General features: G+C 40.1%; 1 protein-coding gene across 1 annotated transcript; it reads left to right on the plus strand.

The window, feature by feature from the left end:
* Nucleotides 1-12,478: 12,478 nt before the first annotated feature.
* LOC128694737 (NADH dehydrogenase [ubiquinone] 1 alpha subcomplex assembly factor 3) lies at nt 12,479-43,635 on the plus strand. The gene is made up of 5 exons (XM_070081209.1): nt 12,479-12,620; nt 17,480-17,591; nt 27,308-27,452; nt 30,906-30,994; nt 43,359-43,635. The coding sequence occupies exons 1-5, from the start codon at nt 12,577-12,579 to the stop codon at nt 43,527-43,529; spliced, it is 561 nt and encodes a 186-aa protein (XP_069937310.1). The 5' UTR covers nt 12,479-12,576; the 3' UTR covers nt 43,530-43,635.
* Nucleotides 43,636-71,542: the final 27,907 nt, after the last annotated feature.

The raw sequence follows: 71,542 nt of genomic DNA on the forward strand, positions 1-71,542 counted from the left end.
TATTACTTTTCTATTCATAGAGATATGATAAACCGGCAGGAGTCATACAACACCTAGGGTATGGAAGGTAAACAGATCTGATCCAATTAAGGGAAGATAACTCCAATTCCTTGGATCAGAAAGACCTTTGAGAGCATCAAGGATACTCCCTGGAAGGAGACCTAGGGTAACCTTCACCTTAGTCTCATACGAGAGCCTTGTCTTCCCTTACTGGAATACCCTTAGTAAGTTTATTTTGACACAATTACACAATTTTTGGATTAAAATTATCGTACATAGTAACATGTAAATTATTTATAATTATTCTTGGTATTTATTCATTATTTTATACAAAACAGTTTACACGAGTCATTATTGGGTTATATACAGGAGCTTAGATTACTGTCCAGTATTGAAACACAGAATTCTCTAGGCTTAGGTTGAGGCCTATGAGGAACGTAACCTTTGGTCTCCAAGATGCTGGGTGAATTTTCGAGACTTTTTGGGGAAAAAAATAGCGTCTTCGACGCCGTAAAATAAAGTACCTAAGGTAACCCAAACAAGTAAATTTTGTATTTACCTGGAAATATCCAGGTAAATACTAATTTTAGCCACTAAAGTCAACTTCTAAAAACATCTCACCCACTATATAATTCAAAACATGTAAAATATGATTACTGAAATACCCGAGTAATAACGCAATTCCCAAAGGAATAAATTTTCCCACCAATTTCATCTTTCTGGTTGCCCACTTTTAAAAAGAAATCTGATTAAGAGAATCTACCATAGTTGTTCGTAATATAGCAGCGTAAATGTTTACTAGATTTAATAATAATATAGCAGAGCTAAAATACACCTAATTTATTTTATCTGGAAATAACTTTCAGACATTACAAATTTTGAAGGCGGAGTTTGGTGCTGTCTCAACAGGATGTAAATAAACCTTGAAACTCAAATATAAGTCTCTCAGTCTCCAATTACAAAGCCTATGCCAAAGTAAATCCTCAGTAGTATAACCCCAATAATAGTAATTGCTCTTACCGTGTGTCAGGACCACCAGGGAGGCATAAATTGGTAAAATTCGCCTCATTTTTGAGATGAAGAGCGAGAGTACACATCAGAGGTGATCCACCACCAGACTGATCTTCCCAGGATGGACAACCTCCACCACTCATTATTATGCACTATAAATGTTTATTTTAGCAAATGAATAACTTTTTACCGTAGTTTTGCATACATAACACACAAGGAAGTTTTCATCGTTGTTTTAAGGACACACATATATATATATAATATATTGCAAAACAACCACTCTGAAAGAATAGAGAATGTTTTGCATATTCTGAAATCACCTGTTTACTGTGATCTTATCGCATATATAATATATTATGTAGATTAAATCTATGATAAGGCAATAAATTGAAAATTGTGACATTTCTATGTGAATCATTTTGTTTCAGTATTATTATATTGTTATTTATGTTATTTGATCTAACAACCACGTATGGTACTTAATATATCTTACATTTTATAATCACCTCAATGGAAATAAGTTAGTCTGACTTTTTTTGGTTATGCTAGGTAATTTACACAATGTATGACAATTGCACTTATGTGTACCTGTACCTAAGTAAACTTACCTACTTCGGAAAACCATTTGATTTGTGAGTCTGCTCACATGACGGCGAGGAGCGGAGACTCGACCCCTCCAACCACATACAGACGAGTACAGCTGTTGATTGAACAATTGTTAAAGTTGTTCACCACTCGGGCGAAACGCTGAAACGTTCTGAACTGTATGTGTCTTTTTCCACATTTTGCTTTATCCCTGGACCAATTATGTACCTCTGTAATCCTCAGACTACCGCCCACAGGATGGGTGTGCGGTGCATAATAAACATATTAAACTAATTAATCTGCCGGTATCACCATTTCTCAATGGTTGAAATGTTTCCTTCTATGTATCACCTTGGTAACGAGAGACGACTCGTGTGGAAAAAATATTTATTTAATATATTTCCATATTTTAGCATGATGCACTAAATTAGTACACACTAGGACGGGGAGAAATGCATGACCAAGTTTCATATTACCAGTCCTGCTCCAATTCTGGTTAGTGTGACTTTGTAAATGGGCCAAGTCGTACCGAAACGTCGTCGTAAGCTCCTCTCTTCTATGTGCGGGTTATTTGTGTATCGTTCCAGTCATGGTATTGTGCCTTTTTTTGTTATTTTCATATTACAGGCTGCTATTGTTCACCTAACAGTACGTAGTGAACAAGATACGTGCAACACCTGGGTATCTTTATTTAAGGAACATTTCGCTCATCACAGGCTTTATCAGTAAATTTGAAATCTCCATAACATCCTGTGCACTCAGTGAAGGTCTTCGTATATCATATTACCACGGTAATCCCAGGTATATGGAACCAGAGTGATACCACCGCATCAACCCATGCTGGAACTGCTATGCATATACCCCACCTCGCCAAGGACTGCCCACAGGATGGGTATGGGGATGCATAATAAAGATATTAATAAAAAACACTCAATCCCTCAGCCTGGAGAATTGTTCAACTGCATAGTCTGGAACAGACTGTGGAGCTGAACACTTCTCCAGGCTGTGGGACTGACCATCTTAAAAACTATTCCTCCAAGGTTGATGGACTGATTACATCTTTCCTCTGCTACTACACTTGCTGCCTCTGTATTTGAGTTAAGAAGTCTACTGTGTAGGTGAAACATTTCAATCAGTAATAAAGATACCTAACTGTTGCACATGTGTCTTACTCTTCAACTTGTCGGTATTTATACCTAATTTTCAACCTACAAAAGTAATACTGCTCCAACTACGGTACTGAAGAACAGCACACTCAAAAGGACGGTACCTTTATATCTCAACCGAAATGTCTCAACTGCAGAAATGATCATCATTCAACCATATAACCATACAATAGAGCGAAAAAGTGATGTGAAGGACCTAGGAGTGATAATGTCAGAGGATCTCGCCTTCAAAGATCACAACAATGTATTTACAGCATCTACTAAGAAAATGATAAGATGGATAAAGAGAACCTTCAAAACTAGGGGCGCCAAGCCCATGATGATTCTCTTCAAATCGGTTGTTCTCTCTAGGCTGGAATACTACTGTACACTAACTGCCCCCTTCAAGGCAGGCGAAACTGCTGACCTGGAGAGTGTACAAAGAACTTCCACAGTACACATAAGTACGGTAAGGCACTTAAATTACTGGGGACGGTTGAAGTCCCTTGATTTGTATTCCCTGGAACGCAGACGAGAGAGATACTGATAATATACACTTCGAAAATCCGAGAGGGATTAATACCAAACTTCCACACGAAAATCACTCCCTATGAAAGCAAAAAACTCGGCAGGAGATGCAACATTCCCCCAATGAAAAGAGGCGCCACGAGTACACTGAGAGATAACACAATAAGTGTCAAAGGCCTAAGACTGTTCAACTGCCTCCCAGCATACATAAGGGGGATTACCAATAGACCTCTGGCTGTCTTCAAAACAGCACTGGGCAGGCACCTAAAGTCAGTACCTAACCAGCCGGGCTGTGGTTCGTACGTCAGTTTGCGTGCGGCCAGCAGTAACAGCCTGGGTGATCAGACCCTTATCCACCATGAGGCCTGGTCTTAGACCGAGCCTCTGGGGCGTTGGCCACCGAAACCCTCTCCAGGTATACCCCTTGCAGGGAAGTGCTCTTTCAGGAATGAAATCACCAATAAGAAAACAACTTGACACCCCTGGAACGCAGGCGGGAGAGATACATGATTATATACACCTGGAAAATCCTAGAGGGACTAGTACCGAACTTGCACACGAAAATCACTCACTACGAAAGCAAAAGACTTGGCAGACGATGCAACATCCCCCCAATGAAAAGCAGGGGTGTCACTAGCACGTTAAGAGACCATACAATAAGTGTCAGGGGCCCAAGACTGTTCAACTGCCTCCCAGCATACATAAGGGGGATTACCAACAGACCCCTGGCAGTCTTCAAGCTGGCACTGGACAAGCACCTAAAGTCGGTTCCTGACCAGCCGGGTTTGCGTGCAGCCAGCAGCAACAGCCTGGTTGATCAGGCTCTGATCCACCAGGAGGCCTGGTCACAGACCGGGCCGCGGGGGCGTTGACCCCCGGAACTCTCTCCAGGTAAATTCCAGGTATTGCATATGGTTATATCACCTGTTTACTGTGGCCTTATTACATTACACTTACATGTGTAAAAATCTAGTGTATTCAAATTTAAATCCTTTATTACAACGTAAATATATCGTTCGTACATCAGTGGATGACATTTGATATTGCAAATGGAAAGCCCCTGGTTATAAGAACAGAGCATGCTGCATTTTGGCAAGCTTAACCCAAATTTAAGACCGTAAGGACAATATAAATTTCATGCATGTATACAAAGATATGAAAACTATAACTCACCGTTCCAGGTTTCCCTGAATCCCTTCATAATTGTTACCTTTTTTCACACCCTAACAGATTTAGATTAGATTTTGCCACCGAAGTGGCTAGTTTATTGTGCACCCCATATCCATCCTGTGGACGGTAGCGCGAGAGCATATGGATACACAAAAGGCCTAGGAACTAGGCCCCAAAGGGTTAACAGGAATACATATGGATTTATATCTACATATCTATAGTTCACTTATCTGTTACAAGCAAATTTAGGAAATTTGCTTAGTATATCTGGTATCTTATTTTCATTAATAAGATATCTTGACATGTCACATAGGTTATTATACTGTCTGTCTCTGTATTCCTCAATAAGTGGACAATTAAGCACATAGTGTTCAAGAGAGTGACCATATGCCTGATCACATAATTTACATTTAGTTTGATCATCATCTGTGTGTCTCCCAAACTGCCAGAAGTACTTGTAACCAAGCCTAAGCCTGGCCACTACAACATCAGTCAGTCTGTTCACATTGCAAGTTGCTCCATAAACATACTTATCTACGTTCATGTTATCATAGTGGGTTATAGATCTACTCAGGCTTCTAACTGCATTCCTATAACAATCATTTTCATTATTTACTTCTCTCCTAATATTATTCCTAATGCTAGACACAGTTATACCAAAGTTATATTCTACATTCTCCTTCTGGGTACTCTTCTTGGCTAACATATCAACTTTATCATGAAGGAGTAATCCAATGTGTGATGGGATCCATAGCAATTGTACATTAATTCCTTTGTCCCTAATTTTTGAGTATCTATACCTGGCTTCCCCAATGAGCATGTTGTTGGAGTCATTATATGAGTCAAGAGCCTTCAATGATGACATAGAATCAGTAATGATGATAGAGTCAAGCTCAGTGTCATAGGTTAGCTTTAGCGCCATTAGGATTGCAAACAATTCAGTTTGCAGTGTAGACGCCCAGTTGTTAATTCTTATGCCTAACTCAACAAATTTATTATCGTTCTTAACTAGGGAGGTGGCAACAAGAGCAGATGCAGCCCTGCCAGAAGACTCCTGTTTAGATCCATCAGTGTATATAACTTGTGATAACTTATTACTACCAGCTAGGTGAGAAATTTCTTCTTGAGCAGTTGCTCTAACAAGAGATTTAAGGAAGGGATTACTAGCAATGAGCTTCTTGGGAGGGACTTGTAGGTATGTGATATTAAATGAACACATCTTCCATGGAGGGGTGAAATGCTCTTGTTGCCTACAGTGATACAGTTCATGCAGGTTATAAAACTTAATGCAATTGCACGTTTTCACAATCCATTTAGATCTGTGTGTATTTACCTCTAGACACTTGGTAAGATTCACTGTGACAGTGTCTGGTTCGTTTCTCAACATTCTAATACCGAGTACAGTGTTAATTTCAACAATCCTATCACTGATACTAGAAATACCAAGCTCCTTCCTCATGTTAAGAACTTTTGTAGATCTGGGACAGCCAAGAATAATCCTGAGAGCTTCATTTTGCATTAACTCCAAGGGTCGGAGAGAACTTTCTCTAGCTAATATCAACATGGGAGCAGCATAATCAATTAAGGACCTAACATAGGCTATGTACATCATTCTCACGATTCTCACATTAGCACCATAGTTGGGATTGTAGCCAGCAACAGCTTTGAGAGCATTTAGCCTAGCTTTACATTTCTTGTTTAGTTGTGGTATAGTGGATTTGTTAAAGGGTACATCTACACCAAGATATCTGTAAGTTTTAACGTAGCTAATGATTTCACCCTGCAAATAGATGGGTGGGGGATGTCGTTTGCTTGTTAATATCTTTGTTTTAGAGGAAGATATTATGAGGCCTAGTCGATTACAAATTGCTTGAACTTCATTAAGAATGGTATTCATCTTCTTATGCCCTGTTGTATGGATCATGATATCATCAGCATAGCTTATAGCTATATGTTTAGGTGAGGCAGGTAGAGCATTTAGGAGAGCATTAATCAGAATATTAAATAGCATGGGACTAAGAACTCCTCCCTGCGGTGTACCTAAAGACATTTCTTTAGAATCACTTCTGAAGCCTTGGTAAAGGACAGAGGATACTCTATTTGACAGGTATCCTATTATCCAGCAGAGTAAGCTACCACCAATATTCATTTTGGCTAGTTCATGTAGTATAACGGTTCTGTTCGCAATATCAAATGCAGATTTTAGATCAAGAAAAGTGGTAAAACTAGTAGAGGTGTGTGCAGTGAGAAAGGTGGAAATACAGTTCTGCACACTTTTACCTTTCATGAACCCATAGAGGTAGGGGGAAAGTTGATGTCTGATTCTGTAGTACAGTCTGTTAAGCATCATTCTTTCAAAAGTTTTACAAAGACAACTAGTTAAGGAGATCGGCCTAAATGTATCAGGCTGTTGGGGCTTAGGGATAGGCACAATGAGACTATTGGTCCAGGAAGTAGGAAGAACGCCCTCAATGTAACTGAGATTATACAGTGCCAACAAAGGGTTATCAGGCACGTGCCTTAGAGTTCTGAGAATATCATAGGTTATACCATCCTCTCCAGGAGCAGTTGATCGACCTTTGGTTAATGCATTATCTAATTCATACTCGGTAAAGAGGCAATCACTCTCATCAATATTTTGGCTCATAAAATTAATCAGTTTCAACATTTCTTCAGAAGTACTCTCTAAATTTTTTCTAATATGAGATGGAAGGCTTTCATGCCTGGATGTTTTGGACCAGTCATTTATGAGGTCATTTGCTTTTTCAAGAGGAAAGGGATGAGCAACATTGCCAGTCTTTTTCCTGGTTATTTTATTTATACCTTTCCAAGCCAAACTCAAAGGGGTGGACCTATTTAATCCACTAACAAACTGTTCCCATTCCTGTTGCCTAAGTTCTTCCTTTCTATTCCTTGCATTTGTTAGTGCAGCTTGGAACGTTCTGAGCAGGTCTGGGGTTCTACATTCACGGTATGCTTTACCAATCCTCCTAGCTGCATGTGTTAGATTGCGCAGCTGTGGATCATTATAGTATTTACATTGGTTTTTATTGTTATTTATAGTGGAGGGTCTTTGTTTCCTATTCCTGCCCACTTGATCTGTGAGAACACTCTCAATAGTGGTAATTAAATCATCATTAAATTTTTGTGTGCCAATGGGCTCGTAATTCTTATACCATTGATCCAAGTGGTTAATAAAGTTGTCTCTGTGTTCTGGTTTGAGAATAAGTTTCCTCCTTCTGTATTTAGCTCCTTGATTGCTGGAGATGTGATCAAGATTGACAGTTGTTAGTCTTGGGAAGTGATCAGATAGAAGATCATCAACTATGACAGAGTCATGCATCGTATATGATGTATTAAATCCAAGACACAGATCTAGTATGCCACCATAATCAGGTCGAAGCTGGTTCGCTGGGGCATAGAGATTAAAAATGTTTATGGAAAAATCGCCTGCATATACTTTGACACCATGATACTGCATGTTAACTCGACTCTGCAAGGAAAGGAGTGAATGTGGCAAGCTCTTTCTGACATACATCACACAACAGTTGGTTGACCTTAGGTTATACGCTGCATATCCAGGCAAGTTTGGTGGAGGTGCTCCATCTTTCAATCTACATTCCTGCAAACAGATGACATCAATATTCTTGGTTGCACTAATATGATGTAAGTCAGGCAACCGCTTCCTGATGGAAGCAATGTTCCATGAAAAGATTTGTAATGTATCCATTGTAGTGAGTTATTACAATCTCTTGCTCATAAGATGGTAAAACTATTATGCTTTGACTACAGTGTGCAGATACTTAAGAGCAAATAGCATAGTTTGTACGTCTTTATCTTCAGGACCTTTATTTTTAAGCATTTTTCGGCATTTTGGCAGCCAGTGATAAGGCAAGTCTTGAAGACAAGAGTTATGGGCTTCTTTCTCACAAATTGCTGGAAGCTGAACGGAGATTGCTGCACTTTGGACATCATCACCATGCTCAAGAGCATCATCCTGATTACATATATTTATTAAACTTGTCAGGATCTGTTCAAGATGCTCAATTTTTTTCTGGAAAGTTGTTATAATATGAGGAAGGTCTAACGAATCCAATGCCTCTCCGGAGGATGGCACTTCTGGGTTAGTGCTTTCTTTAACACCTATCACCTTAACAGGTACCATGGTTACATTAGTGTTCTCTGTTTCATCATTCATTGCAGGTAGGTCCTGTGCATCTGACTCATCTCCAATTTCCAGGGAGGTTACCTGTGTGGTGTCCGTCTCACTGTTGTAGTTGTGTGTATTGGGAGAAATGACAAACTCATCCCCATATTCAGGTGTAGCCATAGGTATCTGTAGTGGCAGACCAGTAGTTCCATATGTGCTAGCAGGGATGGCTAGCTCCTCCACAGCTGGTGTGTGTGATGGCATTCTGGTATCACCAGAATCCTTTGCAGTGAGGTGGGGTTCTTGCACACTTTGCAGAGGTTCAGTCTCAGATCTGGCTGTGGTAGACTGGATGGCCCCATCCTCAGTTACCATTAAAGGACTGTTATCAGGTTTACATCGAAGGTTGTTTGGGTTCTGACTGCAGTCCTTGTGGGAGACTGTAACCCCAACTTCTTTACAGTTAATACACTTAAATTTTCGGCTGTCAGGGCCTACTGTGCATTCTCTAGTGGAATGTTTCCCAGCACACTTACCACACCAAGAATGTAGTATTCCACAGTCTACTGCAACATGGCCATAGTGCTGGCATTTGTAACACCTACGTTTAGGGGGTAGGTACACTTCGATGTTTAGGAAACGTAAACCATGCACCCAGATATTCCGGGGGAGGGGCACAGGACCTACCCAACTGGCAATAATTTGGGATTTTCCTTTAAGTCTTTTAGGCTTGATGATATGCTCACTTAGAGTCAGATGGGATGGGTCCATGCAGAGAGGGTATCCAAAGATTATGATACTGACCCATTTTTTAAAGTGGTGAGTGTCTGATGGAGGTCGGAGCAGCTTAATATCCCCATAAGGTGTACTAAGTAGATCATTAATCAGCTCTTTATTCTGTTCCACAAACACAAAGTTGTGTGTGTTTTTCCTAAATTGGATCCTTGAGTTAGGATGCTTGTTTACAGCTTCCATTAGCCATGCATTGGTCCACGCCTCACATGGCTCCTGCCTGTTGAACATGGAGTATTGAACACTGCGGAAATAAACCTAATTTTTTGAAGGCATTACTAAAAAAAAGGTTACATACATATATCCGCATTTTTACATTAATGGAAATAAGTCACTCTGTCTGACTTTTTTGGGTTATCCTAGGTTCTCTACACATATGCTGCTATGTATGATAATTCTATGTAACTGTATTTGTGTATACCTGAATAAACTTACTACTTACTTACGTGTTAAACCTCTAATACGTACTGTAAAACATATATATGATCTGTAGGGCTTTATTAAGCAACATTGAGAGAATAGAGAAATAAGAATTTAATTATAAAATTTCGGTAGCTTAAGAGATATTATCCCTGTTTCAATTCATTTAAAGCCTAAATAAAGTATTATTCACTATTTAGTATCCACAGTCAATAATTATGCAAATAAGGTAGAATATCTTTCGTAAATAAGCATATTAAAAGACTGATTCCTAACAGGGGTAAGTTGTGATCGTCGACTGGTCCCTGACATAAGCAACTCTTGCTTTCTGAAGGAAATTCTTCATTTTCTCCTATTTCGTTCCTATATTTGTGTAATATTTTCTTCACAAGCACAGATAGAGCGTAACAGACCCTTAATAGGCCCTAAATAGGCAATATTTCAATGGTGGGGTGTGTGAAGATTGTTCTTGTGGGGTGTGTGTGGGTGAAGATGAAAGGAACACTGTTGGTTTTGGGGAGTCACATGCCCATATCTTTCATGATGTGCATGGGAAACAAATAAATGTTGTTTTGTAGATGAATGGTTCAGAGAACCGACATGTTGATAAATTAGACACATGTGCAACCCTTGGGTATCTTTATTGAGGAAACGTTTCGCCACACAGTGGCTTCATCAGTCCATACAAAGGAGAATCTTGAAGAACAGGAGGAGAATGAGGTAATCAGTCCCTCAACCTTGAGTCGATGTGGTCAGTCCATCAATCTTGAATACTCCCAGCGCCACCCCAACTGTTGAGGGTACTTTTCCCCTCCCAGCCCACGATGTCAGCGATGGCATAGGGTGTGGCCGGGCTCACGGGAGCTTCCACTGCAGGGACAGCGCCGTGGAGTTCGACCGCGAGGCAGCTGTCAGGTGTGCCACAGGCAGTGTGCACTCAGTTCCTCAAGCTTCAACATCCGTGCACACGTTGGATGTCTGGGCACCCGGAGGCCTCCAGGTGGGAATAACCAACAGCCCCTCCCAGCAGACAGAGGTGACAGCTGCCGCGCTTTCACCTTTACAAAGGGCCTGGGATCTGCAATCAAATTGGCGTCCACCAGGACGTTGACACGTCCCCAGGGTAGCTCTCCCTCGGGCTGCTAGCGGAGTCGCTAACCTCTTGGACCTCTTGGGAGGGTCGATGGTGCTCCTGAAACAGCAGATCCTGGCACAACCTGCTGCTGTTTGCAATGGCTGTCTGGCTGTCCTGCCGAGGAGGGACAGGCACCTAGCACCATCTGTTGTTGGGGCATTGGATACATTCTCTAGAATGCCTGTTAATTGCTCATTGCTCTGTAATTTGTTCATGATTGTAACACCATGTATGGACGTGTTTATGATTCATTACCTTTGTAACGTGTCATAATTGTGACCAGCTCTACCTGGAGCTCATTACCTTTGTAACTTGGTCATGATTGTGACCAGATCTGGTTCATTACCTTTGTAACTTGCTCAGTTATCATAACTTCGGAGTCCAGCCCCTGGACCCGTTATGTACCTCTAATCTTTTGACTACCACCCACAGGATGGGTATGGGGGTGCATAATAAAGATATTAAACTAACTCTTGATTCACCGGTGCTCTTCCGGCCATGGTGTTTTCCAGATGGTGACCCGGCCTTGACTCCCTGTCTTGGGAGTGTCTTGAGACTTGTCTCCCGGTGTGAAGATGACTCACTCTTCTCTGAGCATTGTTGACAATTTTTCCCCATTTTCTTCCCGGGACGTTTGTCCTCATCATACACTCATTGAGAAATAGGCAGTTTGGGAGACACACAGATGATGATCAAACTAAATGCAAATTATGTGATCAGGCATATGGTCACTTGTCCTAAGGTGGCCCGGTGGCCTGGTAGCTAAAGCTCCCGCTTCACACACGGAGGGCCCGGGTTCGATTCCCGGCGGGTGGAAACATTTCGACACGTTTCCTTACACCTGTTGTCCTGTTCACCTAGCAGCAAATAGGTACCTGGGTGTTAGTCGACTGGTGTGGGTCGCATCCTGGGGGACAAGATTAAGGACCCCAATGGAAATAAGTTAGACAGTCCTCGATGACGCACTGACTTTCTTGGGTTATCCTGGGTGGCTAACCCTCCGGGGTTAAAAATCCGAACGAAATCTTATCTTATCTCTTGTCTTGAACACTATGTGCTTATTGAGGAATACAGAGACAGATAGTATAATAACCCATGTGACATGTCAAGATATTAATGAAAATGTGATACCAGAGATACTAAACAAATTTCCTAAATTTGCTTGTAACTGATTTATTTATTTATTTATTTATTACAATTTGAGCACACATACAGAGGTAGATATGTAAATATAGATCCATACGTTCACCTCTTAATCCTTTTGGGGCCTAGTTCCTAGGCCTTTTGTGTATCCATATGCTCTTGCGCTACCGTCCACAGGATGGATATGGGGTGCACAATAAACTAGCCACTTCGGGGGCAAAATCTAATCTTCAAGCATTAGGATTAATTTGCCCGAAATGCACCGCATGCTAGTGGTTTTATTTTGTGCCCAATCGAAATAAGTCACTGTCCGACTTTTATGGGTTATCATAGGTTCTCTACACGTATGCTGCTATGTATGATAATCTATGTAACTGTATTTGTGTATACCTGAATAAACTTATTTAATATTTAGCACTCAATATTTAGCACTCCTATGAGGAGAGAGTAAATAAGGTGTAAGTGTTAGTGGCCCTAAGTGACCCCAACAACACACGATGCTGCGCCGAGTCTTGGTAAACTCCAGACACCTTACTCAGAGGTATATTAATAATAATAATATTTTTTTTCATCTAGTACATACAGACCTAGCAGACATAAGTGACATACTGTATAGAAAGCCCGTTGTTATGCGGAACATTTCGGGCAACTTAGGTTAAGCTTGTCCCCCAGGATGCGACCCACACCAATCGGCTATCAATCAATCAAGTTTATTCTCTATAAAGATTACAATGCGGGGTTTACATATTATAGGATATTGTGTGGTTTACATGTTATAACGTACTAATTACAGAGAGGGCCACTATCACACCTAACATGACTAGGCATTTCGGGCAGACTAAGATTAATTCAAAACTATATATTGGTACAGATTATGGAGCATGTTGGTATTAAGGCTAAGCAACTGCATTACAGTTCGTAAATTTAGCAATGTGAATGGTTTTATCTTGGTACGATACATAGTTTCTATTGAAGCTCCTATATTGGAGTATCACAGGCAAACTTATGACTAGTTTAAGATTCATTAGATAATAGTTTTATCATGTATATCAGTGTTTATAGTCAATTGGGTGAGTGTAAGTGTGAATTGTGGGGAATCACAGATATCGAGGGGAGGTCTAGGTTGTTTTTTTATGTGTGTATATAGGTAGAATAGGTAGTTTTCATGTAGTTAGCTGCCGGTAGGGTGTGTCTGGGAGATAAAATGTTTTCTAACGGTAGTTTTGGAAGTGATGATTGTGTCTGCAGTTCTAATTTTCAGGTAGGGTGTTCCAGATTTTAGGTCCTTTTATGTACATTAAATTTTTGTATAGGTTTAACCGGACAAGGGGAATGTCATACAGATTTTTGTGACTGGTGTTACGCCTGTGGGTCCTGTCACACCTATCAAGGAAGTGTTTTAGGTCAGGGTTAATATTGGAGTTTAAGGTTCTGTAAATGTAGGTTGCACAGTAGTAAGTGTGGATCTTTTGTACAGTAAGTTTAGATCTATGAAGAGTGAGGGGAGGGGTGTTGCCTGGGATTATTTATTATTATTATTAAAATAAAAAAAGAAGCGCTAAGCCATTGCCTGGGATTAGACTGTGTGATTCTTACTGCGGCTTTTTTGTCGGGTTATCATTGGCTTTAGGTGTGTTGCTGCAGTTGATCCCCAAGCACAAATAGCATAGGTGAGGTAGGGATAGATGAGTGAATAGTATAGTGTGAGAAGGGCTGATTGTGGCATATAGTTACATATCTTGGAGAGGATCCCAACCATTTTGGATACTTTTTTGATTTGTTGGATGTGGGTGCTGAAATTCAGGTTGCTGTCGAGGTGCAGGCCTAGGAATTTGCCCTCATTATGTTTGGCAATAAGAGTGTTGTCGATCTTAATGTTAAGTTGTGCAACACCTGCTCTGTTACCAAACATAATATAGAAGGTTTTGTCAGTGTTAAGTGTAAGTTTATTGGCTGTCATCCAAGTAGATATTTTTAGTAGCTCCTTGTTGACAATGGTGTTGAGTGTGGCAAGATTTGGGCACATTTCCCTGCACCTAAGTAGATACCTGGGTGTTAGTTGACTGGTATGGGTTGCATCCTGCAGAACAAGACTGTAGGATCCCAATTTATTTATTTATTTATTTATTTATTTATTTATAATTTGAGCACACTTACAGAGGTACAAAAAAAAAAAAAAAAAAAAAAAAAAAAATAAAAAAAAAAAAAAAAAAAAAAAAAGACCTCAATGATGCACTGACTTCCTTGATTATTATTATTATTATAATCAAAACTAACTGCTAAACCCACTGACTTTGAGTTATCCTGGGTAGCTAACCCTGTGGGTTAAAAATCCGAACAAATCTTATCTGTAAAATAACATTGATTATAAACTTGTTTATATATATATATATATATATATTGATGGACATGTATTAAATATTTTTACAGTGTGGGGCTATCCTACACTTTGGAACATCCATAATGACTATATGTAATATTCCATTATCTTAGGTTAAATTCTAGATAGTTTACTATATGTATGTAAAACAATTGTAAATGTTTTACGTTATGTACATTATTATAGGCAGACAGTGGTGACATATTATGATATTAACTTAGATAACCCAACTAAGGCAAATATTCCTGGGACAAAAGCCCTTCAACATTACACTCTTATGACTAAATATCCATAACATAGGAAAAGCACTTATCTTTTGTGAAAATTGTTATTTATTGACACCCACAATAATAATAATAATAATAATAATAATAATCATAAACATAACCTGTGGAGCAGCGACGTGGTGGGTGGCCACATACTCATAACCACCACTGAGTCACATGCACCCAGACCACTCCACTATTTTTTGTTACTTAGCCTAACCATACCTAACAATGTGGAATCATAAATAATGACAAAGAAGAATGAAAAAATAGTGGGTGTGTGTGGATCAATGTTGGTGGTGGCGAGGCTACGACCATGCCACCCACTTCTACCATGTTGCTGTTTGTTGCAACATTATTATTAGTGTTGTTATTATGGCTGATACATAACAATTTCCACAACACACAAATGTTTTTCCTCTATTATGGATATGGATATGGATATTTTGTGGTAAGTGTGCAATGCTGACAGGGTTCTGTCCTAAGAATATTATTAGTAATACCTGTGGCATGCTAAGAGCATGTTACATTTTATTCAGTATATGTTACACTCCCATATAGGCTGCCTCCCAACCAGCGAACCTGATAAAGATTTAACGATAAATGGTACCCATTGTTAAATCAGTACCTTGGTTCATTGACCAAGATTTAAATAATATATGTAGTGCAAATAATATAATCAATTAAGCATTAAACTGGAAAAAGTCAAAGCATAAATAAAAACTTACTATTTTTACAGACTGATGTTTTACATTTATACAATTCTGTAGCGATGTACATTATTATAGTCATAAACCTCCTTGCCAACAGCCCCACCTTTGACGCAGACTCCCTCTGTGGCTTTGTCAATGACTGCTTTATTACACCAACTTTGATTATATTTTCCACTTAAACCTCTCCACTACCCTTACTGACTCTTCCTCTTACATATTTCTCACCCTTGTTTGTCTCTAAGCTTCACAGGATGTACTCATTTTGTGCTGTATGACCCTTGTGGGTCATACAGCACATTCTGCCCTGCTAACCTGTATGACCATTGTGGGTTTAGTGCTAGAGTGCAATAATAATAATAATAATAATAATACAGTAATAATAATACTAATACAGTAATAATAATAATAATACAGTAATAATAATAATAATAATACAGTAATAATAATAATAATAATAATAAGAAGAAAGGAGGAACACTGCAGCAGGTCTGTTGGCTCATACCAGGCAGGTCCTTCACAATCCATCCCACTAACAAAATATTTGCCCAACCCAATTTTCAGTTCTACCCAAGCAATAAGCTTTGATAATTCTATTAACTCGCGTGCAAGTCCCACTCATATCCAACCCCTCTCATTCATGTATTTATCCAACCTAAACTTGAAACTACCCAAGGTTTTAGCCTCAATAACCCTGCTAGGCAAACTGTTCCACTCATCAACTACCCTATTTCCAAACCAATACTTTCCTATATCCTGTCTAAATCTAAACTTGTCTAACTTGAATCCATTATTGCGGGTTCTCTCTTGGAGAGATATTCTCAAGGCCTTACTAATATCCCCGTTATTAATGCCCATCTTCCACTTATAAACTTCAATCATGTCTCCCCTCATTCTTTGTCTAACAAGTGAATGTAATTTAAGGGTCTTCAATCTTTCTTCATACGGAAGATTTCTAATGCTATGTATTAATTTAGTCATTCTACACTGAATGTTTTCTAACGAATTTATGTCCATTCTGTAATATGGAGACCAGTACTGAGCTGTGTAATCTAAGTGAGGCCTTACTAATGATGTATAAAGCTGTAATATAACTGCTGAACTTCTTTTGATTACACTTCATATGAATCCCAGTAATCTGTTTGCCTTATTATGTATGCTTAGGCATTGCTGTCTTGGTTTAAAGTTACTGCTTACCATAACCGCCAAGTCTTTTTTGCATTCTGTATGGCTTAATTCTGTATTATTTAACTTATAAGTGCTAGGGTTATGGACACTCCCAAGCTTCAGAACCTTGCATATATCTACATTGAACTGCACCTGCCACTTTTCTGACTAGGTACTGAGTTTGTCTAAAGCCTCCTGAAGTTCCCTGATATCTATGTTTGAATCAGTTATCCTACCTAACTTTGTGTCATCGGTGAATTTGCTCATTTCACTAATAATTCCCTCATCAAGATCATTGATATATATTATAAACAACAACGGGCCTAAGACTGATCCCTGTGGAATGCCACTTGTTACAGATCCCCACTCGGATTTAACCCCATTTATGCACACTCTCTGCTTCCTGTCTGAGCCATGACTGAATCCACGAGAGCAGTTTTCCCCCAATGCCATGAGCTGCCACTTTCTTTAACAGTCATTGGTGTGGTACTATATCAAAAGCCTTACTAAAATCTAAATAAACAATATCAAATTCTTTGTGATCAACAGTGGTGGCTAATGATGAAGATGTTAACTCAGATAAATCAACAAAAGCAAATATAATCTTTTACTATTGTAACAAAATTGAGGGCGAGTTGATGATGGTGAAGTGTTACTGATCCAGAAATTGGAGCTACTGTCTCCTTGGATCAAACCTGGGTGCCTACCATTTACTAGGCATTATGACATCTACAGGTTTAACATATCCCCTGAATATAATAATACATAATAGTAACAATAATAATCCTCTCCTAAGTTTTCTAGTGTTTTTGTATAATTCTATTCTAATTGTACAGTATAGTACTATTTGTTATATGACATCAAACTGTATTTTCAGGTCTAGGATTTCTAAACAATGTTCACGCTCATACGATGCAGATGATCGAACTACAGTGAAAGTGCTCAATCAGGAGACAGATGCTGGGCTTATGATTGACTGCTATAGCCAGGTCAGCTATTAGGGTTCTGCATCAACTAAGTGAGTAGTGTTAGGTAAAGTGTCAGTCTCAACCTTAGAGGATTGAGCCTCCACTACTCCCTGTGCTGAATGACTCGCACAGGTCCAGCGCTTCACATAAATGTAATAATGATAATAATCTACATCATTATGGGAACTCCGACTGGATAAGACAGATAAGGATGTTTACCGGCTTCTTTGCCTCTGGTTATGGACTTTGTCAAGATAAATCCACCATATTGATGGCTTGCTTATCCCCATGTGTCCCTATTGAAAAGTTCCAATGGATGCCCATGATTATAACTATGTAGAAGCAGTGGCGTTGTAAAGGGGGGTGCAGGCCGCCCCGGGTGACACCATTTAGGGCAGTGGTATTCATTGCGCGGCTCGTGAGCCGCCAATAACAAGATATATTATTATTATTATAATAAAAAAGAAGCGCTAAGCCACAAGGGCTATACAGCGTTGCAGGGTAGGGAAGGAAGCGAGGGTATTGGGCGGCAGAAGGGAGGAGGGATGATCAGTAGGTTACAGAAAACAGCGGGACAGGGGATAGTACGGGGGTAGAGGGTAGCAAGAGATTGAGGTAGAAAGGGCTGAAGGTATCATCAGAGTTTGGGAAGTCAGTCAGTTGTTGTCAAAAAGTCAATGAGAGAGTCCAGATGAGAGGTGGGTCCATCAGCGAGAAGGGAAGGTAAAGAGAGAGCAGTGGAGCGAAGACGACGTTGGAGGTACATTCTGCGTGCTCGTTGATAAAGTGGGCAGTCTAATAGAATGTGGCTAACCGATAATGGAACCTGACAATTCTCACAGAGAGGAGCAGGGCGCCTCTCCATGAGATAGCCATGAGTAAGATGAGTATGGCCAATGCGAAGACGGGAGAGAGTAGTCTCCCAACCTCGACACTGGTGACAAGAAGACGGCCAGTAACCTATACTCGGTTTAATAGATTGAAGTTTGTTACCGAGCAGAGTAGACCAACGTTGTTGCCAACGGGTGTGAAGGTGGGTAGCTATTGCAGCAAAATAGTCCGTAAATGGAACACCTCTATATGAAACTGGTAGGTCATGTACTGCTGACCGCGCAGCAGTGTCTGCCTGTTCATTGCCCTGTACGTCAACATGACCAGGGACCCAACAAAAAACAATATCTTTATGCTTGGTAGAGATGCGGCGTAGCCAAAGTTGGATACGGAGGACTAAGGGGTGAGGTGTATCAAATTTCTGTATAGCCTGTAAAGCACTAAGGGAGTCTGAGACAACCACAAATGATGACACAGGCATAGATGCAATACGGATAAGTGCTGCAAGAATGGCATACAATTCAGCAGTAAAGATACTAGCCGAAGATAGTAAATGCCCTCGTACGACGCTGTCCGGAAACACTGCTGCGAATCCTACGCCGTCAGAAGACTTAGAGCCATCTGTGTACACTGCAATGGCATGAGAATGAGAGTGGAAGTGGTCAAGAAAAAGAGAGCGGGAAGCTACCGTAGACAGTTGGGCTTTCGAGCAAGGGAGTGAGAAAGAACAGACTCGAACAGCTGGAACTTCCCAGGGGGGTAGGGAAAAGTGAGATGCTACATGAACATAGAAAGGTGGTAATTGAAGAGAAGACAAGAGCGAATGTAGGCGAAGAGAGAAGGGACGGAGCAAACAGGGGCGGCGAACAAATAAAGAATGTCTACTAATATCGGTGACCATTCTATAAATGGAAGGATTGCGGAGATCATGAGAGCGTACATAGTAGCGAAGGCAATGGGCATCACGGCGATCGGATAAGGATGGAACGTTCGCTTCTGCATAGAGGCTCTCAACAGGGGAAGAGCGAAAAGCACCAAGGCATAAACGTAATCCTTGGTGATGAATGGGGTTAAGGCTAGAGAGAGTAGCAGGAGAGGCCGCTGAATAGATCTGGTCACCATAATCAAGTTTCGATAAAATGAGGGCGGAATGTAGGCGAAGGAGAGTTCGACGATCAGCTCCCCATGAAAGATGAGCAAGGGTTTTAAGAAGGTTCAGCCGGCTGTGACAAGTTGCCTTCAGAGAGGTAATGTGAGGTTTCCAGGATAACCTACGGTCAAAGAGGAGGCCTAGAAACCTGACTGTATCACGTTCAGGGATACGGGAGCCATAGAGGTACAAAGGATGATCGGAGATGACAGAGCGTCTAGTGAAAGTAATTTGGTGAGTTTTGGTACTGGAAAATTTAAACCCATGTGTGGTGGCCCAATTGGAAACACGGTCGACCGCATGTTGGAGAGAAACTGTAATGAGGTGACAGTCAGCGCCTGCACATGCAATAGCGAAGTCATCAACATAGAGTGATGACCAAATATTGGATGGAAGACTAGAGGCCAAATCATTTATAGCAAGGAGAAAAAGTGTTGTGCTCAGAACACATCCCTGGGGGACACCTTCAGCTTGGATAAAGTCCGGGGAGAGCACATTATTAACCCGAACACGGAAATGTCTGTCAGTTAAAAAGTTCTTAAGGAAGGATGGTAGATTGCCTCGAAGGCCTAAGGAGTGGGCTTGGGCCAAAATATTATACCTCCAAGTTGTGTCATATGCCTTCTCAAGGTCAAAAAATATGGCAATAACTGAGTGGTTATTCGCAAAGGCATTACGAACATATGTATCCAAGCGTAGTAAGGGGTCTATGGTAGAACGGCCCTTACGAAAGCCATATTGACGAGTGGAGAGACTGTTGTGTGTCTCTAAATACCACACTAAACGTCTATTTACCAGGCGTTCCATCACTTTGCAAACTGCACTGGTAAGAGCAATGGGACGATAGTGGGAGGCTTCATGTCCCGTAGTACCCGGTTTGCGGAAAGGGAGAACAATGGCAGATTTCCACAGCTGTGGAAGAACTCCCTGTGACCAAATAAGATTGAAAAGGCGTAATAGGACTGCAAGGGCTGACTGATGTAAATGTTGTAGCATACGAATATGAATGTCGTCGGGCCCAGCTGCCGATGATCGGCAAGCTGAGAGTGTTGCCTCCAGTTCCTGAAGTGTAAAAGGCACATTATACTGTTCTTCTCTGAGAGAAGAAAAGTCCAAGGGTGCTAACTCTCTGGCAGACTTTGAGGAAAGAAACGAGGGGCATAGATGGAGCCCCTGAGAAATACGGACCAGATGATTGCCAATTTCATTGGCAACATCTAGTGGGTTTGCTATATCAACACCGGCAACCCGCAGAACAGGAGCCGGGTCAGGAGAATATTTACCACTCAGTTTTCGTACTTTTTTCCAGACTGCACTCATAGAGGAAGCAGAGGTGATGGTGGAGACATAATCTCGCCAGCAAGTGCGTTTAGCGTCACGGATGACACGGCGAGCGATCGCACGCTTCTGCTTAAAATCAAGAAGTCTCTCCGTGGTTCTATTGTACCGGTACCTGCCCCACGCAGCGCGTTTCAAACGTACTGCACGAGCACAAGCAGGAGACCACCAAGGCACGCATTTCTGAGAATGCCTGCCCGAAGTTTGGGGTATAGAATGAGAAGCTGCGGTTAAAACGGAGGACGAGAAGAGGTGTAAAAGCTCATCAATGGAGGACGAAGAAGGAACCTCACTAAAAACAGTTAGTTGTGAGTAAAGGTTCCAATTTGCCTGATCAAATTGCCAGCGTGGGTTACGAAGAGGTGGTGAATATGAAGGGGAAGTAAGAATGATTGGGAAATGATCGCTGTCATGTAAATCCGGGAGAACAGACCAGGTGAAGTCTAATGCGGCGGAGGAAGAGCAGACTGAGAGATCGATGCAAGAGAGAGTATGAGTCCGAGGATCAAAATGGGTGTGAGTACCTGTATTTAAAACATGGAGGGGGTGGGTAGCAAGAAAAGCCTCTAACTGAATGCCACGGGAATCACAGTGAGACCCCCCCCAGAGGAAATGATGGGCATTAAAATCGCCAAGTAACAGAAGTGGTGGCGGTAATGACGAAACAAGAAAGGCAATATCTGGGATAGATAATGCCCGAGAAGGAGAGAGATACAAAGAACAGAGTGTATACCACCTATGCAAGTGGATACGGGCTGCTGTGTAATGCAGCGAAGTACGAACAAATAGCTGATGGTACGGAATATCAGTGCGTAGAAGAAGGGCACTTTCATTAAAGGTCCCATCAGGAAAAGGATCTGAAGAATACAATAAATTATAGCCTGAGATAGGATAGATAACGGCAGAGTGTAATTTTGGTTCCTGTAAGCAAACACCAACAGGGGAAAACTGGGAGAGCAACATCTGAAGCTCACCCCGATTACCCCTGAGGCCGCGAATATTCCACTGTAAATAGGCCATGATTGGCAACGATAAAGATACCTGAAATCCGCAGGTAAGGGTACCTACGGACTAGAGGGGTTAGAAAAGTCCACATGCGGTGGCAAAGGAAAACGTTCAAGTAGCGAAGGAACGGTGCGTTGTGAAGAAAGGAGTTGCGCAGATGGAGAAGAGGAAAGAGAAGGAACAGAGGGTGGATCAGTGTCCATTGATGGTTTGGTCTCTGCAATATATTCAGAGATTGCTTCAAGTGTTTCGGAGTTCAGAGACGTCGTATGGGAGACAATATTGGAGATGGAAGGAGGAGGAGTTTGAGTAAAGATCGGAGCTGTAATGGACTGTACCAAGGTAGGGGGGGGCGAAAGGGTGGAGGGAACTGGAGAAGTGTGGGAGGGGACAGAAGAGGCAGAAACCTGGGAGGTGGCAGAAGAGGAAGAAACTTGGGAGGGGACAGGGGAGGAAGGCACAGTACGAGGAGGAGGATGAACCTCCACACTTGTAACAGAGCCAGTGAAAGGGGAAGACCCAGGTACAGAGACCGGGAAGGTAAAATGTGGAGGTGGATGAAGGGAAGGAGGGGTTAAAGGAGATTTTTTGGACTTCTGAGAAGTAGAGGGACGATTGGGAGGAGGTGTCGTACGAGGTCTTGTCGATACCGGGGTTTGTGAGGGAGGACACGAAGAAGTGAGGACAGACTGAGGAGTTGAAGTAGGGACGTCTGAGCCCAGGACAGCAAAAGAATTAGATACAGGAGTGACTATGGGACTGGCAACCGCAGAGGAGGCTGCAGAAGATGTGACCCCAGAAGTGGGGGGACGCTTTGAAACACGAGAATAAGAAACACGGGGCAGTCTCCCTTGGAGGCGGAGATGAGAAACCGCCATAGCATAAAGGAGACCTTCTGCCTCTTTGAGGCAACGAATTTCCCGCTCATTTAAGCAGACTTGGCAATGGCGAGAGTACGAAGGGTGAGCCTCATGACAATTGAGGCAAGAGGGAGTTCAACTGGAAGACGTATTAGAATGGTCATCGGCACCACAGACTGGGCATTCGGCTATAGATCTGCAATATTTTGCTGGGTGGCCAAATCGCCAGCAATTCCTACACTGTTGCGGTGTAGGGATCACCTTCCGAACTTGTAACCGATGTCCTGCTACATAAACAGAGGATGGGAGTTCACGGCTGTCAAAAGTTAAACGAGCCACATTGCAAGGGTATCGTCTTCGCCCGCGGGCAGGAAGAACATAAGTGTCTACCTTGAGAATTGGGAGATCTTGGAGTTCCAGCTGTTCGAGAATGTCAGTGCCACATGTCTGGAAATTCTGTTGGACTATGGTATGGGGCAGAATAACAGTACCACTACAAGAATTGAGGGAATGATGTTTTTCGATAGTGATAGGAATAGTATCGATATGTGAAAGAAGAGAAAGATCATGAGCTTGGGTAGAATTCTGGACTGTGATGATGCGCGTACCACTCTTAAGAGCATGAAAGGAAATATCTCTACCAACGTGGCGTAGGAGCGCTTTGCCAATACAGTGGTCCCTCGAAGCTACCATGGCTCCAAAGAAAGCTCCTAGTGCCAAGCCTGTGGTAAAGAAGGTGAGAAATATGATTGAATTTAAGAAAACCATCATTGAACAATATGAAAGTGGTACAAGTGTGGCCGAACTGTCCAGGATGTATAAGAAACCCTACACAACCTTATGTTCCATAGTGGCCAAGAAAAATGAAATAAAGGATGCTGTTGTTGCAAAGGGAGTAACTATGCTGACAAAAATGAGATCACCAGTACTCGAAGAGGTTGAGAAGTTATTATTGGTGTGGATAAATGAGAAACAATTAGCAGGAGATACTCTTATGACTTCGATTATTTGTGAAAAGGCTAGGCAGTTGCATGAAGATTTGGTAAAGAAATTGCCTGCAAATAGTGGTGATGTGAGTGAATTTAAGGCCAGCAAAGGCTGGTTTGAGAGATTTAAGAACCATACTGGCATACACAGTGTGGTAAGGCATGGTGAGGCTGCCAGTTCGGACCACAAGGCGGCTGAAAAATATGTGCATGAATTCCAGGAGTACATAGAGGCTGAAGGACTGAAACCTGAACAAGTGTTCAATTGTGACGAAACAGGCCTCTTTTGGAAGAAAATGCCAAAGAGGACCTTCATTACACAAGAGGAAAAGGCAATGCCAGGACACAAGCCTATGAAAGACAGGCTGACGCTAATGTTCTGTGCTAATGCTAGTGGGGATTTCAAAGTGAAGCCATTACTAGTGTACCATTCTGAAAATCCCAGAGTGTTCAGGAAAAACAATGTTATGAAGAGTAAATTGTGTGTGTTTTGGAAATCTAATAGTAAGGCATGGGTCACGAGGGAAATTTTCGTTGAGTGGTTCAATGAAGTGTTTGGCCCTAGTGTGAAGGAGTATCTCCTGGAAAAGAAATTGGATCTCAAGTGCCTGCTAGTAATGGACAATGCACCTGCTCATCCTCCAAACTTGGATGACCTAATTTTCGAGGAGTTTGGGTTCATCACAGTAAAGTTCTTGCCCCCGAATACCACTCCTCTCCTCCAACCCATGGACCAGCAGGTTATTGCAAACTTTAAAAAACTCTACACAAAAGCAATGTTTCACAGGTGCTTGACTGTGACCACAGACACTCACTTGACCCTAAGGGAATTTTGGAGAGAACACTTCAGCATCCTCCACTGCATAACTCTTATAGGTATGGCTTGGGAGGGAGTGACTACCAGGACTTTGAACTCTGCCTGGAGAAAATTGTGGCCAGATTGTGTCGACAAGAGGGATTTTGAAGAATTTGGGACTGACCCTAATGAGCCTATGTCTGTTGTAAAATCAATTGTGGCACTGGGGAGTTCCATGGGGTTGGATGTGAGTTTGGAGGATGTGGAAGAATTGGTGGAAGACCACAATGAAGAGCTCACCACTGAGGAGCTGCAAGAGCTTCAGCAGGAAGAGCAACACATCGCAGCTCAGAATCTTGCTGCAGAGGAGGAGGAAGAGAGATGGAAGAAGGTGCCTTCTTCAGAAATTAAAGAGATTTTTACTATGTGGGGTAAGATGGAAAGCTTTATGGAGAAACATCACCCTAACAAGGTTGTTGCAAGCCAGGTTGGCAACATGTACAGTGACAAAGTCTTGGGCCATTTTAGGGAAGTGTTAAAGAGACGCCAGAAACAGAGCTCTCTCCACAGTTATTTTGCGAGACAGGACTCCAGTGACTCTCAAGGTGGTCCTAGTGGCATTAAGAAACAGAGAAGAGAAGCAACCCCAGAAAAGCAAATGGTACCTGAGGTGTTGATGGAAGGGGATTCCCCTTCCAAACTATAAACAATCCACTCTCTCTCCTCCTCCAGTCTCCCATACACTAAGAAGAATCTCCAATAAAGGTAAGTGTTATGCTGTTAATGTTTCATTCATCATTTCCCATTGTATTGTTTATGTACTACATGTATATTTCATGTAAAAAATTTTTTTGTTTTAATACTTTTGGGTGTCAGGAACGGATTAATTGTATTTACATTATTTCTTATGGGGAAAATTGATTCGTAAATCGTAAATTTTGTTTATAGTAACGGCTCCAGGAACGGATTAATTACGAACGAGGGACCACTGTACTATGGTCGGAAAGATAGGCAGTAGACGAAGTCGGTCTTAATGTAAAGAATTTAGTCCATTGTGTGGTCTGAAATTGAGTGTGGAGAGGGAGTACTTGACGTGTCGGTCTTTTCCGAGTAGAAAGGGAAGGTAACGAAGTAACATCATTAGGAGATTGTCGTTGATGTTTAGAAGTGGGACCAGAGTCGGTCCGACGTGGGATGGGCCTGCGATTCGAAAATCGCCGCACCCTAGTAGAGGGAGAAGTGGGAAGCATAGTGAAAGGAGAGCGGAGGTCAGACAAATTGAAAGAGTCAGTGGAAGCCCCAGTGCCTGAAACGGGTGAGGAAACAGCACCAGCAAGAGGTACAGGGGCCTTAGGAATGTCCGAAGAGTGGCCAAAAGACGAGGCGAGGTCAGAACGGGGTGCAGTAACAATAAGGGGCCCGGGGGTAGCGGGGTCATGGATCGGGTACTCCATGGTTAGGTTACTTCTTTCTTTTTGTTTTTAAGAAAAAAAAAAGAAAGAAGAAAAGAAAATAAAAATAAAAAAGAATAAAAAAAGGGGGGACCAGGGAGAGATAGTTCCTGGGAGGAATGAAAGGGCCAGAAATCTCCCTCCGCGCCCAAGAGGACCTCAGAACCACAAGTAGCGCAGTTGCAGCATGGAACCCGTGCCATACCCTACCCTTCATGCTAGTAAACCAGCAATCCGGGATAGCAACCTCACATCTGCCGAGCTACCTCGGTGGACAAACGAGAGGACGGCCAGATATCCACCACAAAGCACACCTCCTTCGACCACCACCCCCGGAATCCGAAAGGTGGCATCCAGAGATACACCCGTCACCTGAAAGACACCCAAAGCCACCCTCCGGGATACCGGAGAGGGTTCGGGACATCCCCAGGCAATCCAGATTCCACGGCAAAGTATGCCACCGCCAAGAACCTCAACGGAATGGGATGGACCCTGGTACCCTTTACCCTCCCTAGGAACTAGTGCGCCTGTGGGGAAAATCCCAAAGGCCAAAAAGAGGAAAGGTAAAAGGGAGGGGCGGGGAAGAGGAGGAAGAAAGGAAAAAGGGGAGGATAGGGAGGATGGAATAGGGAAGGGGGGATTCACCAAGGGGGGGCACAATCTATGTAATTAGGTTCGGTCTGAGGAAGGAGACCGAACAGGTCTAATTTCTCAGACCAAGAGCCTCTTCACCATGCCAAGGAGCCCCCCTTGAAGATGAATAAATGTAGGATCTGTTGCCTGTACTCAAAGTGGTATTTGAGTTTGTTTCCTCAATATTACTACGATTATTTATTTTATTGTTAATAAAGTTGAGAAGTATTCTCCTGTTCGGTTTATTACCTTAAGCGTTCTCATTGCTAAACATTAGTCATTGGGCATGCAGTAGTGACGTAACTGAAGTTTACTCCCCCCATCCCCTGCCCTTGGATTTCATACGGGTGATACCAAAGATTCCACCCCCGGTGACACCAACCCTAGCGACGCCACTGTGTAGAAATGACTATCTGGTCATCAATTTATTAGCAGTTGTAAATTTTTTGGGTAAAAATCCAGCATAAATTATCTAGATAGTTCTCAAGATATTCATAGATAGTAAAAGAAACTACTGCATATAGACAGGAAGACAAGTTAAAATATTTCACAGGCTATTTGCTTGTTATGGATTATAGAGTTCAACAGTATTACATCAAACAATTAAACAATTTTACATCACTGTGAATACATGAATACCATAGATATAGCACAACTTCATGCCTAAAGGCATATTATTTATTTCAGGTTGGGTTCAGTCTCAACAATGGCATGTCTCTGATTGGCCCCATTGCCATCTTCCCCAAGACTGTGCTAAGCTGGTGTGTCACAAATTCACACGATATAAATGAAGATTCGCTTTCTCTTTTTTATTTACTAGAACCAAAAATAGGTAAGCTATATTATACACTTCCAGCATTTCTATGAATGAGGCATGTATTCTTGAAGAAAGTATGAATGTGAAAACAAAATATGACAAATACAAAAGAATGTGAATTTTAAATTAAATAAAAGACTGATAACAATAACAATTTTATTTTAGCATGATACATGTTTGTAGAAAGGAGTGTAACAATTTGGTGAACATGCCAAAAGCCCCTGTATATGCAGAGCATTTTGGGCAAGCTTAAGACTAACTGAAGATTAATAAGGCAATAACAGTGCTGTAATTGTACATATGGTCATTAGGTGAGTTACAGTGAATACAAGAAAATTGAATATTCAACTAGTTCATGCTATATGGCTTTAATAATACACAGATAACCCGCACATAGAAGAGAGGAACTTACGATGACGTTTCGGTCCGACTTGGACCATTTACAAAGTCACACTAACAAAAAGGAGAGGAGGGAGTACAGTTATATAGGCCAGCAGACATTGATGGGAGCAAGAGAGGTAGTCATGGAGTCAGTCAAATACTAAGAAAGAGGAGCACTACAAGGGAGCTAGGGGCCCACAGAGGGTAGGAGCAAGAACACAGAGAGGGGGAAAAAATAATAATAAAGGAGAAATATCCAAGGTAGAAAAAAGAAAACCCAAAGGAAAAAGAGGGAGAAGGGGAAAAAAGAATCAGGTTAAGTCACAGGTTTTCTGAAGTTTGGAGCATTTTACAATGTACAGTGGACCCTCCCTTTTTGTCAATCTCTGTTATCGGTCATACGAAACATTTCGTAATAATCCATTGTTTTTGGCACTTGTTTATTGTGTGTGACTGCTAAATAATCCACCATGGACCCAAAGAAAGCTCCTAGTGCCAGTCCTTTGGTAAAGAAAGTGAGGAACACTGTAGAATTGAAGAAAGAAATCATAGAAAAATATGATAGTGGCGTACATGTTCCCGACCTCGCCAGGATGTACGGGAAGGTGCCATCAACCATCAGTTCCATTGTGGCGAAGAAAAGAGAAATCAAGGAAGCTGATGTTGTGAAAGGGGTAAATGTGATAATAAAACAGAGATCACAAGCAGTTGAACAAGTGGAGAAGTTGTTGTTGTGGATCAACGAGAAACAATTAGTGGGAGATAGTATTGTGCAGTCGACAATTTGCAAAATGGCAAGGCAGTTGCACGATCATCTCATAAAGAAAACGCCTGGAACGAGTGCTGACGTTAGTGAATTTAACCCTTTCAGGGTCAAGAGGCCAAATTTCAAAGTGTGTACTAGGGTCCAAGAATTTTCAAAAAATAATTTTGTTATTTTTTCTTATGAATTGGTAGAGAATCTTTTTCTGAAAGTAATAAAACAAAAAGTACGAAATTTGATGGAAAATTGACGAAATTATGCTCTTGCGAATTTTGATGCGTCAGCGATATTTACGCATTGGCGATTTTGCCAACTTTGACTCCCATTTTAGGCCAATTATGTTATTCCAGTCGACCAAATTCTTAGCTATTTCACTAGTATTACTTCTATTGTATTGATTGAGCACAAGAAATCGCCAAGTCAACTGTTTCAACTACAAAATAAAGTGATCGGAAATTGGTAATTTGGCCAATTTAATGCAAAGTCCAGAATATTCCAATTTCAAAATAGGGCCCAGAATAAACAATGCAGACATTCCTGGCACTAAATTAGCATTTCCTCTGTTCATTAGTTATGTTTTCAGACTTTACAAATGAGTTCCATTTTGATTTTTTTATTCACATAATGAATTTTTATTCAAACCAAAAAATAGATTTACTATTATGCAATACAGTGGACCCTCAGCTAACGATGGCATCAACTTACGTTAAACCAGCATACGATACATTTTAACGCAAAAATTTTGCCTCAGCTAATGCTAAAAACCTCGCCCTACACAATTCGTTCGAGATGCGTCCACGTGTGGCCTGAGCACGCCTCAGTTGTCCCATGGGTGCCAGTGTTTACAAGCCAGCCAGTGCGGTCGCATCCACGCATACAATCGGAACATTTCATATTATCACAGTGTTTTTAGTGATTGTACCTGCAAAATAAGTCACCATGGCCCCCAAGAAAGCTTCTAGTGCCAACCCTGCAGGAAAAAGGGTGAGAAATACTATGGATATGAAGAAAGAGATTAAGGAAATGTGTGTAAAGTGGCTTGAAGTGCAAACCTTTATGGATGAAAATCACCCTCACACAGCTATTGCAAGCCGTGCTGGTGACTATTACAATGACAATGCTGTGAACCACTTTAGACAAATCATAAAGGAACGGGAGGTACAGGCCTCTATGGACAGATATGTTGCGCGACAGAGGTCCAGTGACTCTCAAGCTGGTCCTAGTGGCATTAAAAGAAGAAGGGAATTAACCCCAGAAAAGGACTTGATACCTCAAGTCCTAATGGAAGGGGATTCCTCTTCTAAACATTAACAACTTCCACACTCTCCCCTCCTCCCATCCCATCAATCATCACCAGATCTTCAATAAAGGTAAGTGTCAACTAAATAAATACTGAATAATTGTATCTCATAAATTGTATCTCATATATGTATCTCATTATTGTATCCCATAAATGTCAACCTGTGACCCAATCAAACTTTGTTACTATTTAACTTCATTACCTAACAGAATACTCCATTCAACTGATTACACAGCAACACATTAAATGACCATATGACCTGTCTTTGTAATACTCATTTGTACTAAATTGTTATCTGTTTTACAATAATTTTTGCACCACTGAATATATCATTGCTTAGTTAATCTCTAGTTAATTTTAAGCCTGCCCATAAATAAATAAATAAATACTGATTGTACAGCAATGCAAGCAACCATACGACCTGTTTTTGTAATACTCATTTGTGCTTAATTGTTATCTGTTTACAATAATGTTTTACCACTGAATACTTCATTGCTTAGTTAATCTTAAGTTAATTTTAAGCCTGCCTGTAATGCTATGCATTCATGTGGCTTTGGCATACTGCATTTAACTGTATTCTTTTGAACTTCTCTGTATCATGTTCAAATTAGTAAATAAATAAATGGGGTTGGGGGAACACCAAACCTTTAGGGATCATAAAGAGCCTGGGTGAATGGGGGAGAAGCAGGTTTGATACCTGTAAGAAAAGACTAGGTAAAATTCCTTGTTTCATTGAGGGGTTGAGTGACTGTAGACTGGCTAAGGTAAGTTGGGTAAAAGAGGGAGAGCAAGGCTGGAGGATATTGCAAGAGATTGTGGTGAAAAGAATGACTATGGGCTAGAGTTGCAATATATATAAGGTTGGCAGTCTCAAAATCTCTTTAAATATCCTGTTATATTGGGCATTACTGGTAACTTCCAATCACAGGTATGTGACCCTGCTTAACAGGCTATTTTATATTTATCTGCTGTGATACCTCAGCTTTACCATTTTACTTTATGCTGAAGTATATATTTTTTTCAGATATTCTTGTGATTGGCATAGGAGATAAAGGAAGCCACGTGGATACACGAATTATCCGGTTCATGAGGAACAAGGGCATCAATATAGAGGTATTAGATTATATTCATGGATAGGTGCTGAACTGATTAGGATAATATGGTGCCTGGAGAATAGGAAGTAATCAGGTTTGATTCGAGGAAAGGGAAGGCAACTCACTTTCCTTGAATTTAGCCCTTCACCAAATTCAAGGCACGTACTCTCTCCACTAAGTGATTATTATATTTACAGTACACATAAGTGCCAAACTCCTTGGGGTCATAAAGTGCCTGGGGAATGGGAGGCAATCAAGTTTGATCCATGGTAAGGGAGGGTAGTTCCAGTTCTTTGGATCAAGAGCCCTTCATCAGCATCATGGCTTTCTTGCACCCCCTCCCCTCCTTGAAGGAAATCATTTAGATACTGTAGTTCTTTCCCCTAACATGGCACACCCCATAACTGGGCTAGACTAATGTGTTGCCTGGGTTTACATGGGAAAGGGAATTCTTCCTTTAAAAGGGACTCACTGAAGGTGGGCACACACTCCTAGGTGTTTACCTAGTTAACCCTTTGACTGTCGCAACCCCAAATCCTGAGGTGTCTCCAGGTGTCACAAAATATTTGAAAAAAAAAAAAAAAAAAATCTTATCAAATGATAGAGAATCTTTTCCCGATGGTAATGACACCAAGAGTATGAAATTTGATGGAAAGCTTACGGAATTATGCTCTAGCGAAGTAAGCGACCTCGGTGATTTCGCCCACTTTGAGCCCTATTTTCGGATGATTCCATTGTTCCAGTCGACCAAACTCATAGCTATTTCTTTAGAACTCCATTTGCTCTATCAATTGAGTGCAAGAAACTGCCCGTTTACTGATTTAAACTACCCAGTAAAGTGATCAGAAATTGGCAGTTTGGCCAATTTCATTCAAATTAAAAAATATGCCAATTTCAAAATAGGGTCCAGAATGAACAATGCAGACATTCCTGGCTCTAAAATAACATTTTCTTTGTTTATCAGTCACGTCTCCAGGCCCCTCTGATATTACTCTTGCTTTCTATTTTGAATTTTTATTCAAACAAAAAATAGAAGATTTACTGTTACGTAGACTACTGCAGTATTGTAATAATTGTATAAATAATGTCAACCCATTCATGACTGCATATTAGAATGGCTAGTTGGACATTTATTGGACAATGTCGTCATTTGTTTACTCTTGAACATCGGCAAAAATCAAACATTTTCCCTACTTTGAGCTCCATTTCAAGGTCCTTTTCATAGTAAAACCAATCAAAATCACGTTCTATCAAATGTGACTAAGAAAATGAGAATATAACCATAAAATCTATACGAAAATACACCTCAAAGTCGGTGTTTAAATCCAAAAACACATATATATATACGACTGAAACAGTCAAAGGGTTAAGAACTTGGGAACGCTCATTTGATTCAAAATTGTAGGAAGTTCTCTCCATTTGATAAATTTCCTATTTGTAGCATGGAATTGAATTATTGATTGGATCTCTTGATTTTTTTTTTTTTTTAACAAACTGGCCATTTCCTACTGAGGTAGGGGGACCCAAAAAGGAAAAAAAAAAAAACTTTTACCTTCACTCACTCCATCATTATCTTGCCAGAGGCACCCTGATACTACAGTTCAAAGCTACAAATATCCTCATCCCCCTTCAAAGTGCTTGAGCCCCTAGCACTCAGAACTTTCTTTAGCCCTTTCTTTCCAACCCCTTACTCTCCAGATTTATGCACATTCTTGGCTATCCTTTTCTGTTCCATACTCTCTAAATGCCCAGATACCACCTAAGCCTTTTGACCTATACATTTAGTGGCCTCAGACCATCTCCCAATTTTTATGCTATGAATTATTTGCATTATATTTACAATACACATTACTCCCAAATACAACATCTTCACTGCCTCCAGCCTCTTCCTTGCTACAACATTTAAAGCCCTTGCCTCACACCCATATAAAAGTGTTAGCATCACTATATTCTGGTACATTCCCCTTTCTGCCTCCATAGATGAACTTTTTTTTCCTTTTCACAATTGCTTCAATGCACTGCCTACCCTTGTCTTTTTTGGGGGTTCACCTAGTCTTTCATAGACCTATCTACTGACATGTCAACACCTAAGTATTTGAATATATTCACTTCCTCCATACTCCCTCTCTCTCATCTATTAGCCAGTCTTTCATTGCTTATACATTTTATTAGTCTCATTACCTTGCTCTTTTCTATATTAACTTTTAATCTCTTTTGCATAACTTCCCAGATTCCTTCACAACTTCTTTAAAGGATCTACCAAAAAATTATATCAGCAGCAGAGAGCAACCATGACAACTCAGATTCATTATATCTTAATCCTGCACCTCTCCCAACACCCCTCACATTTACTTTTTTTTTTTTTTTTTTACCATCTATAAATATGTATAGTAAACAATCATGGTGACATCATACATCCTTGTCTAAGGCCTGCTTTAACTGGGAAATAGTCCCCTGTTCTTTTACATACCCTAGCCTAAGCCTCACTCTCTGCATAAAAACTCTTTACTGCTTTTAGTAACATACCTATTCCATGCATTTTGCAACATCTGCCACGATACTTTCCTATCATATGCTTTTTCCAAATTCATAACTGCAACAAACAGTTCCTTACCTTTTTCAGAGTATTATTCATTTATATACTTCAAAGTAAACACTTGATCTACGCATCCCCTACCCTTTCTAAATCCTCCTGGTTCCTCTGCAAATTGCAGTCCCATATTTTGTTTTTCTATCCTTTCAATAATCTTCCATACACTTTACCCAGTGTACTCAACAGATTTATTTTCCTATAATTCTTACACACTTATTTTCTTTTACACAAAAACTGCATGTTGTCTGCTAATACGTAGGTACCTTACCTTTCATTCTCATATTTAACCCTTTCACTGTCGAGAGTCTTGTTCACAAACTTGCTCTCAGTGTCGAAAAATATTAAAAAAAAATATATATATTTTTTTCTTACCAAAATCTTGAGAATAATTTTCTGAGTGTTATAAAAGAAAAAAAAATTTATGATTAGTAGTTACCGAGATATAGAGGCGTGAAGTTGACAGAAAGTGAACTGCTTACAGCAACATCGGCGACTGCCTTTCACTCGGTAATATTATTTTTACTTTTATTCTGTTTTTTCTTTTCTAATACGTATTTTATTTTTCAAGTAATTTGTGTGGCCTGTGAGACCAGTATAATGCATAATGTATATACTATATCCACTCGTTGTATGCAATACAATAACTGCACAAATATTATCATTATATTGTTTACAAAACTTGTTTACACAAACCCACACTGCCCTCCTCACCACCCACACTGGAAATAAGTCACTTTGTCTGACTTTTCTGGGTTATCCTAGGTTCTCTACACATGCTGCTATGTATGATAATCTATGTACGTAACTGTATTCATGTATACCTGAATAAACTCATTTACATGCCGCCTTCCCAACCACCTATGCTGTCTTACCCACCCTCACCATCCATGCTGTCTTCCCTTTTCCCTATCTGCATCTGGTATCCTGGGCATTGCTTTCAGTCACAAACTCTTCAAAACCATGAAATTCATTTTCACTGACACTTCCATCTGTGTTAGAACTATCACTTGGGAAGAGAAGAGTCCCAATTCACCGGGGAGTGAGATACTTCTTACCACGAGGCATGGTAATCAAGGACTACTGAAATGGCTTTCTCATAATGCACCACTGGCTCCCCAATTTTTTTTTTTTATACTACACACACTGACCACATGGACCCATTCTCTCACATGTAGGTCTACCAGCTTTCTCCCACTACATTTGAAGCCGCTAGATTTTGGCATAATGCTACGGCACCAACACTGGCTTGCAAGCCATAATATTATGGCACCGACAGTGAAAGGGTTAATAAGGATACTAACCACACAAACTATATCCCCACCTGCTTTTAGCATCTGTCCCAGCTGACTTGCCACCTTTTATTCTACCCACTGCCTCACATACTCCCCCCCCCCACATACATCTGATTCTTCCTTACTTCTATAAGATGTTATTCCTTCCTGCTTAGTTCACAAAATCAATGCCTTCCTTTCATCATCATTTAACAGCTCCTAAAAATACTCTCTCCATCTTTCCAAAACTTCCACCTTGCCATCTAAGATTTTCCCACTTTCATTTTTAACAGCACAGTCCATTTACTCCTAGCTTTCTCTACTTGTTAATCTCCATCCAAAACTCTTATTCTCAGCAAAATTTATGGATATCTCATTGGCTCTTCTTATGCACTCCCTCATCACTCTTAACTTCCCAAACCCTCTTTTTTTTTTTTTTTAGGAAAGGGTGACATGTCGTTTCAGTCTTTATTGGTAGCTACAATGAGAGCAAAAGGTACCTATTAGTGAGTGTAAAGAATAAAGGTGAACTCAAGAGAACACAGGTAATGAGAAGGATGAAGAAGTAGAGATAAGATAAAGATCTTTATCTTTATCTTATCTCTACTTCTTCATCCTTCTTTGTAAAGGTTACAATATGTAATTACAATTTTGTTTTGCTAAGTCCAAAGATAGCCACTATCATGCTGGGGCATTTCGGGCAGATTCGGGTAGATTCAGGAATACTGTGTTAGACTATGCAGCAGAAGCTTGTGGATAGAGGAAGAAGGGTACAGTTGAGAAGAGGAGTGAGGTAAAGAGGGAAAAAAGATATTATTATTATAATAAAAAAGAAGTGCTAAACCACAAGGGCTTTACAGTGCTGCAGAAAAAAAGATAGAGAAAAGTTAGCATATCAAAGTTTTTTACAATATAGAAATCGCTCATGTGCTAACATTTTCTTTGTTACTACCCTCTTTACCCCATCATTCCACCTCCCACCTGTACCCACAAACTTCTGCTGCACACACTAGCACTGCATATTTAAATCTACTCTATATCCCTTCGATCTTCTCATTACCCATGCTCTCGAGCTAACTTTTATCCTTTATATAAACCCACTGGTGCTATTCTTCTTATACTCCATCTACCTTTTACTCTCACTGTAGCTACCAATAAAGCAGACATATATATAAGTCTGACTGCTTTTTAGTGGTAGCTACATTCACATCCAGAAGTCTACCCAACAACCTTTTATTTGCTAATACATAGTCTAGCCAACTGTTGTCATTGCATCCTGTATCATTTCTCATATATTTATCTCCTTTTGAAATAACAGTATTATTATTATTACAATCAAGGGGGAAGCGCTAAACCCGGAGGATTATACAGCGCCTGGGGGGGGGATGTGGAAGAAGTGAGTGTAAAAAGGAAGCCTATATTTGTTTTACATAATGGTAGGATTGCTGGTGTCTCTTTTCTGTCTCATAAACATGCAAGATTTCAGGTACGTCTTGCTACTTCTACTTACACTTAGGTCACACTACACATGCATGTACACGTTTATGTATACACACTCATCTGAGTTTTCTTTGATTTTATCTTAATAGTTCTTGTTCTTATTGCTTTTCCTTTCATATCCATGGGGAAGTGGAATAAGAATCTTTCCTCCGTAAGCCATGCGTGTTGTAAAAGTCAACTAAAATGCCGGGAGCAATGGGCTAGTAACCCCTTTTCCCGTATAACTTACTAAAAAGAAAAAGAAGAAAACCGTCAAAGTGGGATGTTTGAATGTGCGTGGATGTTGTGCAAATGATAAGAAAGAGATGATTGTGGATGTTATGAATGAAAAGAAGCTGGATGTCCTGGCTTTAAGTGAAACAAAGCTGAAGGGGGTAGGAGAGTTTCAGTGGGGAGAAATAAATGGGATTAGGTCAGGGGTTTCAAATAGAGTTAGAGCTAAAGAAGGAGTAGCAATAATGTTGAAGGATAAGTTATGGCAGGAAAAGAGGGAATATAAATGTATAAATTCAAGGATTATGTGGAGTAAAATAAGGGTTGGATGTGAAAAGTGGGTTATAGTAAGTGTTTATGCACCTGGAAAAGAGAGAAGTGTAGAGGAGAGAGAGAGATTTTGGGAAATGTTGAGTGAGTGTGTGGGGAGTTTTGAACCAAGTGAGAGAGTACTTGTGGTTGGGGATCTCAATGCTAAAGTGGGTAAAAATGTTGTGGAGGGAGTAGTAGGTAAATTTGGGGTGCCAGGGGTAAATGAAAATGGGGAGCCTTTAATTGAGCTATGTGTAGAAAGAGGTTTGGTAATAAGTAATACATATTTTATGAAAAAGAGGATAAATAAGTATACAAGGTATGATATAGCATGTAATGAAAGTAGTTTGTTAGATTATGTATTGGTGGATAAAAGGTTGATGGGTAGGCTTCAGGATGTACATGTTTATAGAGGGGCAACTGATATATCGGATCATTATTTAGTTGTAGCTACAGTTAGAGTAAGAGGTAGATGGGACAAAAGGAAAATGGCAACAGCAAGTAAGAGAGAGGTGAAAGTGTATAAACTAAGGGAGGAGGAAGTTAGGGTGAGATATAAGCAACTATTGGCAGAAAGGTGGGCTGGTGCAAGTATGAGTAGTGGAGGGAGAAGGGGGTTGAAGAGGATTGGAATAGTTATAAAAATGCAGTATTAGAGTGTGGTGCAGAAGTTTGTGCCTATAGGAAAGAGGGTGTTGGAGGATAGAGGATTGGTGGAATGATTAGGTAAACGGTGCTATAAAAGAGAAAAAGGCAGCATATGAGAGGTTTTTACAAAGCAGAAGCATTGTAAGAAGAGCAGAGTATATGGAGAGTAAAAGAAAGGTGAAGAGAGTGGTGAGAGAGTGCAAAAGAAGAGCAGATGATAGAGTGGGAGAGGCACTGTCAAGAAATTTTGCTGAAAATAAGAAAAAATCTGGAGTGAGATAAACAAGTTAAGAAAGCCTAGGGAACGAATGGATTTGTCAGTTAAAAACAGAGTAGGGGAGTTAGTAGATGGGGAGCTGGAGGTATTGGGTAGATGGCGGGAATATTTTGAGGAACTTTTAAATGTCGATGAAGGGAGGCGGTAATTTCATGCACTGGTCAGGGAGGTATAACATCTTTTAGGAGTGATGAAGAGCAGGATGTGAGTGTGGGGGAGGTGTATGAGGCATTACATAGAATGAAAAGGGAGTAATGCAGCTGGAACTGATGGGATCATGACAGAAATGTTAAAAGCAGGGGAGGATATAGTGTTGGAGTGGTTGGTATTTTTGTTTAATAAATGTATGAAAGAGGGGAAGGTACCTAGGGATTGGCAGAGAGCATGTATAGTTCCTTTATATAAAGGGAAGGGGGACAAAAGAGATTGTAAAAATTATAGGGGAATAAGTTTACTGAGTATACCAGGAAAAGTGTATGGTAGGGTTATTATTGAAAGAATTAGAGGCAAGACAGAGAGTAGGATTGCAGATGAGCAAGGAGGCTTTAGAGTGGGTAGGGGATGTGTAGATCAAGTGTTTACATTGAAGCATATATGTGAACAGTATTTAGATAAAGGTAGGGAAGTTTTCATTGCATTTATGGATTTAGAAAAGGCATATGATAGAGTGGATAGGGGAGCAATGTGGCAGATGTTGCAAGTGTATGGAATAGGTAGTAAGTTACTAAATGCTGTAAAGAGTTTTTATGAGGATAGTGAGGCTCAGGTTAGGGTGTGTAGGAGAGAGGGAGATTACTTCCCGGTAAAAGTAGGTCTTAGACAGGGATGTGTAATGTCACCATGGTTGTTTAATATATTTATAGATGGGGTTGTAAAAGAAGTAAATGCTAGGGTGTTGGGGAGAGGGGTGGGATTAAATTATGGGGAATCAAATACAAAATGGGAGTTGACACAGTTACTTTTTGCTGATGATACTGTGCTTATGGGAGATTCTAAAGAAAAGTTGCAAAGGTTAGTGGATGAGTTTGGGAGGGTGTGTAAAGGTAGAAAGTTGAAAGTGAACATAGATAAGAGTAAGGTGATGAGGGTATCAAATGATTTAGATAAAGAAAAATTGGATATCACATTGGAGAGAGGGAGTATGGAAGAAGTGAATGTTTTCAGATATTTGGGAGTTGACTTGTCAGCGGATGGGTTTATGAAGGATGAGGTTAACCATAGAATTGATGAAGGAAAAAAGGTGAGTGGTGCGTTGAGGTATCTGTGGAGACAAAAAACGTTATCCATGGAGGCAAAGAAGGGAATGTATGAAAGTATAGTGGTACCAACACTCTTATATGGGTGTGAAGCTTGGGTTGTAAATGCTGCAGCGAGGAGGCGGCTGGAGGCAGTGGAGATGTCCTGTCTAAGGGCAATGTGTGGTGTAAATATTATGCAGTGTGGAAATTAGGAGGAAGTGTGGAGTTACTAAAAGTATTAGTCAGAGGGCTGAAGAGAGGTTGTTGAGGTGGTTTGGTCATTTAGAGAGAATGGATCAAAGTAGAATGACTTGGAGAGCGTATAAATCTGTAGGGAAAGGAAGGCGGAGTAGGGGTCGTCCTCGAAAAGGTTGGAGGGAGGGGGTAAAGAAGGTTTTGTGGGCGAGGGGCTTGGACTTCCAGCAAGCATGTGTGAGCGTGTTAGATAGGAGTGAATGGAGATGAATGGTTTTTGGGACCTGACGAGCTGTTGGAGTGTGAGCAGGGTAATATTTTGTGAAGGGATTCAGGGAAACCGGTTAGCTACACATGAGTCCTGGAAATGGGAAGTACAATGCCTGCACTTTAAAAGAGGGGTTTGGGATATTGGCAGTTTAGAGGGACTTCTAAACTGTCGTATCTGAGTGTCTCTTCAATGACAGTGATTATGTATGTTTGAAGATAAAAGTGTTGAATGATGATGAAAGTATTTAAAAAAAAAAAAAAAATTATTTTCTCTTATGAAAAGATAGAGAATCTTTTCCCGATCATAAGGACACCAAAAGTTTGAAATTTGATGGAAAACTTACGGAATTATGCTCTCGCAAAGTTAGCGGTCTCGGCGATGTTTACGCATCGGCGATTTTGCCCACTTTGAGCCCCATTTTCGGCCAATTCCACTGTACTAGTCGACAAAAAACATGAATATTTCGCTAGAACTCCATTTTTTCTATCGAATGGATGCAAGAAACCACCCATTTATGAATTCAACTATCCAGTACAGTGGTCAGAATTTAGCAATTTTGCCAATTTCACACAAATTTCAAAAGATGCCAATTTCCGAATAGGGTCCAGAATAAACAAGAAAGACATTCCTGGCACTAAAATGACATTTCCTCTGGTCATTAGTCACGTCTCAAGGCCCCTCTTATATTCTTTTGCTTTCCACTTTGAATTTTTATTCTCACAAAAAATATAAGATTTACTGTTATGCAGACTACTGCATTAGTGTAAAAAATGGTATAAATATTATTGGTGCACTTGTGAAAGAATATTAGACTCACCAGTTGACGTGTATTGCACGCTTGGCACGATTTGTTTACTTTTGAAATTTGGTAAAAATCGAACATTTCTGCTACTTTGAGCTCAATTTCAAGGTACCTTTCATTGTAAAACCAGTCAAAATCATCTCAATTTCTGTAATATGTCTTCCATTCTATAAAATGAGACCAAGAAAACTAGAATACAACAATAAATACCATACGAAAATACAGTGCAAAGTCGCTGTTTTATTCCAAAAAAAAAAGGTCAAAGTTTTTTTTTTCTCATTATGCACTGTGTGCTGCAGGATTTTTTTTAGACTGTGCACACTGACCACATAGACCCATTCTTTCATATGAAGGCCTACCAGCTTTCTCCCACTAGATTTGAGGGCGCTAGAATTTAGGCGTACTAGTACGTCAAAAACATCTCATCACTACATCTTCAATAAAGTTAAGTGTCATTTATTCTTCACTGAGTACAGTATTTATTGTGCAATGTATCCTTTTTCTGTGTAGGATAATTATTTCATGTGAATTTTTTTTTTTCATACTTTTGGGTGTCTGGAATGGATCAATTCTACTTCCATTATTTCTTAAGGGGAAAATTAATTCGACTAACGATAAATTCGTCTAAAGATAAACTCTCTGGAATGGATTAATATCGTTGGTCGAGGGTCCACTGTACTACTATTATCCAAATTAGAGATGCAACATATGGGAATTTGACTGTAATGACCTATTATAAACCCTATGCATAATTGAAATAAAAACTAATACACATTTTCCATGTCAGAAGTTTTTTCACCAGTACAATATAATGATATATTTGTGAGGAAAAGCTAAACTCAAATGGATCATTTAATGACTAATGGCAGGCTTGTGAAGGAGAGGTACTGTACAGCTAGCTTTCCAAATTTGTGTTATTAAATTACGAATCTTAACATTGTTACTGAGGGGGGCAATTTGATATTTTTTTTTTTTTTGTAGTACTGTGCCCATTTTAAAGCTTAGTGCACTACCTTTAAATTTAAAAGTCACCATAGAATTTAGTTCATATTGCTTTGTGACTTTCTCATTACCAAATCTGTTTTTTTTTTTTTAATGTCAATATTAAGGAAGATTAGTGTGATTAATTTAGAGAACAGTATGTCTCATTAACACCAAATAAACACAAATCTTACATTTAATTAGGTAGACAATTTTGTATTATTTGTGGGACCAGGGGGAGTTCAAAGTTGACTAGTTTATTAGACATCATAAATCTTAAATGGCAGCATAATCTACTCACAATACTGTGTACAAGATTTTTTGTTCTCTTGATTTGACCCATACTTTCTTTAATGTACTGCACCGCTGAATAGCCCTTGCGGATGAGCAAGGAGGTTTCAGAGTGGATAGGGGATGTGTAGATCAAGTGTTTACATTGAAGCATATATGTGAACAGTATTTAGATAAAGGTAGGGAAGTTTTTATTGCATTTATGGATTTAGAAAAGGCATATGATAGAGTGGATAGGGGAGCAATGTGGCAGATGTTGCAAGTATATGGAATAGGTGGTAAGTTACTAAATGCTGTAAAGAGTTTTTATGAGGATAGTGAGGCTCAGGTTAGGGTGTGTAGAAGAGAGGGAGACTACTTCCCGGTAAAAGTAGGTCTTAGACAGGGATGTGTAATGTCACCATGGTTGTTTAATATATTTATAGATGGGGTTGTAAAAGAAGTAAATGCTAGGGTGTTCGGGAGAGGGGTGGGATTAAATTATGGGGAATCAAATTCAAAATGGGAATTAACACAGTTACTTTTTGCTGATGATACTGTGCTTATGGGAGATTCTAAAGAAAAATTGCAAAGGTTAGTGGATGAGTTTGGGAATGTGTGTAAAGGTAGAAAGTTGAAAGTGAACATAGAAAAGAGTAAGGTGATGAGGGTATCAAATGATTTAGATAAAGAAAAATTGGATATCAAATTGGGGAGGAGGAGTATGGAAGAAGTGAATGTTTTCAGATACTTGGGAGTTGACGTGTCGGCGGATGGATTTATGAAGGATGAGGTTAATCATAGAATTGATGAGGGAAAAAAGGTGAGTGGTGCATTGAGGTATATGTGGAGTCAAAAAACGTTATCTATGGAGGCAAAGAAGGGAATGTATGAAAGTATAGTAGTACCAACACTCTTATATGGGTGTGAAGCTTGGGTGGTAAATGCAGCAGCGAGGAGACGGTTGGAGGCAGTGGAGATGTCCTGTCTAAGGGCAATGTGTGGTGTAAATATTATGCAGAAAATTCGGAGTGTGGAAATTAGGAAAAGGTGTGGAGTTAATAAAAGTATTAGTCAGAGGGCAGAAGAGGGGTTGTTGAGGTGGTTTGGTCATTTAGAGAGAATGGATCAAAGTAGAATGACATGGAAAGCATATAAATCTATAGGGGAAGGAAGGCGAGGTAGGGGTCGTCCTCGAAAGGGTTGGAGAGAGGGGGTAAAGGAGGTTTTGTGGGCAAGGGGCTTGGACTTCCAGCAAGCGTGCGTGAGCGTGTTAGATAGGAGTGAATGGAGACGAATGGTACTTGGGACCTGACGATCTGTTGGAGTGTGAGCAGGGTAATATTTAGTGAAGGGATTCAGGGAAACCGGTTATTTTCATATAGTCGGACTTGAGTCCTGGAAATGGGAAGTACAATGCCTGCACTTTAAAGGAGGGGTTTGGGATATTGGCAGTTTGGAGGGATATGTTGTGTATCTTTATACGTATATGCTTCTAAACTGTTGTATTCTGAGCACCTCTGCAAAAACAGTGATTATGTGTGAGTGTGGTGAAAGTGTTGAATGATGATGAAAGCATTTTCTTTTTGGGGATTTTCTTTCTTTTTTGGGTCACCCTGGCTCGGTGGGAGAAGGCCAACTTGTTGAAAAAAAAAAAATAATAATAATAATGTACTGCACTGTACCCAGTAGTGTAGGCAAACCAATGATATAGTCTCTCCCCTTCCCCCTCACACATACAGTATCTGTATCTCAATCTTTGTTTTTCTGTCATTATGTATCAATAATTTGTATATTTTTTTTTTACCACAGTTGCTGCCAACGGAGTCTGCATGTACCACATTTAACTTTCTGAACCAGGAAGGTCGATACGTAGCTGGTGCATTCATACCACCAGCGTTACTAGCTGTGAATGAGGATGATAGGGTACAGACTGAGAGGAAAAGAAAGGAACTGTACATCACAGAGGAAAACTGGCTATAATATACAGTATGGGTTCTTCAGATATTAGTTACTTTAACCCTTAAACTGTCCAAACAGATCTATGTTCACATGCGTAGTTTTTTTTTTTTTTTTTCAACAAGTCGGCTGTCTCCCACCGAGGAAGGGTGACGAGACGGCCGACTTGTTGAAAAAAAATTCAGTCAATAAAGATATGAATAGTGATCACCTTTTATACAACTTAACTGAGACCTTATTAACCCTTAAACTGTCCAAACGTAGATCTACGTTTTTTTCAACATTTGAAAGTATGTAAAAAACGTAGATCTTTTTGTTTTTTTACTTTTGAAAACGTGTAAAAAAAAAAAAATGAAAGTACTGTAAATAAATACCTCAATGAAAACAAGTTTTATTACAAATGATAGGTGTGCCTCACTTTATTTGGTAGACAAGTTCCTGGCCCATGAGGCATACATCAAAATCACAAAGTGAACCCACTGTAACGTGTAAATCGTTGAGATATGTGCATTCCGAGACCTTGACTATACTGACCAGACCTACTTCTAATAACTTTGGGAGGGTTGTGGTGAGAGAAATGTAGGCACAGGCAGCAACAGGACTGCCTTCCTCTCTACCAGTTTTTTTTTTTTTTTTATTTTTTTAACACATTGGCAGTTTCCCACCAAGGCAGGGTGGCCCAAAAAAGAAAAACTTTCATCACTCACTCCATCACTGTCGTGCCAGAGGCACGCTTACACTAGTTATAAAACTGCAGCATTAACACCCCTCCTTCAGAGGGCAGGCACTGTACTTCCCATCTCCAGGACTCAAGTCTGGCCAGTGTATATAACAATAATGTGCTTTCCACCTTCTCACTGTTGTAGCTCCATGTGTGGTATTGGAGGACAGTACCGAGATGTGCAGGCAAAGGCAGCAACATGCCTGCCTCCCTCTTTTCCATTCACTCCCACTCTCTCTCCATTTGCAACTAATGTAACACTTTACATAAACTCTCCACCTTTCATTGTTGTGGGATTATTATTATTATAATCAAAAAGAAGCCACAAGGACTATACAGTGCTGCAGGGCAGGAAGGAAGCGAGGGCATCAGGTGGCAAAAGGGAGATGGACGAGTAATAGGTTACGGAGAACAGCGGGGCAGTGGATGGTGAAAGGGTAGAGGGCAGCAAGAGACTGAGCTAGAAAGGGCTGAGGGGAGTGCGAAAGGTATCATCATCAGAGTTTGTGGAGTAAATCAGTCGTTGTCAAGAAGTCAATGAGAGAGTCAGGATTAAAGGAGGGTCCATCAGCAAGAAGGGAAGGTAAAGAGAGAGTAGTAGAGCGGAGACGACGGAGGTAAATTCTGCGTGCTCGTTGATAGAGGGGGCAGTCTAACAGAATGTGGCTAATCGATACGGGAACTTGACACTGCTCACAGAGAGGAACAGGGTGCCTCTCCATGAGATACCCATGAGTAAGATGAGTGTGGCCAATGCGAAGGCGGGAGAGAGTGGTCTCCCAACCTCGGCACTGATGACAAGAAGACGGCCAGTAACCTATGCTCGGTTTAATAGAATGAAGTTTGTTACCAAGCAGAGTTGACCAACGTTGTTGCCAACGGGTGTGAAGGTGGGTAGCTACTACAGCAAAATAGTCCAGAAATGGAACACCTCTATATGAAATTGGTAGGTCATGTACTGCTGACTGCGCAGCAGTGTCTGCCTGTTCATTGCCCTGTACATCGACATGACCAAAGACCCAACAAAAAACAATATCTTTATGCTTGGTAGAGATACGGCGTAGCCAAAGTTGGATACGGAGAACTAGGGGGCGAGATGTATCAAATTTTCGTATAGCCTGTAGAGCACTAAGGGAGTCTGAGACTACCACAAATGATGACACTGGCATAGAAGCGATACGAATAAGTGCTGCAAGAATGGCATACAATTCAGCAGTAAAAATGCTAGCCGAAGATAGTAAATGCCCCCGCACGACGCTGTCTGGAAACACTGCTGCGAATCCAACGCCGTCTGAAGACTTAGAGCCATCTGTGTACACAGCGATGGCATGAGAATGAGAGTGGAAGTGATCAAGAAAAAGAGAGCGGGAAGCCACCGTAGGCAGTTGGGCTTTCGAGCAAGGGAGTGAGAAGGAACAGACCCGAACAGCTGGAACTTCCCAGGGGGGTAGGGAAAAGTGAGATGCTACATGAACATATAAAGGTGGTAACTGAAGGGAAGACAAGAGCGAATGTAGGCGAAGAGAAAAGGGATGGAGCAAACAGGGGCGGCGAACAAATAAAGAATGTCTACTAATATCAGTGACCATTCTATAAATGGAAGGATTGCGGAGATTGTACATAGTAGCGAAGGCAATGGGCATCACGGCGATCAGACAAGGATGGAACATTCGCTTCTGCATAGAGGCTCTCAGCAGGGGAAGATCGAAAAGCACCAAGGCATAAACGTAATCCTTGGTGATGGATGGGGTTAAGGCTAGAGAGAGTAGCAGGAGAGGCCGCTGAATAAATCTGGTCACCATAATCGAGTTTCGATAAAATGAGGGCTGAATGTAGGCGAAGGAGAGTTCGACGATCAGCTCCCCAGGAAAGATGAGCAAGGGTTTTAAGAAGGTTCAGCCAACTGTGACAAGTTGCCTTCAGAGAGGTAATGTGAGGTTTCCAGGATAACCTACGGTCAAAGAGAAGGTCTAGAAACCTGACTGTATCATGTTCGGGGATACGGTAGCCATAGAGATACAAAGGATGATCAGAGATGACAGAGCGTCTAGTGAAAGTAATTTGGCGAGTTTTAGTACTGGAAAATCTAAACCCATGCGTGGTGGCCCAAGTGGAAACACGGTCGACCGCATGCTGGAGAGAAACTGTAATGAGATGACAGTCAGCGCCTGCACAAGCAATAGCAAAGTCATCAACATAGAGTGATGACCAAATATTGGGTGGAAGAACAGAGGCCAAATCATTTATAGCAAGGAGAAAAAGTGTTGTGCTCAGAACACATCCCTGAGGGACACCTTCAGCTTGGACGAAGTCCGGGGAAAGCACATTATTGACTCGAACACGGAAATGTCTGTCAGTTAAAAAGTTCTTAAGGAAGGATGGTAGATTGCCTCGGAGGCCTAAGGAGTGGGCCTGGGCCAAAATATTATACCTCCAAGTTGTGTCATATGCCTTCTCAAGGTCAAAAAATATGGCAAGACACCAGTAACCCCTTCTATATAAATTACTAAATGTAAAAAGAAGAAAGTTTTTTCTTTTACAGGTTTCTCTGCCTTGGTGGAAGATAGCTGCTGTTGGAAAAAAAAATAAAAATGAACATGCACAAAATATCAGTGCATCTGGTTCAATACTAATGAATTAAAAAATACTAGTTATTCAGCTTTAAAAAAAAAACAGATTTTTAACATTTACAGTTCCAAACCGATCTCGTCAAACATTTGAGACTCCACACATGAAACCATTATGCACCAGCAAGATAATTAGTGTTAGTGGTGTTAAAGGGCACTGTCAGAGATGCACCGATCACAGAGCAAATTTATATCGTATATACGAAATCGTAGGTAAAAATGGGGCCATCACATAAAAGTAAATTTGCATGTACCAAATCTTGTATAAAGGTGTACAATATTCACAAAAAGTGCAAAATTTACAGGGCTACATGGCAAAGAAAAAGTGGCAAAGTGCTGTGGAGATGACAAACAAAATGAAAATGGAAAAGGGTCACAGGTAATGCAGCAGAGAAGAGGTAGTCTGCATTAACTGTTCAGTGGTCATACCCCCTCCCCTCCTTCCCAGATTTAAAGCCCCTTCTGTGTCCACCATTTTGAAAAGTCATAAAATCGTAAAAAAATCTTTCTATGAAGGTAACGACACAAAATATGCAAAATTTAATGTAACATTTGAAGAAATTTACAGGTACAAAGTTGGAGGTAGGAAAGCACTACTTAACAGCAGTATCACACACTCTGAGGCTTATTTTCAGCCTATTCCAGTCTTCAAACTGACTTAGTGCCTGCCTTTTTTTAGTACTAAGCCTTTTGACCTATCTGATGATCACACACAAGTTATTCTCAACAAATTACAATTAAAAACATCCATGATGCTTTGATTTATCTTGACTTACCAAGTTACAAGTGAGGAATTAGGTAGAAAATAGTTGAGGATACACACACATTTGCAATGGTTGGGTATCTTTATTTTTGAAACGTTTCACGTACACAGTAGGCTTCTGCAGTCAGATGCAGCAGGTGTAGTAGTGAAATGAAGATGATGTAATCAGTCCATAAACCTTGGAGAAATAGTATTTGAGGTGGAGAAGAGCTCAACTCCATGGTCTAGAATGATATGAAACTGAAGCACGAGAATGGAGTCTTAAATACTGTTGAAGGTGAAGCGGAAGGTCTCGAAGACGTTGCAGGGGATGAGATTCACTAGCAGAAATAAGAAGGCAAGTCCCTCTGGAATCCAACCCTTCTCAGTCATAAGGCGATGAAGTGTGAAAGATGTCCTCTGTACCAAGATACTACTGTGAACTGGTATATGATAATTATGTTGAAAATGGTATAAAATACTGTTGGCAAAACGTTTCAGCAATAAAGATACTCAACTGTTGCATGTGTCTTAATCACAAGTAAGGAGGCATGCCATCAAAGCCAGAAGTGAGGTAAGTGTACCCCCGGTTTTGTTTCTATAGATACTGGTTTCTCTGATTAAGTTGTCAAGTGGTCTAATTTTCAGAGCATGTGTGACTTATTTATTGAGAGTCTTACCTCACTACTGGCTTTAACTGTGTTCCTTTTCAGACCCAAGTATCACTTAAGCTTTTATTTCTAGTTTGTTGGCTTGTGATTTGTTTTAATCATAGTACCGAGCCTTTTTTCAGTAATTTAGAATTACATTTTTTTTTTTTTTAAACACACTGGCCATTTCCCACCAGGCAGGATTGTCCAAAATGAAGAAACACTTCCACAATCACTCACTCCATCACTGTCTTGCCAGAGGGGTGCCAATAATACAGTTCAAAAATGAAAATGTCCCCACCTCTCATTAATAATAATACGTAATAACAATAATCAATCATAATAATAAGGGTAGCTTATGAGCGGTTTTTACAAAGCAGAAGTGTTATAAGAAGAGCAGAGTAGAGTGGACCCCCGGTATTCAGTATTAATCCATTCCTGAGAGCTCATCGAATACCGAAAATATCGAAAAGCGAATCAATTTTCCTCATAAGAAATAATGGAAATCAAATTAATCCGTGCAAGACACACAAAAGTATGAAAAAAAAAAAAATTTTACTACATGAAATATTAAGTTTAATGCAATAGAATAATTACAATAACAACAATAACAATAGAATAATTGACACTTACCTTTAATGAAGATCTGGTGATGATTGATAGGATGGGAGGAGGGGAGAGGTGTTAGTGTTTAAAAGGGGAATCCCCTTCCATTAGGACTTGAGGTAGCAAATCCTTTTCCGGGGTTACTTCCCTTGTTCTTTTAATGCCACTGTGTCAGGGTGATTTTCATCCATAAAGGTTTGCACTTTAAGCCACATTGCACAGATTTCCTTAATCTTAGAAGTAGGCAACTTCAATTTCTCTATCCCCTCCTCCGAAGCAGTTTCCTCAGGTGTGGCCTCATGCTGATGAAGATGATCTAGCAGCTCATCAGTGGTTAGTTCTTCATTGTCCTCCTCCACCAACTCTTCCACATCCTCCCCACTAACCTCCAACCCCAAGGACTTCCCCAATGCCACAATGGATTCCTCAACTGGCATAGGATTCTCAGGGTTAGCCTCAAACCCTTCAAAATCCCTTTTGTCTACACATTCTGGCCACAGTTTTTTCCAAGCAGAGTTCAAGGTCCTCTTAGTCACTTCCTCCCAAGCCTTACCTATAATGTTTACACAATTGAGGATGGTAAAGTGATCTTTCCAAAACTCTCTTAGAGTCAGTTGAGTTTCTGAGGTCACTACAAAGCACCTTTCAAACATAGCTTTTGTGTACAGTTTCTTGAAGTTGGAAATGACCTGCTGGTCCATAGGCTGCAGGAGAGGAGTGGTATTAGGAGGCAAAAACTTCACCTTAATGAAGCTCATGTCCCTAGAAAGTCGCTCTGCCAAGTCTGACGGGTGACCAGGAGCATTGTCTAATACCAGGAGGCACTTAAGGTCTAATTTCTTTTCAATTAGGTAATTTTTCACAGTGGGGGCAAATGCATGGTGTAACCAGTCATAGAAAAAGTCCCTAGTGACCCATGCCTTACTGTTTGCCCTCCACAGCACACACAAATTAGCCTTGAGGACATTGTTTTTCCTGAACACTCTGGGAGTTTCAGAGTGATACACAATAAAGGCTTCACTTTGCAATCACCACTAGCATTGGCACACCAACAGAGTAAGCCTGTCTTTCATAGGCTTATGTCCTGGGAGTGCCTTTTCCTCCTGAGTAATGTACATCCTGCTTGGCATTTTCTTCCCAAACAGGCCTGTTTCATCACAATTAAACACTTGTTCAGGTTTCAGTCCTTCACTGTCTATGTACTCCTTGAATTCCTGCACATATTTTTCAGCCGCTTTGTGGTCTGAACTGGCAGCCTCGCCATGCCTTATCACACTATGAATGCCACTACGCTTCTTAAATCTCTCAAACCAACCTTTGCTGGCCTTAACCCTTTGACTGTCACGGCCGTATATATACGTCTTACGAGGTACCGTGTTTGACATATATATACTCAAATTCTAGCGGCTTCAAATCAAGCAGGAGAAAGCTAGTAGGCCCACATGTGAGAGAATGGGTCTGTGTGGTCAGTGTGCACCACATAAAAAAAATCCTGGAGCACGCAGTGCATAATGAGAAAAAAAAAACTCCGACCGTTTTTTTTAATTAAAATGCCGACTTTGTGGTCTATTTTCGTATAGTATTTGTGGTTGTATTCTCGTTTTCTTGGTCTCATTTGATAGAATGGAAACTATATTATAGAAATGGAGGTGATTTTGATTAATTTTACTATAAAAAGAACCTGGAAATGGAGCACAAAGTACAGGAAATGTTTGATTTTTGCCGAAGTTCAAAAGTAAACAAATGATGTCATTGTCCAATAAATGTCCAAATAGCCATTCTAATACGCAGTCATGAATGGGTTGATGTAATTTTTACAATTATTACAGTATTGCAGTAGTCTGCATAACAGTAAATCTTCTATTTTTTGTTTGAATAATATTTCAAAATAAAAAGCAAGAGTAATATCACAGGGACCTGGAGACATGACTGATGAACAAAGAAAATGTTATTTTAGAGACAGGAATGTCTGCATTGTTCATTCTGGAATTTATTTTGAAATTGTCGTATTTTTTAATTTTCGTGAAATTGGCCAAATTGCAAATTTCTGACCAAGTTATTGGGTAGTTGAAATCGGTAAATGGGCAGTTTCTTGTACTCAATCGATAGAAAAAATAGAGTTCTGAAGAAATAGTTATGAGTTTGGTTGACTGGAATAACGGAATTAGCCGAAAATAGGGCTCAAAGTGGGCGAAATTGCCGATTTTTAAATATCACCGAAGTCGCTAACTTCGTGAGAGCGTAATTCCGTCAGTTTTCCATCAAATTTCGTTTTTTTGGTGTCTTTACAATCGGGAAAAGATTCTCTATCATTTCATAAGAAAAAATAATTTTTTTTTTCGAATATTTTGCGACACCAGAAGCAACTTCAGGATTTGGCCCTTCGACAATCAAAGGGTTAATACTGGTTAAACCTTTGACTGTTTTGGTCGTATATATATGTCTTACGAGCCACCGTGTTTGACGTATATATACTCATAAATTCTAGCGGCTTCAAATCAAGCAGGAGAAAGCTGGTAGGCCCACATGTGAGAGAATGGGTCTGTGTGGTCAGTGTGCATCATATAAAAAAAAAAATCCTGCAGCACGCAGTGCATAATGAGAAAAAACTCCAACCGTTTTTTTAGCTAAAATTATAAACTGTGGTGTATTTTCGTTTAGTATTTATGGTTTTAGTCTCATTTTATTGGTCTCATTTGATAGAATGGAAAACATATTATAGAAATAGAAGTGATTTTGATTGATTTTGCTATGAAAAGAACCTTGAAATGGAGCTCAAAGTAGGGGAAATGTTTGATTTTTGCTGATGTTCAAAAGTAAACAAATGATGTCATTGACCAATAAAGGTCCAACTAGCCATTCTAATATGCAGTCATGAATGGGTTGACATTATTTATACAATTATTACAATATTGCAGTAGTCTGCATAACAGTAAATCCTCTATTTTTTGTTTGAATAAAAATTCAAAATAGAAAGCAAGAGTAATATCAGAGGGGCCTGGAGACGTGACTGATGAACAAAGAAAATGTTATTTTAGAGCCAGGAATGTCTGCATTGTTCATTCTGGACCCTATTTTGAAATTGGCATATTTTTTAATTTGCATGAAATTGGCCAAATTGCAAATTTCTGACCACGTTATTGGGTAGTTGAAATCAGTAAATGGGCAGTTTCTTGTACTCAATTGATAGAACAAATGGAGTTCTAAAGAAATAGCTATGAGTTTAGTCGACTGGAACAATGGAATTAGCCGAAAATTGGGCTCAAACTGGGCGAAATCGCCTGGAGGTATTGGGTAGATGGTGGGAATATTTTGAGGAACTTTTAAATGTCGATGAAGAGAGGGAGGTTGTAATTTCATGCACTGGCCAGGGAGGATAACATCTTTTAGGAGTGAAGAAGAGCGGGATGTGAGTGGGGGGAGGTGCGTGAGGCATTACGTAGAATGAAAGTGGGTATAGCAGCTGGAACTGACGGGATCATGACAGAAATGTTAAAAGCAGGGGGGGGGGGATATAGTGTTGGAGTGGTTGGTATTTTTGTTTAATAAATGTATGAAAGAGGGGAAGGTACCTAGGGATTGGCGGAGAGCATGTATAGTCCCTTTTTATAAAGGGAAGGGGGACAAAAGAGATTGTAAAAAATATAGAGGAATAAGTTTACCGAGTCCTAGGTAGTAGGTTGGCAAACAGTAACCGCCCAGAGAGATACTACCGTCTTGCCAAGTGAGTGTAAAACAAAAGCCTGTAATTGTTTTACATGATGGTAGGATTGCTGGTGTCTTTTTTCTGTCTCATAAACATGCAAGATTTCAGGTATGTCTTGCTACTTCTACTTACACTTAGGTCACACTACACATACATGTACAAGCATATATATACACACCCCTCTGGGTTTTCTTCTATTTTCTTTCTAGTTCTTGTTCTTGTTTATTTCCTCTTACCTCCATGGGGAAGTGGAACAGAATTCTTCTTCCGTAAGCCATGCGTGTTGTAAGAGGCGACTAAAATGCCGGGAGCAAGGCGCTAGTAACCCCTTCTCCTGTATATATTACTAAATGTAAAAGGAGAAACTTCCATTTTTCTTTTTGGGCCACCCTGCCTTGGTGGGATACGGCCGGTGTGTTGAAAGAAAGAAGTTTACTGAGTATACCAAGTAAAGTGTATGGTAGGGATATTATTGAAATAATTAGAAGACAGAGAGTAGGATTGCAGATGAGCAAGGAGGCTTTAGAATGCGTAGGGGATGTGTAGATCAAGTGTTGACACTGAAGCATATATGTGAACAGTATTTAGAAAAAGGTAGGGAAGTTTTTATTTCGTTTATGGATTTAGAAAAGGCATATGATAGAGTGGATAGGGGAGCAATGTGGCAGATGCTGCAAGTGTATGGAATAGGTAGTAAGTTACTAAATGCTGTAAAGAGTTTTTATGAGGATAGTGAGGCTCAGGTTAGGGTGTGTAGGAGAGAGGGAGATTACTTCCCAGTAAAAGTAGGTCTTAGACAGGGATGTGTAATGTCACCATGGTTGTTTAACATATTTATAGATGGGGTTGTAAAAGAAGTAAATGCTAGGGTGTTGGGGAGAGGGGTGGGATTAAATTATGGGGAATCAAATACAAAATGGGAGTTGACACAGTTACTTTTTGCTGATGATACTGTGCTTTTGGGAGATTCTAAAGAAAAGTTGCAAAGGTTAGTGGACGAGTTTGGGAGGGTGTGTAAAGGTAGAAAGTTGAAAGTGAACATAGATAAGAGTAAGGTGATGAGGGTATCAAATGATTTAGATAAAGAAAAATTGGATATCACATTGGAGAAGGGAGTATGGAAGAAGTGAATGTGTTCAGATATTTCGGAGTTGATTTGTCAGCACATGGGTTTATGAAGGATGAGGTTAACCATAAAATTGATGAAGCAAAAAAAGGTGAGTGATGCTTTGATGTATCTGTGGAGACAAAAAAACGTTATCTATGGAAGCAAAGAAGGGAATGTATGAGAGTATAGTGGTACCAACACTTATTTATATAGGTGTGAAGCATGGGTTGTAAATGCTGCAGTGAAAAGGCGGCTGGAGGCAGTGGAGATGTCCTGTCTAAGGGCATTGTGTGGTGTAAATATTAGGCAGAAAATTCGTAGTGTGGAAATTAGGTGTGTAGTTACTAAAAGTATTAGTCAGAGGGTTGAAGAGGGGTTGTTGAGGTGGTTTGGTCATTTAGAGAGAATGGGTTACAGTAATATGACTTGGAGAGTGTATAAATCTGTAGGGGAAGGAAGGAGGGGTAGGGACCGTCCTCGAAACGATTGGAGGGAGGGGCTAAAGGAGGTTTAGTGGGCAAGGGGCTTGGACTTCCAGCAAGCGTGTGTGAGCTTGTCAGATAGGAGTGAATGGAGACGAATGGTTTTTGGGACCTGACGAGCTGTTGGAGTGTGAGCAGGGTAATATTTTGTGAAGGGATTCAGGGAAACTGGTTAGCCGGACTTGAGTCCTGGAAATGGGAAGTACAATGCCTGCACTTTAAAGGAGGGGTTTGGGATATTGGCAGTTTGGAGGGACGTCTAAACTGTCGTATCTGAGTGCTTCTGCAAAGACTGATTATGTATGAATGATGGTGAAAGTGTTGAATGATGAAAGTTTTTTTTTTTCTTTCTTTTTGGGTCATCCTGCTTTGGTGGGAAATGGCCGACGTGTTAAAAAAACTATAAGCACTGACGACAGCTATTAATGAGATTCAGATTATTTTTATTATCTTCATGAAGAGAGCAGTAAACTTGTGGGGGGTCATACAGCACATGGGGAATGAAAAGTATTCAGGTTTGCTTCAAGGAATTGGAGCACAGGGCCAATTCCTTAAATCAAGAGACTCTCACCAGCATTTAGGAACCTCCTTGAAAAGGAAAAAAACTTAAAGAGAGGAATTATAGCCTCATTGAAGAATGAAGTATCACAGTTACAGTTTACTATATAAGTATGTCTTATCTAATCCATAAATTCCCCTCAAGGGAGGTTCCTTGATGCTGGTGAGGGGCCCTTGATCTAGGGAATCGGATCTGTGCTCTGGTCCCCTGAATACCATCCATCCCCCCACATGTGCTGTATAATCCTAAGGGTTTAGTGCTCTCTCATGATTATAATTATACTAATCCATGTATTAAAAATTTTGAGTGACTGAAGGTAGACTGTACAAAATAAAGGCATTAGATAAAAAAAAAATACTCAGCTGGTCAGTCTGCAAGAGAAAGGGAGGAAATTAATCTATTTTTCATGGATCTTAATATATTAAATCAATATAAAAGGATTAGAAAAAGTACAATAAAATAATTTGATTTATAATAGTACACATCTTTGGCATTAAATTATACTTGTAGTAGTTCCTTATACAAAAATTAACTCATCACAACTACCATACAAAATCATTAGTTACATAACTGAAGATGTAGGTGTCTTTATTACTTGATATTATTTGACCTATGAAGCCTAATAGTATTTTTCAGTATAAAGTAGAAATTACAAATTTTGCTCCATCCATTGCCAAAGCATTTGCAAATACCATAGGGCTTCTCTTAAGTGGTTATTTGTAAATGGTTCATCCATTAATGTTGTCACTAAAACATGCTTCACTTCAAATTTTGTAAAATACTTTGACACATGCAGCGAATATTAATATTACATCAAACAGAACCAGTTTACTAAAAATGTTAGACTTAATGTAGGAATGTATTAACTTCACATCTGTATGATGTGGTTTAATAGAGTATGATATTGAAATACTGTACTGTATACATACATACATAAAAAAAAAAAAAAAGGATTGTATACTCGGTATTTATATTTTTTTTTTTTTTTTAACAAATGTTTTGTACACAAAGACACAATGTTAAGTGCACTCTTGCTACACTTAACCCTTTCAGGGTCCATCCCGTAGATCTACGGCTTCAAGTTCAGGGTCCAAACCGTAGATCTACGCCAAAGTTCTAGTGGCGTCAAATTTAGCGTGAAAATGCTCATAGGCCTACATGTGAGAGAACGGGTCTGCATGGTGGGTGTGTGCCATAAACAAAAATTCTAGGCGCCCGCATAGCATTGTGGGAATGCCGGCTCAGTTACCTTTGTTCACCATGCCTCGTCGCAAGGCAGCTCTCACTCCAAGGAAAATTGGGACTCTCCTCTTCCTATCTGATAGTTCTGACACTGATGGAAGTGGAAATGAAGACGAATTCTTTGGCTTTGATCAGTTAGTGACCGAAAGGAATGACCAGGATATCGATAATAGTGCAGAAAACCCTGACGATCCTCAACCTTCTACCTCTGGTGTGGGCACTCCTCAGTCACGGTCAGTTGTACCTCAACGCAAGAGAAAACTATTATTTTCGCGTGGCCAGGCCTCTGACTTCAGTAATGATGATGATAGTGACGTGGATTGTGATTTTATTGCTCTTGACGATCATTCGAGTAGTGATAGTGAGGAAACATATTCACCAGTGAAGCGTCGGTATGTACGCCGCCGCATGCGCTCGGGTAGTGTACCCTATGCAGTGCCCAGGGGACGGAGTACATCCCGGAGTACATCCCGTGGCCCTACACCAGGAATAGACAGTGAAAGTGAGGATGATGTGGCTACACTTGGCATGGATAGACCACAGGCATCAGTAGATGGTGGTAGTGGTGATGGTAGTGCCACGGCCATGCGTGACTCACCAGCCCAGGCTGGGACCCACGCTGCTGACTCCTCGGTTCAAGGACAAAGCGGAGCGTCAGCCACCAGCCCACCACAACCACAACTACCAGCACAACCAGTCTATGATGTCCAGTATCCACCAGCAAACCGTATCTGGGATTGGCAGCAAAATCCCAATTTTGTTCCCAAGCCCCACCACTTTGATGACTCTCAAAGTGGAATTCTACCTACTTGTCCCCTTGGAACCACTGCCAATGAACTGGAATTTTTTGAAATATTCTTTGACCAGCCCTTGATGGAAACTATTGTCAGGGAAAGTAACAAGTATTTTGAGTACACCATGGCAAATACGATGATATCACCACAGTCAAGACTACACCGGTGGAAAGAGACGACTGTTGCAGAAATGTATTTGCTTTTTGCAACAATAATGCTTATGCCTCATGTCTATAAGCATAATATAAAAGCATACTGGTCCACAGATCGGCTAATTTCTACCCCGGTCTTCAGTGAAATCATCCCAGTGAACAGGTTTATCTTACTGTTACGTATGTTGCACTTCTCTGACAAAACCAGGCCTGACAGAAGTGACAGGTTATACAAGATTAGAAATGTTTTTATGTATCTCAAACAAAAGTTCAACATGTACTTTTATCCATTCAAGAATCTTGTAATTGACGAGTCTTTGATTTTGTTCAAAGGTAGACTGTCATTCAAGCAGTATATACCGAGCAAGAGGAAACGCTTTGGTATAAAACTGTTTGTACTCTGTGACTGTGACAGTGGCCTGGTATTGGATATTGTTGTATACACGGGAAGTAAAACATTGAAAGATACCAAGATGTTATTGGGTATCTCAGGTGACGTAGTGAGAAGCATGATGGCACCTTATCTTGGTAAGGGGCATACATTATATACCGATAACTGGTACACAAGCCCTTTACTCAGTGATTTCTTGCGAGTGAACAAGACAGATGTGTGTGGCACAGTGCGTTCTAATCGTAAACATATGCCCAGGTTCAACGCAGGTGCTCGTGGTGATGACGTGCAGGTGTTTACTGCCAATGACATCATGGCATTACGGTGGCATGACAAACGAGATGTCACATTGTTGACAACCATTCACCGTAACGAAATGCAAGACAGTGGCAAAGTTGATCGAGTGACTAATGAACATATTCGAAAACCAGTGACAGTGATTGATTATACACAAAACATGCGCTTGGTTGACAAATGTGACATGCAGATTGGCTTTGTTGATTGTGTTCGTAAGAGTTACAAGTGGTACATGAAACTTTTCTTCCATCTCATGGACATTTCAATGCTCAATGCATATAATATGTACCAAATGAAGACTGGCAACAGACCACCGTATGGTGAATTTTGTTTGTCTGTTGTCAGACAACTCATAATGAAGTACCAGGTAACAACACCTGCTATACAACAAGGTCCTCGAACTCCTCAGGATATACCCAAGCGTTTGAGGAGGGAAGGTGATCATTTCATAATACAGCTTCCTTCAACTCAGAAGAAATTTGCTCAGAAGAGATGCATTGTCTGTGCACAAACAAAACGACGGCAACAAAGACGCAAAGACACTCGGTTTATGTGTGAGGAATGTAAGGTACCTCTGTGCATGGTGCCTTGTTTCAAGGAGTTCCACAAGCTCCAGCAGTTCTAAAACCATGTCCAGTGATTGTAAATATGTAAATATATGATAGAACATTAGTATTATACAAGATTTGTGCATGTTTATTGTAATAAACAAAAGTGGTAAACAATAATATGATAATAACTTTAGTGCGGTTATTGTGTTCAATACAGTGAGTTTATATATATATACATACATTATATACAGTATTGGTCTCTCAGGCCCCAAATATTAGTAGGAAAAGAAAAAAATTAGAAAAGAAAAGAAAAAACTACAAAAATCGTTAAATAAAGTAATACGCGTATGTGGAAATCGTCGATGTTGCTGCCACCCAGTCATTTTGGGTCAACTTCTCGGCACTGTATCTCAGTAAGTACTGATCAGATTTTTTTGTTTGTTTTATTACCTTCACAAAAATATACTCTTTAATTCTGTAAGAATTATTTTTTTTTTTTTTTCAAAATTTCTTGGACACTGGAGCACCACTTCAGATTTTGGCCTTGGACCCTGAAAGGGTTAAAGAGAGAGTGTGTGAGTGTGAGAGAGAGTATGAGAGTGTGAGTATGAGAGTGTGAGTGTGAGAGTGTGAGAGAGAGTGTGAGAGAGAGTGTGAGAGAGTGTGAGAGAGTGTGAGAGAGTGAGAGAGTGTGAGAGAGAGTGTGAGAGAGAGTGTGAGAGAGAGTGTGAGAGTGTGAGAGAGAGTGTGAGAGAGAGTGTGAGAGTGTGAGAGTGTGAAAGAGAGCGTGAAAGAGAGAGTGAGAGAGTGTGAGAGTGAGATAGAGAGTGTAAGAGTGAGAGAGAATAACTATAGTTTTACATATAGAAAACAAATTATTATTATTATAATCAAAAAGAAGCGCTAAGCCACAAGGGAGAAAACAAATAAATATAAATGACTAATGAAATAGATACATGAACCTTTAACATCTCCTTTACCTTTACTGAAGACTCTTGTTGGCATATGGAAGACAGGGAGGAGGGGAGAGGGAGGAAGAGAGGTTATTGTTTGGAAGAGGAATCCTCCCTCCATAAGGACTTCAGGTATCAAGGCCCCATCTGGGGTTACTACCCTTTTTTGTCTTTTACTGGCACTAGGACCAGCTTGAGTCACTGGACCCCTGTCGCACAAAAAAATCTGCTCAGAGAGGTCTGTTTCTGGCGTCTCTAAGATTTGCCTAAAATGGGACAAGGCATCGTCACTGAACATGTTGCAGACACGGCTTGCAACACCTTTGTTAGGGTGGTATTTCTCAACAAAACTTTGCAACTTATTTCACTTTGCACGTGTCCTTAATCACCGAAGAAGGAATATTCTCCCCTCTCTCTTCTTTCTCTGAAGCATCTCACCCACTCTTTCATTTGCTCTTTTTATATTGCTTCGCTAGTCATGTGGACATGAATTTTTTACACTACGTTTTCTAGATTTTTTTTTTTAACACATCGGCCATTTCCCACTGAGGCAGGGTGACCCAAAAAGAAAGAAAAATACTTTCATCATCATTCAACTCTTTCACCATCACTCATACATAATCACTGTCTTTGCAGAGGCACTCAGATATGACAGTTTAGAAGTCCCTCCAAATTGCAATATCCCAAACCCCTCCTTTGAAATGCAGGCATTGTACTTCCCATTTCTAGGACTCGAGTCCACCTAACTGGTTTCCTGAGTTCCTTCACAAAATATTACCCTGCTCACACTCCAACAGCTCGTCAGGTCCCAAACACCATTTGTCCCCATTCGCTCCTAACACACATACACACACACACACACACACTTGCTGGAAGTCCAAGCCCTTTGGCCACAAAACCTCCTTAACCCCCTCCCTCCAACCTTTCCGAGGACGACCCCTACCCCGCCTTCCTTCCCCTACAGATTTATACACTCTCCAAGCCATTCTACTTTGTTCCAGTCTCTAAATGACCAAACCACCTCAACAACCCATCTACAGCCCTCTAATACTTTTAGTAACTCCACACCTCCTCCTAATTTCCACACTCCGAATTCTCTGCATAATACTTACACCACACATTGTTTTTAGACAGGACATTTCCACTGCCTCCAGCCACCTCCTTGCTGCAGCATTTACAACCCAAGCTTCACACCCATGTAAGAGTGTTGGTACAACTATACTTTCATACATTCCCTTCTTTGCCTCCATGGATAACTTTTTTGTCTCAACAGATACCTCAACACACCACTCACCTTTTTTTTAATCAACTCCCAAATATCTGAAAGCATTTACTTCTTCCATACTCCCTCTCTCCAGTGTGACATCCAATTTGTTTTATCTAAATAGTTTGATACTCTCATCACCTTACTCTTATCTATGTTAACTCTCAACTTTTTAACTTTGTACTAAAAAACTAAAAAGAAAGTTTTGTTTACTTAACATCAAGTATTCACAGGCTACTTGGAGATCTATAGATCTTAGTTTTTGCTACTGGTCTGTTTAAATTACACATTACACATCGCATGGATGTTGTATGGATGATAAGAGAGAGACGATTGTGGATGTTATGAATGAGAAGAAACTGGATGTCCTGGCTTTAAGTGAAACAAAGCTGAAGGGGGTGGGAGAGTTTCAGTGGAGAGGAATAAATGGGATTAGGTCAGGGGTTTCAAACAGAGTTTGAGCTAAAGAAGGAGTAGCAATAATGTTGAAGGATAAGCTATGGCAGGAAAAGAGGGACTATAAATGTATTAATTCAAGGATTATGTGGAGTAAAATAAAGGTTGGATGTGAAAAGTGAGTTATAGTAAGCGTGTATGCACCTGAGGAAAAGAGAAGTGTAGAGGAGAGAGAGAGATTTTGGGAAATGTTGAGTGAATGTGTGGGGAGTTTTGAACCAAATGTGAGAGTACTTGTGGTTGGGGATTTCAATGCTAAAGTGGGTAAAAATGTCGTGGAGGGAGTAGTAGGTATATCTGGGGTGTCAGGGGTAAATGAAAATGGGGAGCCTTTAATTGAGCTATGTGTAGAAAGAGGTTTGGTAAAAAGTAATACACATTTTACGAAAAAGAGGATAAATATACAAGGTATGATATAGCACGTAATGAAAGTAGTTTATTAGATTATGTATTGCTGGATAAAAGGTTGATGGGTAGGCTCCAGGATGTGCACATTTATAGAGGGGCAACTGATATATTGGATCATTATTTAGTTGTAGCTACAGTTAGAGTAAGAGGTAGATGGGACAAGAGGAAAATGACAACAACAAGTAAGAGAGAGGTGAAAGTGTATAAACTAAGGGAGGAGGAAGTTCAGGTGAGATATAAGCAACTATTGGCAGTAAGGTGGGCTGGTGCAAGTACGAGTAGTGGGGGAGTTGAAGAGGGTCGGAATAGTTTTAAAAATGCAGTATTAGAATGTGGGGCAGAAGTTTGTGGTTATAGGAGGGTGGGTACAGGAGGAAAGAGGAGTGATTGGTGGAATGATGAAGTAAAGGGTGTGATAAAAGAGAAAAAGTTAGCTTATGAGAGGTTTTTACAAAGCAGAAGTGTTATACGAAGAGTAGAGTACATGGAGAGTAAAAGAAAGGTGAAGAGAGTGGTGAGAGAGTGCAAAAGGAGAGCAGATGATAGAGTGGGAGAGTCACTGTCAAGAAATTTTAATGAAAATAAGAAAAAATTTTGGAGCGAGTTAAACAAGTTAAGAAAGCCTAGGGAACAAATGGATATGTCAGTTAAAAACAGAGCAGGGGAGTTAGTGAATGGGGAGATGGAGGTATTGGGTAGATGGCGAGAATATCTTGAGGAACTTTTAAATGTCGACAAAGAAAGGGAGGTGGTAATTTCGTGCACTGGCCAGGGAGGTATACAATCTTATTGGAGTGAAGAAGAGCAGGATGTGAGTGTGGAGGAGGTGCACGAGCCATTAAGCAGAATGAAAGGGGGTAAAGCAGCTGGAACTGACAGGATCATGGCAGAAATGTTAAAAGCAGGGGGGGATATAGTGTTGGAGTGTTGGTATTTTTGTTTAATAAATGTATGAAAAAGGGGAAGGTACCTAGGGATTGGCAGAGAGCATGTATAGTCCCTTTATATAAAGGGAAGGGGGACAAAAGATTGTAAAAATTATAGAGGAATAAGTTTACCGAGTATACCAGGAAAAGTGTACGGTAGGGTTATAATTGAAAGAATTAGAGGCAAGACAGAATGTAGGATTGCAGAAGAGCAAGGAGGTTTCAGAGTGGGTAGGGGATGTGTAGATCAAGTGTTTACATTGAAGCATGTATGTGAACAGTATTTAGATAAAGGTAGGGATGTTTTTATTGTATTTATGGATTTAGAAAAGGCATATGATAGAGTGGATGGGGAAGCAATGTGGCAGATGTTGCAAGTACATGTATATGGAATAGGTGGTAAATTACGAAATGCTGTAAAGAGTTTTTATGAGGATAGTGAGGCTCAGGTTAGGGTGTGTAGAAGAGAGAGGGAGACTATTTCCCGGTAAAAGTAGGTCTTAGACAGGGAAGTGTAATGTCATCATGGTTGTTTAATATATTTATAGATGGGGTTGTAAAAGAGGTACGTAAATGCTAGGGTGTTAGGGAGAGGGGTGGGATTAAATTATGGGGAAACAAATACAAAATGGGAATTGACACAGTTACTTATTGCTGATTCTCCATGGGGAAGTGGAACAGAATTCTTCCTCCATAAGCCACATGTGTCGTAAGAGGCGACTAAAGTGCTGGGAACAAGGGGCTAGTAACCCCTTCTCCTGTATATATTACTAAATTTAAAAGGAGAAACTTTCGTTTTTCCTTTTGGGCCACCCCACCTCAGTGCGATACAGCTGGTATGTTGAAAGAGTTACTGCTGATACTGTGCTTATGGGAGATTCTGAAGCAAAATAGCAAAGATTAGTGGAAGAGTTTGGGAGTGTGTGTAAAGGTAGAAAGTTGAAAGTGAACATAGAAAAGAGTAAGGTGATGAGAGATCAAATGATTTAGATAAAGAAAAATTGGACATCAAATTGGGGAGGAGGAGTATGGAATAAGTGATTTATGAAGGATGAGGTTAATCATAGAATTGATGAAGGAAAAAAGGTGAGTGGTGCATTGAGGTATATGTGGAGACAAAAAATGTTATCTATGGAGGCAAAGAAGGGAATGTATGAAAGTATAGTAGTACCAACACTCTTATATGGTTAAGCTTGGGTTGTAAATGCCACAACAAGGAGGTGTTCTGTCTAAGGGCAATGTGTGGTGTGAATATTATGCAGAAAATTCGGAGTGTGGAAATTAGGAGGTGTGGAGTTAATACAAGTATTAGTCAAAGGGCTAAAGAGGGGTTGTTGAGGTGGTTTGGTTATTTAGAGAGAATGGATCAAAGTAGAATGACCTGGAGTGTGTATAAATCTGTAGGGGAAGGAAGGCGGTAGGGGTCGTCCTCAAAAAGGTTGGAGGGAGTAAAGGAGGTTTTGTGGGAGAGGGGCTTGGACTTCCAGCAAGCGTGCATGAGCGTGTTAGATAGGAGTAAATGGAGACGAATGGTATTTGGGACCTGACAAGCTGTTGGAGTGCGAGTAGGGTAATATTTAGTGAAGGGATTCATGGAAACTGGTTATTTTTATATAGCCGGACTTGAATCCTGGAAATGGGAAGTACAATGCCTGCACTTTAAAGGAGGGGTTTGGGATATGTTGTGTATCTTCATACGTATATGCTTCTAAACTGTTGTATTCTGGGCACCTCTGCAAAAGCAGTGATTATGTGTGAGTGAGGTGAAAGTGTTGAATGATGATGAAAGTATTTTCTTTTTGGGGATTTTCTTTCTTTTTTGGGTCACCCTGCCTCGGTGGGAGACGACCGACTTGTTGAAAAAAAAAATATATATAGATGATGAATGATGGATGATTGATGATGATGATGATGATTGATGAGGATGATGATGACGATGATGATGACAATGATGAGGATGATGATGAGGGGTAATAAGTTCCCTTGAAGTATGAAAAACAAAGTCCACCCTTGACAGTGACATGAGGAGATAACATTTGATAAGCAGCATATGCAAGGGTGCAGTGATAACACTTGATAAGAAAAGATTAGAAACATCACCCTTGTTTTGTTTTCGATGGTACACAAACATGTCTGTCTATTTGTCTGTGTCAAGCTCCCTGTCTATCCATCTAGCTCTCTGTCTCAAAGAGAGCCACAAGACTGGGTCACCTTTACTCATATCTTCAAGAAAAGTATAGCACTTTGTCTGGATTTTTTGGGTTATCCTAGGTAATTTACACAATGTATACTTGTATTTATGTGTACCTGTGAGAGAGAGAGAGAAAGAGAAAGAGAGAAAGAGAAAGAGAAAGAGAGAGAGAGAGACAGAGAGAGAGAGAGACAGAGAGACAGACAGACAGAGAGAGACAGAGAGAGACAGAGAGACAGACAGACAAACGGAGATAGAGCCAGGCCGCCAGCCAGCCACGCAGCTGGCCAGCCAGAATTGTTTCTTTACTTAGGGCATGGGTTATAAGACATTCTGAAAGGATGTTGCACAAATGTTGCACATGGGTTATTATCAAGATTTTTTGATATTCCATCGACCACTTATGGCCACATCCACCTCAAAGCCACTAAACTCGGGGTCAAAATCACTTTCCTCTTAAAATTAGAGTTAATACTACATGAAATCAGTGAATCCCAGGCGTTTGCTGCGCTGTTTGCTCTAACTGGCACTCATTTGAACTGGTGCTCCCACAAGGTACTAAGTGGTCCCAGATTTTTTTTTAATACCACACACACAGTGTTAGGACCCATTCTATGCTGACAAGGCATCTCAGGCCAATCGTGCCAAATTTGAAGGCAGGAAAAATAAAACGTATATATACGTTTGGACCTTTTACGGGTTAATGCTAGAGCCTCAACCATCCACCTCAGCTAACAATCTACAACCTTCCACCTCGAACCCATCAACATAAACCAGCAACCATAACTGAAGGTAAGAAATATTATTTATGTAACATTATGTTACATTATTTTTTTTTTATTACAATTTTGAGGTTTTTACCTGTACCTTTCAAAGCAAGGGGTCTTGGGGCAGTAAATAACCATAGGCTTACACTTAAAATTCCCTGATATATTACTTCAAAGTAGCAAGTTGAAGCAATCCCTGAATCCTGGTGTATTTTTCTCCTGCTGGCTGATGTAAGCTCTCACTGGCATGATTTTCCAATAGACTTGTTTTGTCAGCATGAAACTCTTGCTTTGGCTTGTAGCCACCCTCAATAATATTTCCTGTAATTCAGCAGGGAAATTCTCTGCAGCAATGTGGTCAGAAAGACTTGCCAGAAAATTTAATATTATAAAACTAACTGCACAATTTGAACTTATGGAACCAGCCTGTACTTAAAATATTTAGACCATCCTTCCAACCCCCACACTATTTTATATTACTTTAAGGCTTTTTTCCTTATTAAGATGAAATTAAGTGATGCACCTCTTAGTTTTCTTCACAATACTGTCACTCAATAACTTTTAGTCTTGTTTAGCTGTTCTGACCTATCTGTCATTCTTTTTTTTTTTTTTTTTTCCCAACAAGTTGGTCGTCTCCCACCGAGGCAGGGTGACCCAAAAAAAAGAAAGAAAATCCCCAAAAAGAAAATACTTTCATCATCATTCAACACTTTCACCACACTCACACATTATCACTGCTTTTGCAGAGGTGCTCAGAATACAACAGTTTAGAAGCATATACGTATAAAGATACACAACATATCCCTCCAAACTGCCAATATCCCAAACCACTCCTTTAAAGTGCAGGCATTGTACTTCCCATTTCCAGGACTCAAGTCCGACTATATGAAAATAACCGGTTTCCCTGAATCCCTTCACTAAATATTACCCTGCTCACACTCCAACAGATCGTCAGGTCCCAAGTATCATTCGTCTCCATTCACTCCTATCTAACACGCTCATGCACGCTTGCTGGAAGTCCAAGCCCCTCGCCCACAAAACCTCCTTTACCCCCTCTTTCCAACCCTTTCGAGGACGACCCCTACCCCTCTTTCCTTCCCCTATAGATTTATATGCTTTCCATGTCATTCTACTTTGATCCATTCTCTCTAAATGACCAAACCACCTCAACAACCCCTCTTCTGCCCTCTGACTAATGCTTTTATTAACTCCACACCTTCTCCTAATTTCCACACTCCGAATTTTCTGCATAATATTTACACCACACATTGCCCTTAGACAGGACATCTCCACTGCCTCCAACCGTCTCCTTGCTGCTGCATTTACCACCCAAGCTTCACATCCATATAAGAGTGTTGGTACTACTATACTTTCATACATTCCCTTCTTTGCCTCCATAGATAACGTTTTTTTACTCCACATATACCTCAACGCACCACTCACCTTTTTTCCCTCATCAATTCTATGATTAACCTCATCCTTCATAAATCCATCCGCCGACACGTCAACTCCCAAGTATCTGAAAACATTCACTTCTTCCATACTCCTCCTCCCCAATTTGATATCCAATTTTTCTTTATCTAAATCATTTGATACCCTCATCACCTTACTCTTTTCTATGTTCACTTTCAACTTTCTACCTTTACACACATTCTTAAACTCATCCACTGTCATTCTTATCATACTAAAACCTAGAATATTCACTGCACAAACTCACATCTTTGCCCATTTCTTCCTAACTGTGCAAACTAATGCCTTGTTCAGGCTATAGGCTCTTGCAGTCTCCATCACACATGCTTCACTCTCAAGCTCATCTAATATCTCAATTTTCTTCAATGCACTAAAACTTTTGTGCATATGCTTCTTTGCTTTCATGATCACTCGCATTCCTGTTGGGTGCCTTTGTTACCATCCAGAGGTGAGATGTAAAGACAAACAACATATTTATTAACACAGGCTGACTATGTCATTGCATGCATACAAATAAAGCACTGAAGTGGGGGATGTTGTGTACATTATAGGCATTCCTTGTAAGAGAATGGACTTTCCCTTCTCTGTTAATACTTAGGAGAAGGAACCTGACACATGCCACATTTTCCCTTATGTGTACTCCACTGTGTAAACTGACTAAAACAGTTTACTGAAAATATTATGCAATTCTGCAGCTGTGTTAAGGTGAAAATGTGTTTACAAATCGCATGTTAACCAACGATCTACTGTGACTGAATATTTACAATGAATGTACATTTAAATTTTAACTGAATATGTTTACCTGAAATTTTAACAAAAAGAGCTCCAAATACAAAGTGATATAATTATTTAACATACACTTAAATACTAAATTACAATAAATTGAAAAATATCTTATTACTTAAAACTCATTATATTTCACATATTGTATATGGATGAGGCACACTGTGTAAGGTTTTGTTTTCATAACTGTTAGTTAATTTTTATTCGACAAGACACTTGAAGCAAGTCTTAATTTTACTGTCTTACTGAATACTGATTATTATATGAAGTGCACTATAAAATAGCAAATACTGGCAAGATTAAAAATAAAATCTATGCAAATTCAGCTCTGGTAAATCATTGCAGGGTTGACAGTAAGGTCTTAAAATATGATGCATGGAATATCCCTTTTTCATTTTAATGAGAAAGTTATTATCTTGTACAGAAAAAGGGTTCTTTACATCTATGACCATTACCAGATAATGGAGATAAGTAGAGATGATGGTACTTAACCCAAGTTACAAGGGATGGCAGAGTTATTTGTAGCACTTAACTAATAGATAATTTAACACTTATTGTTGAGTGAATGAAAAAAGAGGCATATTGGAAAGGTTGGATCCCGGCTAAAAGATTAAAAAAAAACAAGGATAGAAAGGGCTTCAAAATGTGTACACAGATATGAGCTGAGGTATATGCTCCACCACCAATCTGCTGAATTGCAAAAAATAACAAGAGATGTACTGTAATAAAAAGAAACAAGTCAAAAACTTTCAACCCTTTGATAGACGATTTGAGTGAAATGGGAAGAATTAGGAGGCAGCTCAACAGGAAAACTTTAGGTTATCATTGAGATTAAAAGAGGCAGTTATTTTGTTAAAAATAGGCAAAAGGTTACAAAAGAAACAATGAAAACTGGACTTGGAAAATTAGACACTTTACAAAGGTGTCTAATTCTTCAACTTGTGGGTCTTCTAAACCATTTACATCAAAACTGGACTTAGTTTCAGTTACAGGACAATCAGAGAAAGGTATTCCCTCTATTCTACAATGCAAATGTCTGTACAACAACACATCCAAGAGACACAACTGTATCTCCAAACCTTGAAAGGAGAGATGGGGGTTACAATCCAACTTCCTGAAGAGTCCAACCTCAGTCCTCCCAAGAGGTCCAACAGTTAGAGATAAACATCTTGAGGAAGCCCAGGAGTTTTACAAAAGGGTAAGGAACTGTCACATTCTTGGATTTAGAAAAAAGCATATGATAGGGAAGCACTGTGGCTGATGTTGCAAATGAATGGAAGAGATGGCAGGTTATTAAAGTCAGTAAAGATATTTTATGCAGAAACTGAGGCAGGGATGTGTTATGTATCCATGGCTGTTTAATATCTAAGAGAAGTGAAAGCCAGGGGCCTTGGGGCAAGATGTGGGGAATAAAAGATAATTTATCTGATATAAAATGGGAGTTGTCACAATTACTCTTTGCCAATGACAGTTTCTTTGGGAGATTCTAAATTTATTGCATTTATGGGGGAATGGAGGGAGCACTAAATACATAGAAGTTATACAGCATCCAAGAGAACGACAGGAAATAAGGTTCGATTCAAAGAAGATATCAAGGAAACACTCAACGAAAGAAGGAGAGGAAGAAATTCTGAAGAGAGGTGGCACAGGTACATGAATTTGGAAGGGTGTGTGTAAAACGATAATATTAAAAGACAACAGAAAAGAGCAGTTTAGGCAAAAATTAAATAGAGTGGAAGGAGTATGAAGTGAAATGATTTAGATATTTGGAGGTGGATATGTCAGCAGATGTGTCTCTGAAAGATGAGATGAATCATAGAATAGACAAAGGGGGAGAGGGAAAAGGTAGGCATTGTGTTGAAGCATCTGCAGAAAGAGGTGTTATCTATGGAGAAAAAAAGGGTCATGTACCAAAGTAAATGGGCGAGAGGCATGGGCTTTAAATACTGTGGCAAGGAGACCAGCGGCAGTGAACATGTCATTGTTTGAAAGCAATGCGTGTTGTGAATAAGAAGAGAATTTGGAGCATAGAAACAAGGTGAGAAGTCACTAAAGGGCTAAGGAGGGGTTGTCAAGGTGGTTTGAGCATTCAGAGATGAAAGAGTTGAATAGGATGACCGGGAAGGTGTACAAATAGTAGAGTGGACGGAGGGAGGGAGAGAGAGGAGTCATCTCAGAAAATTTTGGAGAGAGGGGATAAAGGTTTTGGATGTTCAAACCCCTTGCACTAAACATGAGTGTGTGAGGATGGTGTTTGCAGTAAATGGAGACAAGTGGTTTCTATGGCTTTACATACTGTTGGAGTGTGAGCAAGTAACATTTATGAAGGATTTTGGGGAAACTGGTTAGCCAGACTGGAGTCCTAGAGGATCATTAAAATTATGATGTCTGTAAAAACACCTATTGAATAAATGATGATGAATGTGTTCCTTTTCTTGGGGGGAGGGGGTGGGTGTCTCATCATACCTTGGGAGAGAGTAAGTGTGCACAAAAAAAGATAACTGGCAAAGGAAGATGTGACTGACATAAGATATTGACAAATTGTGGAAAAAAACAATTACTTACTAGTGTGCTTGCTTGTGATGTCACTGGGATGAGCATTCACCATACTGCCTGTCAAACATTTGCCAGTAATACGGTGTTTGCCTCTTCTCTGTTGCAACGAAGGTTAATTTTAAGAAGTTAGAGATTACTGCTGTGATGTGGGATGTTTAAAGACAGGAGGAAAGGGAAGGGAAAGGGAGAGGGGCAAAATAACAAAATAAAAGGCACAATACCGTGACTGGAACAATACACAAATAACCCACACATAGAAGAGGAGCTTACGGCAACGTTTCGGTCTGACTTGAACCATTTACAAACTGGGTACTAGCATATTACACATGATCGTCTGGTTAACATTTTTAATCAGGTAAGTAATTGGTAATCATTCATGATTATGATTTCCTTCAAAGGTATACTGATCTCAATCTTGATCCAAGGAACTAGACCAATCCCACCATTCCATGGATCAAACCTGACTGCCTCTAATTTCTCACCAATATTATGACTGCGTGGGTCTAGCTCTTCCTCCTGATCATAATGAGCAATTAATTTGGTAATTCTTAAAACCACATAAATATGTTTTGAATATCAAGACGACACCCCACAGTTGCTGTTCAGTAACACTCACACTGACAAGTAGATTTATCTTGAGTGAAAGTGACAAAGTAATCTTAGTTTTTAATAAAACTAAGATTACTTTTTTTTACCTGTTAAACTAATGCTTTGAATATTTTCACTCGGTATAATCACTTCGCACATTTATGATTGTGTAATGCATAACTTCTACCATTCTAACAATCTGTCAATGTATTTATCAAATTTACTGCACATTTCCTTGTGTGGAAGATTAAAAATGGTTAAAATAAAACCAAAAAGCTAGAAATAGCCTTGTCAGGTCAATTACTTTAACAATGCTGTAGCTATTGTGTCAGTATATAAGTATTAAGTATGAGATGACAGATTTTAAACTATCACCTAGCAAGACAGAATAGTGTGAACTGAGAGCACAGAGGAGAGTAAGACAATAGAAAAACGGGAAAACTGAGAATAATATACATAATGGACAAACACTATACTCTAGCAAGAAGTTAGAGTTTATATAGAGGAAAACAACACACAGCTAGTATGAAGGGAAGGCTTATACCAAGGAGAACAAGATGACTGACAAACCCTATCTAGCAAGAGGTAGGATTTATACTCAAAATGCTGGTGAGAATAAGAATGGATAAACACTATCAAGACCAAGGGTTTATACTGAGAACACTGGGATAATAATACAATAAACTATCATCTAGCAAGAGGGGAAGGTTTATACTGCGGAGAACACCGAGGGGAGTAGGATGATGGTTGAGCACTAATTAGCCTTCTAACATTCGCCTTCTCTTTTTCTCTCTCCCCTGACATATCATGCATTAGAGACAAAGGTCGTCTCTGCTTCTTCTGAACTGTAATTATTTCTTCTGGCGAGTCCACTAATGGCAAAGGCTTCTTGAATTTTTCTTCTCCTTTATGGCGATTCTTGCTGTCTCCTGTAGCCTTGTGTCTCTTGCTGGGTGATAGCCATGACTTCGGTGGAGTCAGACAGTCATGTGCTTGAAGAAACTGTGCCATCAAAGAGCTAGGAGATTCTTGTGTTCTTTTGAAGGC

Source organism: Cherax quadricarinatus, unplaced genomic scaffold (genome assembly GCF_038502225.1).
Source record: "Cherax quadricarinatus isolate ZL_2023a unplaced genomic scaffold, ASM3850222v1 Contig1978, whole genome shotgun sequence".
Lineage (NCBI taxonomy): Eukaryota > Metazoa > Arthropoda > Malacostraca > Decapoda > Parastacidae > Cherax > Cherax quadricarinatus.

Excerpts from the sequence above, each read along its gene's own strand:
- LOC128694737 (XM_070081209.1), top strand. The coding sequence starts at position 12,577 with ATGCTGCGCCGAGTCTTGGTAAACTCCAGACACCTTACTCAGAG. Across the intron at positions 12,621-17,479 it reads TCCAGACACCTTACTCAGAG|GTCTAGGATTTCTAAACAAT; the intron begins GTATATTAATAA and ends CTGTATTTTCAG. Across the intron at positions 27,453-30,905 it reads TTTACTAGAACCAAAAATAG|ATATTCTTGTGATTGGCATA; the intron begins GTAAGCTATATT and ends TATTTTTTTCAG.